General features: G+C 39.3%; 1 protein-coding gene and 2 pseudogenes across 6 annotated transcripts in view; 1 reads left to right on the plus strand and 2 right to left on the minus strand.

Moving 5' to 3' along the window:
• Positions 1-3,414: 3,414 nt before the first annotated feature.
• On the minus strand, positions 3,415-38,082 carry LOC133766257 (protein phosphatase 1 regulatory subunit 35-like; annotated as a pseudogene).
• A 189-nt stretch (positions 38,083-38,271) lies between these two features.
• LOC133766258 (keratin, type I cytoskeletal 18-like) lies at positions 38,272-58,334 on the plus strand (annotated as a pseudogene).
• Positions 58,335-70,906: 12,572 nt separating this feature from the next.
• The window catches only part of FOXP1 (forkhead box P1), a 625,834-nt gene continuing 624,651 nt past the window's right edge, over positions 70,907-72,089 (minus strand). For all 6 annotated transcript variants that reach the window (XM_062201264.1, XM_062201263.1, XM_062201262.1 and 3 more), the window contains one exon: positions 70,907-72,089. This exon is cut by the window's right edge and continues 2,087 nt beyond it. The gene's annotated coding sequence lies outside the window, so the exon portion shown is untranslated.

Raw genomic sequence — 72,089 nt, forward strand, 5'->3', positions numbered from 1 at the left:
ATTTTGTTTAATATAGTCACAATGCTATTATCACAGCTGACAAAATTAACAATGATTATTTAACATCTAATATCTAGTCCATGTTCAAATTTTCCTTGCTTCAAATATCTCTTTGCACTGTTTGTTAGAACTGAAGTAAGGCCTATTGTGTTTAGTGTGTTTTCTATTTTTTGGACCCAACTGTTTTTGCATTGTACCATTTTATTTGTTCCTCTGCCTCCTTAATTTTTTGTAGACAGATAGTTATATCTAGAGAGTTGATTGAATTCTCATTAAATTTTATTATTGGCAAGAATCCTTAAAGGGTGGCACTTGCAGTAGGTTAGCATGCACATGATTTCTAGTTTTTCCTCTTTAATGATATTAAAATTGATTGTAAGTGTTCTGACTGAAATAAGTAGAATTTGGGTAGCTAAATCTGTTCTGTGGTTCAACTTCATGGGAAAAGTTTTGATTATCTATCAAGGAAAAGCACAGATTGCAACTGTTGATCAGTACCAAGTAAATCTCCTGACTGTATGTAAAAAGAATAGAAGTCTGTTTCCATTAGAATCGCTTGAATGAGTGAGCTCAGTTTTAGTGACAAAAATTTGTATTCACAACATATTCAAAGGGCCTAGGAAAGGAGGGTGGAACATTAGTACACAAACTTTGTACATCACAAGTGTTATAAAGTCATTAGTAGCCTGGAATTAAGCTTTAAAAACAAATTGAAATCTAAGGAAAGACCATGCAATGTCAAAATGAACCAATGTATTTTGAAGACATCATCATATATGCAAGGTTGCTGAACTCTAGGATTTTACATGCTGATATGAGAAAAATGACACTTGATTTTTTTTTTTACACAACAACTGGATTAAGAAAAAGTAAATAATAGCAAGTTTTGAATAGGCCTCAAAAAGCAAAATGCAGGGGCTCTTAAGGAAAGTACCACATTTTCTGATAGTACCATATTTTCTGAAGGTCAAATTTAAATCATCTGGTATTCTCACTCAGCTCAATTTCTTTTGGTTTGTTTGTGTGTTTTTATTTGACATAGTTACAGACAGTGAGAGAGACAGACAGAGAGAAAAGTTCCTTCCTCTAGTTCACTTCCCAAATGGCCGCTATGGCCGGTGCTGCGCCAATCTGAAGCCAGGAGCCAGGTGCTTCCTCCTGGTTTCCCACGCTGGTGCAGGGGCCCAGGCACCTGGGCCATCTTCCACTGCCCTCTGGGGCAACAGCAGAGAGCTGGACGTATGCAGAACTATACAGCTTTACAGTTAAAAACTTTCTCCTCCCTTTTTTATTCCCACGCCTATTTTTTAATGAGATCTATCCTCAATTGACTTTATAGACATATGATTAACTCTGTTAAGTAAAGAGTTTAACAAATTTTATGAAGGAAAAAAACTGTTTCTTGACAGTCAAGGGTTGCTCAAGTCATTCCTTCTCAAAGTGTCAATTTCACTTCTACAGATGTTGTTTTAGGTGTGATATTAGTTCTCACAGATCTAGGGAGAACATGCAGTATTTGTCCCTTTGGGACAACCTTATTTCACTATATATGATGTGTTCCAGGCTCATCCATATCATTGCAAATGAATGGATTTTTTTTACTGCTGTAAAGTATTCCATAGTGTACATTCCCCATAATTTCTTTATCTAGTCTTTGGTTCATGGGCATTTAGATTGAGTCCATGTCTTAGATGTTGTGAATTGAGCTGTAATAAACATTGGAGGTGTGGATAACTTTTATTTACTGATTTCAGGTTCCTTGGGTCAATTCCCAGGAATGGGATGGCTGGGTCATATGGTAGGTCTATATTCAGATTTATGAGGTAGCTCTATACTATCTTCCTTAGTGGCTTTGTAGTTTACATTCTCACCAACAGTGCATTAGGATACCTTTTTCCCCACATCCTCGCCAGCATTGTTGTTTGCTGATTTTTTAAAATGATTATTCTTTTTTTTGTTTCTTTTTTTAATGCTTTTATTTAATGAATATACATTTCCAAAGTACAGCTTATGGATTACAATGGCTCCCCCACCCTGATAACTTCCCTCCCAACCCTCCCCTTGCCCGCTCTCTCTCCCCTTCCATTCACATCAAGATTCATTTTCAATCCTCTTTATATACAGAAAATCAGTGTAGTATATATAAAGTAAAGATTTCAACAGTTTGCCCTCACATTGCAACACCAAGTGAAAAATACTGTTGGAGTACTAGTCATAGCATTAAATCACAATGTACAGCACATTAAGGACAGAGATCCTACATGATATTTTTTTTTAAAAATTGATTAATTTTCTATGCAATTTCCAATTTAACACCAAGTTTTTTTTTTTATTTTCAATTATCTTTATATACAGGAGATTGATTCAGTATATACTAAGTAAAGACTTCATCAGTTTGCATGCACACAGAGACACAAAGTGTAAAAATACTGTTTAAGTACTAGTTATAGCATTACTTCACATTGGACAACCCATTAAGGACAGATCCCACATGGGACATAAGTACACAGTGACTCTTGATGTTGATTTAACAATTTAACACTCTTGTTTATGGCATCAATAATCTCCCTAGGCTCTAGTCATGAGTTGCCGAGGCTATGGAAGCCTTTAGGGTTTGCCGACTTTGATCTTATTCCAACAGGGTCATAGTCAAAGTGGAAGTTCTCTTTTCCCTTCAGAGAAAGGTACCTCCTTCTTAGATGGCCCCATTCTTTCCACTGGGATCTCACTCACAGAGATCTTTCATTTAGGTCCCCCCCCCCCCCCAGAGTGTCTTGGCTTTCCATGCCTAAAATACTCTCATAGGCTCTTCAGCCAGATCCGAATGCCTTAAGGGCTGATTCTGAGGCCAGAGTGCTATTTAGGACATCTGCCATTCTATGAGTCTGCTGTGTCGCCGCCGTGGTGGTGCCCATCCTGTTTCTGATACTGCTGAGCCTGGGGGTCGGGTTTGCCATCCTGTACACGAAGCACCGGAGGCTGCAGAGCAGCTTCACCGCCTTCGCCAACAGCCACTACAGCTCCAGACTCGGCTCCGCCATCTTCTCCTCTGGGGATGACTTAGGGGAGGATGATGAAGATGCTCCTATGATCACTGGATTTTCGGACGACGTCCCCATGGTGATAGCCTAAAAGAGCTTTCCTCACTAGAAACCAAATGGTGTAAATATTTTATTTGATAAAGATAGTTGATGGTTTATTTTAAAAGATGCACTTTGAGTTGCAATATGTTATTTTTATATGGGCCAAAAACAACAAAAAAAAAAAACACAGGAAAGAAAGGAATGAATAAAAGTCGTAATAATCAACTGTAAAAAAAAAAAAATTTGGATTGTTTAATAAAGATTAAAATAAAAGATTAAAATATAATAAATTAAAATATTAATAAAGATTAAAATAAAGTTGTTAGCCAAACAACTTTATTCTGAAAAAATAGCAACACAAAAACAGGAAGCAGCAGTCCGGGTCCTCGGACTAAGCCTCCCATCGCCTAAGCGTGCGATGCATGAGGAAGGTGTCCTCCGGGGGGCGGCGCCGGGGCTGCAGGCGGAGCGGGGGCAGCCCGTCCAGGGGCAGGTGTGGAGCTTCGTAAACCAGCGTCTCTGGGTCGCACAAAATGGTCATGTCTGGCCCTGGCCCCAGAGGCTCCTTTGGGGGCGGCGCTCGAGCCTGGGGCGGCAGGAGCGCCAGCTTCTCCCGCAGGGCGGCGTCCAGAACCTGCTCCTCCGGCACCTGCAGGCTCACCAGGTCCCGAAGAGCCGCTTGGAGCGTGGCTCTTCTCCTGTCGCCACTTCCCATGTTGGATCCTTCTCTCCCTTTTTGATTTTATCAGTTAGTATTAGTAGACACTAGTCTTGTTTGTGTGATCAGCTCTTGTGCTGACTGTTGTACAATATAACACTTTATCCATTTTAGTATTTTTTTGTTCTAGTAGTAATGGTTGAACTCTGTAATTAACACACAATTATTCTTAGGTGTTTAAATCTTAACTGAAAAGTGATCCCAGTTAAATATAAGAATGAGAAAAAGAGAGGGAGGAGATGTACAATTGGGGACATGCTCAATCAGACTTGCCCCAAATGATGGAGTTAGAAATGTGCCAGGGGATTCCAATATAATCCCATCAAGGTGGCATGTACCAATGCCATCTCACTAGTCCATGTGATCAATTTCAGTTCACAATTGATCACGCTGATAGGTCTAAGTAAAATGATTATTCTTTTTATATTTTTTATTTTTTAAAGATTTTATTTGTTTGAGAGGTAGAGTTACAGACAGAGGGAGAGACAGAGAGACAGGTCTTCCATCTGTTGGTTCCCCTTCAAATGGGCGCAATGGCCGGAACTGCACCAATCTGAAGCCAGGAGCCAGGTACTTCTTCGGGGTCTCCCTTTTGGGTACAGGGGCCTATGGACTTGGGCCATCTTCTACTGCTTTCCCAGGCCATAGCAGAGAACTGGATTTGAAGAGGAGCAGCTGGGACTAGAACCGGCACCCATATGGGATGCCAGCACCGCAAGTGGAGAGGATTAACCTGTGCCATGGCACCAGCCCCCGTTTGTTGATTTCTGTATGAAAGCCATTCTGACTGGGGTGAGGTGGAAACTCATTGTGGTTCTGATTTGCATTTCTCTGACAGCTAGTGATCCTGAACATTTTTTCATGTGTCTGCTGGCCATTTGGATTTCTTCTTCTGAAAAATGTTTAAGTCCTTTGCCCATTTCTTCAGTGGGTTGGTTGTTTTGTTGTTATGGAGTTTCTTGTTCTCTTTGTATATTTTGGTTATTAATCCTTTATAAGTTTCTCCCATTCTCTCGGTTGCCTCTTCACTGTCCTGAGTGTTACTTTACAGTACAGAAACTTCTCAGTTTGATGTAATCCCATTTGTTAATTTTGGCTTTGATTGCCTGTGTCTCTAGGGTCTTTTCTAAGAAGCCTTTGCCTACACCAATGTCTTACTGGGTTTTCCCAATGTTTTCTAATAATTTGATGATGTTGGGTCATAGATTTAGTTCTTTAATCCCTGTTGAGTGCATTTTTGTGTAAGGTGTAATGTAGGCATCTGTTTCATACTTCTGCATGTGGAAATCCAGTTTTCAATGCACCATTTGTTGAAGAGATTGTCCTTGTTCCAAGGATTGGTTTTAGCTCCTTGGTCAAGCATAAGTTGGTTGTAGATGTTTGGATTGATTTCTGGTGTGTGTATTCTGTTTCATTATCTATACATATAATCGAAACTGCCTGGTACTGGTACAAAAATATAACTGCCTTGTAGTATGTCTTAAAATCTGGTATTGTGATGCCTCTGGCTTTATTTTAGTTGTATAAGATTGCTTTAGCTATTCAAGATCTCCTGTGTTTCCGTATGAATTTCAGCATCATTGTTTCTATATCTGAGAAGAATATCTTTAGTATTTTGATTGATATCACATTGAATCTGTAAATTACTTTTGGAAGAATGGACATTTTGATGATCGACTTTTCTAATCCATGAACATGGAAGATTTTTCCTTTTTTTGTATCTTCTATTTCTTTAATGTTCTATAAATCTCATCATAGAGATCTTGGGCATCCTTGGTTAAATTTATTCCAAGGTATTTGATTTTTTTGTGGCTATTGTAAATGTTGATCTTAGAAGTTCATTCTCAGCCTTGGCATTGTGTATACAAAGGCTATTGTTTTTTGTGTATTGATTTTATATCCTGCTATTTTACCAATCTCGTCTGAGTTCCAAAAGTCTCTTAGTGGAGTTCTTTTGGATCTTCTATAGAATCATGTCATCTGCAAATAGAGATAGGTTGACTTCCTCCTTCCCAGTTTGTATCCATTTGATTTCCTTTTTGCCTACTGGCTCTTAAAATTTCCAGGACTATATTAAATATCAGTGGTGAGTGTGGGCATCCTTGCCTGGTACCGGATGTCAGTGTGAATGGTTCCAACTTTTCCACATTCAATAGGATACTTGCCGTGGGTTTGTCATAAATTACCTTGTGTTGAGGAATGTTCCTTCTGTACCCAGTTGCTTAGCGTGTTCATGATGAAAGGATGTTGTATTCTATCAAAGGATTTCTCTGCATCTATTGAGATAATCATACGGTTTTTGTTCAGTTTGTTAATGTGATGTATCACATTAATTTTGTGAATGTTGAACCATCCCTGCACACCAGGGATAAATCCCACTTGCCGTGGGTGGATGATTATTCTGATGTGTTGTTGGATTCAATTGGTTAGAATTTTGTTGAGGATTTTTTCATATGTGTTCATCAGGGAAATTGGTCTGTAGTTCTCTTTCTCTGCTACATCTTTTTCAGCTTTAAGAATTAAAGCGATATTGGCTTCATATAAAGAATTTGAGAGGATTCCACCCCCTTTCAATTATTTTGAATAATTTGAGAAGAATTGGAATTCTTCTTTAAATGTCTGGTAGAATTCTGCAGTGAAGCCACCTGGTCCTGGACTTTTCTTTGTTGGAAGGGTCTTTATAACTGATATAATTTCTGTCTTGGTTATGGGTTTGTCTAGGTTTTCTGTGTCTTCATGGCTCATTTTAGGTAGGTTGTATGTGTCCAGGAATCTATCCATTTCTTCTAGGTTTCCCAGTTTGCTGGCATTCAGCTCTTTGTAGTAATTTCTGATGATTCTTTTCATTTCTGTGGTGTCTGTTGTTAAATTTCCTTTTTCATCTCGAATTTTATTATTTTATTGACTTGGGTCTTCTCCCTCTTTTTTTTTTTTAGCTTTGGGCCAATAGTGTGTCAATTTTGTTTATTTTTCTAAAAATCATCACTTTGTTTTGCTCATCTTTTGTATTTTTTTGTTTCAATTTTGTTGATTTCTTCTCTAATTTTAATAATTTTTCTACTTGTTTTAGGTTTGGTTTTATATTTTTCTTGATATTTGAGATGTATTGATAGCTCATTTATTTGGTGCCTTTCCAATTTCTTGAAGCAGGCAGCTATTGCTATAAACTTTCCTCTTAACACTGCTTTTGCTGTATCCCATAGTTTTGATATGTATGTAGTTTGATATGTCATCTTCATTTGTTTCCAGATATATTTTATTTAATTTTTTATTTATTCAATGACCTACTGTTAGTTCAGGAGCATGTTGTTCAGTCTCAATGTGTTTGCATATGTTCTAGAGATTCCTGAGTTGATTTTCTGCTTCATTACATTTTGGTCCTACAAGATGCATGGTATGATTTCCATTTTTTAAAAAATTAGCTGCGACTTGCTTTATTGTCTAGTATGTGGTCAACCCTAGAGAAAGTTCCAGGTACTGGGGAGAAGAATGTATATTCTGCTATTGTAGGATGAAAAGTTTTGTAGATAGCTTTTAGGTCCATTTGGTCTATAGTGTCGATGAGATCTGTTGTTTCTTTGCTGATTTTTCTGTCTGGTTGATCTGTCCATTACTGCAAGTGGGGTAATGAAGTTCTCCATTACTACTGTATTTTAGTCTATGTCTCCCTTAACATTTCTTTCAAATAGTCCAGTGCCCTGTAATTAGGTGCATATACATTTATAATAGTGACATCTTCCTTTTGAATTGATCTTTTAACCATTACATGGTGCCCTTCTTTGTCTCTTTGCCCTGAAATGTTGGCATGTCATTTCAGCGTTGCCATTTGAATTGCTCTTGTGATATTTTTGCACAAAAAGGACTGAAAAGAAATAACTTTGGGTTGAAGGAAAAAAGTGGAATCTGGTCTTATTTTCCTGTCTCCTGTGGAACCACTGGGGAAGAGTTTTGTTGGTATGGTTATGAATTCGGGATATTTAAAACAGTGTTGAACAGCTCACAAGAAATGAAACAAAGTTGGGTATTTAAAAATTAAAATCCGTGCTTTCCAAAAAAAAAAAAAAAAGTTTTTGTGTTAGTCTATTTTGTCTGATATTAGGACGGCTACACCAGCTCTTTTTTAGTTTCTGTTGGCATGGAATATCTTTTTCCATCCTTTCACTTTGTCTGCATACATCTTTGTTAGTGAGATAGGTTCCTTGAAGGCAGCAAATAGATGGGTTTTGTTTTCTAATCCATTCAGCCAGTCTGTGTCTTTTAACTGTAAAGTTGAGGTCATTTACATTCAAGGTGACTTGATAAATAACAACTTTGCCCTGCCATTTTTCCAAAAATATTCTATTTTTTACTTTGGACTTGCTTTGTACTTTTAGTGGGAGATTTTCTTCCTTTACTTTCTTTTCGTATTGATGGCCGTGTTTCTGTGTTACTGTGTGCAACACAGCCTTAAGCATTTTTTGTGGGGCTAGACGGGTGGTGACAAATTCTTTCAATTTCTGTTTGTTGTGGAAGTTGCTTTTTTCACCTTCATTCATAAATGAGAGCTTTGCAGGGTACAGTATTCTGGGTTGACAGTTCTTTTCTCTTAAGACTTGGAATATATCTTGCCATTCTCTTCTAGCCTGTAGGATTTCTGATGAGAAGTCAGCTGTCAGATTAATTCGAGATTCTCTGAAATTAATCTGGCATTTTTCTGATGCACATTTTAGAATCTTTCTTTGATTTACTGTGGTAAGTTTGATTATAATGTGTCATGGTGAAGATATTTTCTGATCATGTCTATTAGTGGTTCTATGTGCTTCCTGTACTTGGATGTCCCGTTCTTTCTCCAGATTATGGAAATTTTTTGTTTTCACTAAAAAGGCTTTCTAATCCTTTCTTTCCATGCCTTCAGGAATTCCTAGAACCTGTATTTAGAGTTATTTGGTAGTAGTATCCTGTAGATTCCCAACAGTGTTTTTTAGTTTTCTAATTTCCTCTTCATATTTTTGGTCTGACAGTATAATTTTCTGTGCTTTTTCTTCTAAGTCACATATTCTTTGTTCTGCTTCACTGGTTCTGTTAGGGTTTTCCATTGAATTTTTATTCTGTTTATTCTGTTGAATTCTTCATTTCATTTTGATTTCTCTTTAAGATCTCAATTTTGTGGGAGAAATTTTTTTCATGTCATGTACGAATTTCAGTAGTTCATGCATTTGCTTCTGATTAGTTGTGTATAATCTTATGATCAATTTTTTAAATTCCATTTCTGACATTTCTTCAGTCTCATTATCCTCACAATCCAGTATTGAAGTGTTGTGTTTGGGGGTGTCATGTTGTCTTCTTTATTTCTTTAATTGGTGCATTTGTTATTTGGCATTTGTGGAGATACTCGTTTTTTGTTGTTGTTGTTGTTGTTGTTGTTTTGTTTTTTGTTTTTTTGTTTTTGTACTATGACTCTAGATTAGTGGAGTCTCTGCTTTCAGTGAATATCTATTTGCTTCTAGTGGGTGTGGCAAGGGAACTCTTCAGTTCTTCAGGGTGAAAGGCGTGTCTAAGGTTACTCACCCAGGTTTGGCATAGTAAATCTCTTTTTTTAATCAGAGGGGAGTTTTATTCTAATTTACTGAGCTCCTCTCCTCAAAGGAGACCAGTGCCTGGGCATTAGCCCCAGTGGCTAGAATATTCTTCTGCTCTGCCACAAGGACCACACAAAAGATCTGTACAGTCCTCAGTGTCCTCAGATTCCCCAGCAATGTCCCTCACCAGGCAACCAGAAAGCCCTAACCATGTAGAGTCTCCCAGTGACTACCCAAAATCCCAGAAACACCATGAGTCCTCCCAACATGGCCTTAGTTTTTTCACAGTCCCAGCACAGAAGCCTCCCACAGTCGCAAGCACCTAGCTCCCTGTTAGTTCTCCCCACCAGAATCAGCCATCTACTCAGCTGTTTGCTGGGCACGGACATGAGCTGGTGCAGTGTGATGTGTGTTCAAAATGCTGCCTGCTCTATTGGCTTGTTACAGGACACTGTTGCAGGATGACTGGGGAGAGAGAAATGTGCCCCTCTTTTTTTTTTTTTTATCTCCTCTAGTTTGGCAGGTACACTATCCCCCATGGGGCTACAAGCTGGCTGAGTTCCCTCCAGGTTCTTCCTGAAGCTTTATTACCAGTGGCTTGGGCTGCTATACTCTGGTTTCACCTCACTCTCCAATGCTGGTGTGGAAGTTATGGGTAGGTCCACTGTGTCCCTATAATTTGTGTAGAGTTTCTTTTGCCATTTTCTCTTTCACCCTTCCCTGAGACTGCATTCTCTCCACTTTTTTAAAAACGATCTTCTCCTGGACTAGAGCAATAAGCTCCCTCCCTACTCTGCCATCTTGGAAGCCTCCCTATCCAAATCTTCGGTCACATGTTTTGAGTCATGCTCTACATTATACCAAAGCATAGGCTGTGGAGCCACAAAGCCCGAGGCCCTCATCTCAATTCTGTCAGTATAGAATTTTTAGCTGATATCTTGGGCAAGTTTTTGACTTCTTTGAGGTAGGATTTCCATAACTGCACAGTAATAAGAGCAGAACAACCCTGAAGTGAGTTGTGAGAATGAAGTGAAATAATGAGCTATATGAAACACCTTTACTCTGTTGCTATTATTTCTCATGTGCTAAGGAAATGTGTTGAATGTGATCTCCATACATCAGGAGACAAATATATTTTTTTTTATTTGACAGGTAGAGTTATAGACAGTAAGAGAGACAGAGAGAAAGGTCTTCCTTCCGTTGGTTCACTACCCTAATGGCCGCTATAGCTGGCGTGCTGTGCCTATCCAAAGCCAGGAGCCGGGTGCTTCCTCCCGGTCTCCCATGCGGGTGCAGGGACCCAAGCACTTGGGCCATCCTCTGCCTTCCCAGTCCACAGCAGAGAGCTAGACTGGAAGAGGAGCAACCAGGACAAAATCTGGCACCCCAACCAGGACTAGAACCCGGGGTGCCAGTGCCACAGGCAGAGGATTAGCCAAGTGAGCCACAGCACTGGCCAGAAATATTTCTTTAAAAAAAAAAAATCTATTTACTTTGAAAAGCAGAGTTACAGAGGAAGACTCTGAAAGATCTTCCATCCACAGATTCACTTCCCAGATGGCCACAACAGTTAGCACTGGGTCAAACTGAAGCAAGGAGCCAAGAGCTTCATCCAGATCTTCCATGTGGGTGGCAGGGCCTCCAGTACTTGGACCATCCTCTGCTGCTTTCCAGGTGCATTAGCAGGAAGCTGGATTGGAAGTGGAACAGCCAAGATGCAAACCAGCCCTCATATGGGTTGCCAGCATTGCAGGAAGCAGCTTTACCAGCTAGAGCACAATGCTGGCCCCAAAGAAATACTTCTAATGGCAGAAGTTAATGAAGTGATATAAAATTCTAGTGTATGAAAGAAATGATATGAGAACAAATCAGTGTTTTCTTCAACAAACAAGTATGTGTCTTATTTTTATAAATAACAAAATCTAAAAATCATACAGTAATCAAGACCTGAATTTGAAACTTCTTTGGAGCATTGAAGGCAAGAAATAAAAGTTCATTCCACAGAGTGCTCTGTAATCAGTTAGAGCCTCTGAGTGAATAAAGCCAAGCTAATATCTTCAAATATTGGCCTTGTTACTGAACAGTTGTTAAGAAGATGGTATTGGTCAGTTGGCTACCAATAGTTTGCTTAGATATCCATCCTTTTATCATTTAGAATAACCCAACAGCAATTAGAAACAAATAATGCAGACCACCTGGGATTGCAAAGGCTTCCTACTCAAGAAGAGCATTTTCTTGGATCATATTTTCTCTTTGTTTCTCTGTTGCCTCTTGGTTTCCTGGGAACACATTTTCTTGATCTGTGGGGAGTGTCTTTATTTTTTGGGCCTTTGTTCTTCTCATCAGGCTAACCCAGTAATCTCAGGCAATACTCAGGGAACTTACTCCTTGTCTGTTTCCAAGAACCTCAGGTGCCTTTCAGACCATGCATGAAATACTGAGGTGTAGCCATAGAGGAAATCTCCAATAATAGTGGGGAAAATATGAGTAAGTAAAGGAGAGGCAGAAAGAAATTAACATTTAATAAGTGCCTAGTGTAAAAGAACAAAAAATTATTAACATGGAAATATACATAAACTTGAGCAACTCCCCAAGCCTGCCAAAGGGAATTTTGAAATTGCCAGTCCGATTTTTTTCCTTCTTTCTTCTAAAGAATATGGATTCTTTTCTTTCAGGAGACAGGCCAAGGAAATCTACATAATAAAAGGCTGAGAAAAAGAAGACAGAGAGAGAGGGAAAATAAGTCACAGGCTAGGGATAGAGAATTTTTTCCAGTAAGTATTGAGGAGAGAAGCCTTGGAGGCATCACAACGAATGAGTGAAGTAGTGGGAAAGGGAAGAGGAGAATTTTGATAAGTGTTGTTCAAATATTTGGGCATACTGTAATGGAACAGTTAAAAGTTCTTCCTGGCAATTGAACTGTGTATTTTCAAATTTTCCTCCGTGAGATTGAGCTATGTGGAAGTGTCAGGTTTATTAGGATTACACCAACGTATATTATCTGCTTTTTTTTTTTCCCATATGGATTTAGCATCTGGTAGATGTATCATTGTATTTATGGAAGCATTAGGACACAGGCTACCTTTAAAACCTCATTCAATTATTTGTTATTTTTGTGAACATGGATAAGTTACTGAAACTCCCTGGGTCTTAGTGTTACAACTGCAAAATAGAATGAACAAAAATAGCTCTTAAATTTTCTGTGAAGGTAAAATAATTTTAAAACTGTGGCATATAGTTGGATAATTGCTGTCCATATAATCCTTACAGATGATAAAATTGAAAATATTAAGTAACTTGATGAAGATGTTAGTTTTTATGTGTAAGTTTCCCATATAAAATAGAAGACCCCTTGTTTAAATTACATTTTAGGTAAACGATGATTTTTTTTTAGTTTAAGTATGTCTCAAATATCGCATGGTATAAAGTTATACTAAAGAAAGTTGGCTGGCGCCGTGGCTTAACAGGCTAATCCTCCGCCTTGCGGCGCCGGCACACCGGGTTCTAGTCTCGGTTGGGGCGCCAGATTCTATCCCGGTTGCCCCTCTTCCAGGCCGCTCTCTGCTATGGCCTGGGAAGGAGGTGGAGGATGGCCCAAGTGCTTGGGCCCTGCACCCGCATGGGAGACCAGGAGAAGCACCTGGCTCCTGGCTTCGGATCAGCACGATGCGCCAGCCGCAGCAGCCATTGGAGGTTGAACCAATGGTAAAAAGGAAGACCTTTCTCTCTGTCTCTCTCTCTCACTATCCACTCTGTTAAAAAAAAAAAAAATTAAAAGAAAGTATTTGTAGGTTATCTGAAATTCAATTTTAACAGGGTGTCTTGTATTTTGAATTGCTGAATCTTCCAACTCTACCCATGAAGTGCTACTATGATTCAAATCCACATTTTCTGAATGTCAAAGCCATGCTCTTCCACTTTCACCAGAACCTGGGTATTGGAATGAGTGCCAAAGTAGTTGATAGACATCCAAGGGATGTGACAGAGAGAGAGTATATTGAGCATTTCCTATGTATCCAAACTATACTTACATGCATTATCTCTAATCTAACTCTCAGCTACATTGCTGTGAAATATTATCTTTATTTTCTAGTAGGGAAAATTGAGAGAGTCAAGGTACTAAATGGCCAAGGACACAACAGATTAGGTAATACAAGGGAAGTTTCAAGCTCAGACCTATAGTTTAGTACTGGGGGGATCGCTCATTCCAGATCATTGTCTCAGTCATTTGGTGTTGCAGTAATACATTATCTGAGACAGGGTAATTTGTAAAGAAAACAGATTTATTTAGGTTAAAGTTGAGGAGATCGGAAGTCTAAGAGTATGGTGTCAGCATGGGCCTTTTGGCTGCGTTGTTACAGAGCAGACAGGATTACATAGTGAGTTCTAGCAGGCATGCTAAAAAGAGCTTGCTTTTATAATAAAGATACTCCCTCAATAACTCATTAATCCATTCATTAGGGCAGAGCCATCATGACCCAGTTACTTCCTGAGGGTCCCACCTCCCAGTACCAGTAACCTGTGACTTTGGGTGTTAGGTTTCCAATGATGAAATTTTTTGTCGGGGGAGGGGCCACATTGTAACCATTGCAAGCATCAATTTTGATGGGAAGGATACATGGGGCATAAAGTGACCCACTGTTTCCTGGTAATAACTAGAATGCCATTTCTCTTTAAATGACTCAGATCTGTACACTGAAGTGAAGAATGGACTGTCTTCGTCCAGGTTTAAACATATAGGCAACTAATATGTAGCTACCCCAAAGCAAAAACTAATCCAGCTGATAGTGAACACACCCTGCACTCACTGGATGGCTGCCAGTGCTGCACTTAGCCAATGAAGAGAGTAAAGTTCCCCCTCTTTTATTCCAGGGGCTGACAAAGTTAGCTATATGACCTGTATGAAAATACATGTGAAGTTACCAAAATGACACATGTACAAAAGTTTGTTCACTGCAGCTCTGTCAAAGCCAAATGCACTGCCTAGATTTAGATTTTTTTCCATATTTACTTTGCAAATAGAATCTCTGTTTGACAGAGTCTAAAAAATGAAGTACTGAGGGCAAGGGCTCTTCTGATAGCTCTGAAATGCAGAAAAAAATCTTGTAACTTTGTTTTACCTCTTCTCTCCCAATGATATTAACAATTTCAGTCCTTGAGTGTCCAGTCATTCAGTTTAGAAAGATGAAAGAGGCTATCATTTTTCTAGTCTGGATGCGGATTTCTGTCTAACTGGACAACTGGCTCAGTCCATATATGACAGTGTTTCTACTTTGGCTATAGAAAGAAAATTCTGAGAGGCCTTCATTAGACAAATTGCATTTTATAACTAACAGTAGGGCAGGACCCTCTCAGGCACTGGGAAAACTGTGACTCATGAAAGTTTAGACCTTGTTCTTCTAAAATATGTTCTAAAATATTCTAAAATACAAAATTTGTACAGATCAAGTATCCCTTATCTGATACGCTTGGAACCAGAAGTGTCAGATTTCAGAGCATTCTGGATTTTAGATGTTCAGATTAGGGCTGCTTAAACAACACTAACATTAGAGACAAATAACAGAACATATTTAGTTATAAGAAAATTAAAAAGGAAAAAAAAAGATTGCTTAGTACATTTTGTGTGAGTTTGTTTGCATTTTGAAGTGTTTTGGCTTTTTAACACAAAAGAATGTATCACCCCCATCTAATCAAAACAGAAAGCCAAGTGAAGAGAAAGTGAATGTTTACTGGTTTAGCTAGCCCTCCACATTAATGTTGGGAAGAGTTTGTTTTTTGACAAGTGTAGTTGTTGTTTATGTTAGCCAAGACTCGTTTAGTTAAAAATGACAGAAATTCAACTTTAAGTGACGTAAGCTAAAAGGGGGTTTTCTTGGGTCATGAAATCAAGTTGTCTGGAGTAAATCTGAACGGATCAAGGGTTCAAGTACATCAGAAATATTTCTTCCCCTCTTGGCTCTGATTGAATTTGAAAGTTTAAGGAGTTCCTAGTTTACGTTTTCAAACTTAGCACAAAATAGAATAAGACAACAAAACAGGAAAAACTTCTCTCTCTTAGTAATTCCCACAGATTTCCCATCCCTGAATAAATCAATCATAAAACCATTTAAGATGGTCATATCCAAAGCCTGAAAGATATTGCCTGGGATTGTGGTGGAGAAGTCCACTGGCATAACAAGGACATAGAGTAGAAAGGAGCAGCCAACCAAAGAGTTAATGATCCATGAGAGGAAATGCAAATGCACATGGGGCAGAGAAAAACAAAGCGTTCTCAAATGTTTTTGGTGGTCTTTCCATGACGTTGTAAATACAGAATAAAAAAAGTCAAGGATTTTTGTGGAAGAAACAATAGTCTTCAGCCTGGAAGTGCCCCCAAACATAGAACTGAGGAGAAAGGGGATCATGTTGAGAGGGAGAATTTCTGTCAGCGGTCTCCTAGATCCAGATCATCTGCATGGAGACGGTAGCTGAACTTGAGTTTACTTAAATATTTGAACCACTGATTACAAAGGGAGAACTGAGAATGAACCATGAGATAGTATAGTAGCCTTTGGAAACAACTGAGTTAAAAAACCAGCTTCATCCCTCAGTAGCTCTGCGACCTGGAACACTTTCTCTGTCTGTAACTTGGAGCAATAATAGTATCTACAGAGATTAGAGATAAACATGACAACATAGATGCTAAGCATAGAACCTGGCTCATAGTAAGAACTCAGGAAATCCTTGACATTTTGTTGTGTCTCTCTTTGTTGCTATAAGGAAAGAAATTACTTAGTGGAAAATATTCATGTTGACTATCATCAAGACCAGATACATGATTTCTAGGAGCCAGTGCACAATGGACCTCTCATTCAAAGATTATTAATCCTTTTAGGGTGGCAACAGTGGAGCACTAAACCAAGTGAAGGCCCTTCTAAGCTTAGGGACTTTGTGCAGCTGTGCAAGATAAAGATGGCTCTGAGTCTTATGATTTTTGTTAAAAGAAGGGAATGTTAAAGCAGATCACCTTCTGAGCAACAGAATGGGAGCATTTGCCGGAGGTTGACTTCCTGACGCCAGATCTTTGAGAGCAAGTTCCGTTTTCTTCCCCTGCTGGGAGGGGGGAAACTTCAGACATGGATAAGAGATGGACCCATTCCCAGGAGATGCCACTTCCAATTGATTTTAAGGAGGTGTAGAAGAAAGAAGAAAGACTAATTTTTTTTTTTTCTAATTTGGATGGGAAGCTTTCTGGAGATGGAAGACAAATGACAATATGGAAAGGAATTTTCAGTGGAATAACATTATAAATAGCCCTGAAAGCATAACAAAATGAAGCCAATAAAAATGGATGTGTTGTACAGTCTGAAATTCCACAAAGATTCTCTTTCAACAATATACTTTATTAATAAATCAGTTTTCTTTGCTCCATTAAAATCATAAAGCTAAGCAGTTTGTAGGTCAGTTAATGTCATTCTGCCGCAAAGAACTCACTTGAGCAAGAAAGAATTGTTTTGATCTAAGATTTTAAAATAAATTTTAAGACGTTAAATTCTATAAATTAAAAAAAAATCTTATTTATACTCAGTTGTGGATTGTTCTGCAGTTGCACAACAATAGAGAGAAGCATCTAAGTGATCCTCTAATACTTACAGACCTCAAAGATGGAAGAGAAAATCCTCTTGCTCTGTGTCACCCAACTAATCCAAGATGATGGTGATATTATTCCAGTTTTAAGCTCCGTGGTAAGGATCTGGGCCACACCCTCCTTATTTGCATTTGGGTAGCAGTTTGAACCTTGACTCTAGCCATCCCCAGTAGCAAAGCCACATCCTACTTAACCAACTTTAATGTTAAACATTTACTTAAAATGTAATATATAAAGCAGTAAACTGGGTAACAGGAGCATTTACTTTAGCATCACAAGTAAAGAGCAAAAAAACAAGGAGTGAGCATAATTTAAAACAAAGTGTCCACCAATAATTGGGTAAGAAGGCTTAGGAAAAAGATGTGGTTTTAAAAACATTTATGGATGGAGGAAAAATTCTACAACTTTGCTGTTGGCACATTGTCAAAAGTCTAATCAGTCTTTTTCCAGGGGACTACAGAAACATTAAAATTTCATTTTATTATTTTTTGATGGGGAATTTACAATGGTTGTGTTCCAAGTCTACAACTGAAATACTTCTTACCTATGTAGAAATTTCTTCAAGGGGCTTCTGATTTCAGGTAAAAGCTCAGTTTGTACGAGGGTTGAGCTCAGATCTGTTAAGAAGAAACAGGTCAGGTGTTCGGCCTAGCAATATTGGCGTGCCTGGGTTTGAATGCTGGCTCCTGCTCCTGACTCCAGCTTCCTGATAATGCAGACCATAGGAGGCATTGATGATAGCTCAAGTAGTTGTGTTCCTGCCACTCAAGAGATCCACCTGGATTAAGTTCTGACTTCCTGGCTTTTGGCCTGTCCCACTCTCAGCCATTGCAAGTATTGGGGACTGGGGAGTGAACCAGCAGCTTGGGGAAGTACTCTCTTGTTGTTCTCTCTCAGTCTCTAAAAAAAAAAAAATTTGCTGACAATACTTTGGTCACCTCAGGGTTCTAGATGTTCCTCATGGCTACTTATTCCTAAGAAAGGTAGTAAAGCTTCTGTCTAGTAGATTTTTAAAGGAAAAGCTTAAAACATATGGTGTATAGGTCCCATTTACATTTCTCTGGGTGGTTGCAACATTTAACCCCCAAAGATTTGAGGCAAGATTCTGCATATGAGAATTGCCATGAAAACATAGATTCCTGGACACATCACCTTTTTGAGTAGTCTTGGGATGTGTGGTTTTTTTTTTTTAAAGATTTACTTATTTATTTGAAAGTCAGTTACACAGAGGAGAGGCAGAGAGGGGTTGCGGGGGCAGGGGGATGTCTTCCATCCATTAGTTCACTCCCCAATTGGCTGCAACGGCTGAAGCTGTGCCAATCCAAAGCCAGGAGCCAGGAGCGTCTTCTGGGTCTCCCATATGGGTGCAAGGGCCCAAGGACTTGGGCCATCTTCTACTGTTTTCCAAGGCCATAGCAGAGAGCTGGACTGGAAGTGGAGCATCCGGGACTCAGATTGGTGCCTATATGGGATGCCGGCACTGCAGGCGGCGGCTTTACCTGCTACACCACAGTGCCAGCCCCAGAATATGTGTTTTTAAAGCCGCCCATGATAATCCTTATTTGGGACCACTCAACTCCCAAGTCAGTCCTTTGACTAGTGTAAAGCAGAGATTAGGCCTGCTTCATAAACCAACCCTCACTGTAATTATTTCCATCTGTGGGAGGCCTTATGATCAGATTACAGTGCATATTACTACATGGTTTAGATTAGAACAGGGGGTCAACAAACTGTGACCCACAGGTCAAACCTGACCAGAAGTCTACTTATGTAAATAAAGTTTTATTGAATCATAGCCACACCCATTTGTTTTTATACATTGTCTGTTGCTGCTTTCACACTATAGGCTCAGATATGAATAGTTGCTTCCAGATGTTGATCTTCAAAGACTAAAATACTTGAACTCTAACTCTTTAGAGGGAAAGTTTTTGAACATCTAATGTAGAAGATAATAATTAATTCTTTGTGAGCTTATTCCATGCTTGGACCAGGTGTGGTAGGTGAATTTTCTCATGGAATTTATTTGGCATTTCTGGGTGTGAGGGCTTTTTTTGGGGAAGTGGGGCATGTCAGGTTTTAAGCTTTACATCCTTCAATTAAAGAGATTGTTATGCAGAAGTTCCATAATTCATTCAAGGTTATCTAGCCAGTGAAAAACACTAGAATTTAACCCCTGGCTCTGTAGCCCAACCATAGATGCTATTCCCTGTTGCATAAGACTTCATCAAATCTCTGACTTGGCCAGAAGGAAAGCCCCAGGCTCACCATGAAGGACTCCACTTAGCTAAGTGATATATTCAGCTGAAAAAAGGAGGGATTGGGCTGAATTTTCACCCAGCCATTAATGAGCTTGTTAACCCTGACCTTTCAAATTAATCTTCTATATTTACCTATACCTTTTAGGAAGGATTCAATCATTTCTAGCAATAAAGCACATTTTCCTATTCTTAAAATCTAATGAATACTTGCTGTAATAATACTAGACGACATAGTGGCCCATCAAGCTATTAGTTATGTGTAAAACCTGTTAATGTACAATATTCACAGTTGCATTTTCTTTTAAGTCAATAAAAAGGAAACAATTTATTATAAGGGCTTGATATCCACCTTGGTGCATTAAGAGACTCTTTTCCAAGAGTTAGGTCTTAGGCAAGCCATTGTTTTAAGACTCAAGGTAGTTAGCATGAGCATGGGCTTCTCACACTGCCTTGGCCACTTTGAGCTGTGTAGCCTTGCTAGCAACCAAAACTTGCTAAATATCAATTTCTGCATCTGTAAAATGGGAATGACACCACCTACCTTGAAAATTTCTTGTGGAGGTTAAACCTTAAAGCTTACATAAATGAAATATATAGGAAACGGAATGAAGAATAAGTGTTCCGTAAATTATGGGTAGATTGAAATATTCTCCAGAACAAAAAATGCTGTCATCTAAGGGTTAGATACAGCTTGCTGTGAAAGAATATTCAAAATTCCCTAGACCTGCCTACCTTGAACATCCAACTAGGCTGAGCAGAGGGAAGGCATCCTCGAGCACAAAATACAATCATTTCTCTGAGAGAAGGAAGCACAAAACAAAGTTGCAAATTTTCAAAATGTACTTTAACCCTCAAAGCTAGCCAGAGGTCAGTCTACTATTCTAGTACTCCCCATTGCATGCCTAACCTGTGAGATTTCCAGTCACAGAAAATGTGTTTCCCCTCCTCCCTCAACAAATGAATGAAACCCAGTCAACCAACCACAAAGCATTCTGAGAGTTTTAATATTTGCCTAGAACCAACAAGGCCAGGTAAGGAGAAGTGACATGATATGTTTTTCATCTTTAGCCTTAGACCAAAAAAAAAAAAAAATCCAGTAGGTAAATGAACGAATTTACTAGTAGCGGGTGCTCCTTGTCCTTGAGGAACCCTGATACGTGAGGTAGTCAAATGATGGAAAAAGGCAGTGGTGCTGGAATATGGGCACTGCTCAGTGGGGGTCGCAGGATGAGATTCCTGCAAGCACTGGCAAGTTTCTACAAGTGGTACAATCTGAAATGGGTCCCCATCATGGGTAAGATTGAGCTTAGTAAGGAGAGAAGACATTGCGTTCGAGGGGTAAAAAAACAAGCACACATAAGCAAATGCTGAGAAGTGGGGAAGTAGAAATTGTGCTGGGGGAGATGAGTGGGCTAGTGAGCTAATTGATCTTTCTGTCATGGAAAGTCTGAATATAGTAAATGTCAGAAAAGCTATGGGGTAGGTTGAGAGTATATTACCCATGGTCATGAGTGACTATGGAGGTGAGGTTTTACTGTGGGGATTAAATAGATCTGGGCCTTCGGCATTCAATAAGTCTTTGTGCTAGAAACAGACCACAGTGCTGGTGTCTACTTCGCTTCCCCCTCACTCCTACCTTGAGTTTTATTCCTAAGAAATTCTTGCACTGGGGCCAGCACTGTGGCACAGCAGGTTAAAGCCCTGACCTGCAACATTGGCATCCAATATGGGCTCTGGTTTGAGTCCCAGCTGCTCCACTTCCAATCCAGCTCTCTGCTATGGCCTGTGAAAGCAGTAGAAGATGGTCCAAGTCCTTGGGCCCCTGCACCCACATAGGAGACCCAGAAGAAGCTCCTGGCTTTGAATCAACTCAGCTGTAGCCATTGCAGACATTTGGGGTATGAACCAGTGGATGGAAGACATGTCTCTCTGGCTCTGCCTTATCTCTAAATCACTTTCAAATAAATAAATCTTAAAAAAAAAAAAAGGGAAAAAATCCTTGCACTGTTGATCAGCCCTTAGCACAACATATGCTTGGCATCCCTGCTGTGTTATTTACCTTCAGTGAAGTGATATCCCATGCGAGCATTTGGCACTAAAGATGGCTTGTGGAGTGAAAAGTGAGTAGAGCCATCACCGGCCTTGCAGATCCTTGGGAAGGCACCATAGAAGGGCCTGCCATTTTCTGTCTCAGGACACCCAAGTTAACCAGGCTTTTCACTGCTTTGGAACAGATCATGCTGTTTCCCTTGAGTGCATGATGAAGTAATTGAATGTTTTAGGAACCTGATGTACACAGAATATGAACCTTTTAACATCAGAAACACACTTATTTTGGCAACAGACTGAAGCATAAGAGGTAACTGGGAACACAATCTGATTGAAGCCATCGTTCTTTTCCTCCCGCCTTGTGTTCTCTCTGGGGTGGACCCTCCTTGTCTGGAGAAGCAAGCAGGACAGCTTGCACTATGAAATTATTTCTCTCTCTTTTTTGCCACACACATAGGGCTCAATTCCAGTTATTTCCATGGGCTTATATTGAGGCTGCACTTGGCATGTGCTCTCCTGCAACAGCCTATGAGTGGGGCATCATCATGAACCTCACTTTAAAGAGGAAAAAACTGAGGTCTAGCAAATTTAAGAAACTAACAGTGACACCATGTCTATAGCAGAGACTCAAGCTCATGTTTTTGACTCCAGGACTCATGGAGCCAGAATATTGTGATCTATAAACTGAGAGTCACTGAGCCACCTCTGACTTACAGGATAACATAAATACACCACTCTCCTTGTTCATGGTGCCTTTCACAGAGTAGCTATGATTGTTGTCACTGTTATTTACCTAGAAGGGAAATGGAAATCAAACACTATTTTGAGACAGTCTTATCATCTGCAGGATGTAGTCTAACTGGAACAAGACATTCATGTGTCACATAATATTTTAGTTAATGATGCTTGTCCCATAAAAATATAATAGAGCTGAAGAATTCCTATTTCCTTGTGATGTCATATCATAACATCTTACACAACACATTCCTTATATGTTTGTGGTGATACTGATGCAAACAGACCTAACATAGTGCTAGATGTATACAAGTATAGAAGATATAATTACACATAGTATGCAATACTTGCTAATAAATGATTACATTTACTGGTGCATTTGCTATACTATATTGTGGTTTTCGAGTATATTCCTTTGACTTCTGAAAAGGGTCACTGTAAAACTATGCTGTGTTACCCTAGCAGCAGTCTCAAACATCTTTTTTTTTAAAGCATTTATTTAATGAATGCAAACTTCATAGGTATAACTTTAGGAATATAGTGGTTCTTCCCCCCATACCCACCCTCCTACTCCCACCCCACCTCCTACTCCCTCTCCTATCCCATTTTCCATTAAGATTCATTTTAAATTAACTTTATATACAGAAGACCATCTCTGTACTAAGTAAATATTTCAGCAGTTTGCACCTGCCCACACACACATAACATAAAGTACTGTTTGAGAACAAGTTTTGCAGTTAATTCTCATGGTACAGCTCATTAAGGACAGAGGTCCTACTTGGGGAGTAAGTACACAGTGACTTCTGTTGTTAACACTTAACACTTTTATTTATGACATTAGTGATCACCTGAGGCTCTTGGCATGAGCTTCCAAGGCTATGGAAGCCTTTTGTGACCACAAACTCTGTCAGTATTTAGACAAGGCCATAAGCAAAGTCGAAGTTCGCTCTTCTCTTCAGAGAAAAGTACCTCCTTCTTTGATAGCCCCTTAATTCCACTGGGGTCTGTCTCACAGAGATTCTTCAATGTAGTATATTTCTGCCATGATGGCTTTGCTTCCATGCCTGAAATGCTCTCATGGGCTATTCAGCCACATCTGAATGCCTTAAGGGCTGATTCTGAGGTCAGAGTGTTACTTAAAGTGATTGTCATTCTATGACTGCTTCCCATGTTGGACATTCCCTCCTTTTTAATTCTGTCTGTTATTATGACCAGGCACTTGATGCTATTTATATTATCTCTTTAATACTTAATTGTATCTGTATGTTCACTTTAACACTTATTAAGATCACTTTAACAATTAAGATGGCATTTTTACCACCAATTTTAATGGTATTTGGAGTCCCATGACACGTTTTAAACTGTACCCTTAGAAGTAAGTCCATAGGACTTATCTGAATGCAGAACTATACAGTTTTACAGTTACAAACTTCCTTCTCCCTTTCTTTCTCCCCCTCTTATTTTTTACTGAGATCTATTTTCAATTGACTTTATATTCATATGATTAGGTTAAGTAAAGAGTTTAACATATGATATGAAGAAGAGAAAATAAAAAATAAACAATAAAAACTCTTCCTCAACATTCAAGATGAGGGCTGTTCAAGTGATCATTTCTCAAAGTGTTAATACCACTTCTATAGCTATTGTTTTAGGTGTGCTATTCTCACAGATCAGGGAGAACATATAGTATTTGTCCCTTTGGGACTGGCTTATTTCACTAAGTATGAAGTTTTCCAGATTGATCCATTTTGTTTCAAATTACCAGATTTTATTTTTTTTACTACTGTGTAGTATTCCATAGTATACATATCCCATAATTTATCTAGTCTCAGTTGATGGGCATTTAAGTTGATTCCATGTCTTAGTATTGTGAATTCAAGTACAATAAACATGGAGGTGCAGATAGCTATTTTGTTTACTGATTTCATTTCCCTTGGGTAAATTCCCAGGAGTAGGAAGACTGGGTCATATGGTAGGTCTGTATTGAGATTTTTGAGGTATCAACATACTGTCTTCCATTGTGGCTTTACAAGTTTACCTTCTCACGACAGTGGATTAGGGTATCTTTTTCCCCCACATCTTCTCCAGCATTATTTGTTTATTGATTTCTGTGTGAGAGTCATTCTAACTAGAGTGAGGAGAAACCTCATTGTGGTTTTGATTGGCATTTCCCTGACAGATAGTGATCCTGTACACTTTTTCATGTGTCTGTTGGCCATTTTGGATTTCCTCTTCTGAAAAATGTCTTTTAAGTTCTTTGCCCATCTCTTAAGTGGGTTGTTTGTTTTGTTATTGTGGAGTTTCTTGATCTCTTTGTAGATTCTGGTTATTAATCCTTTATCAATTGCATAGTTTGCAAATAATTTCTCCCATTCTGTCAGTTGCCTCTTCACTTTCCTATTTCTTGTGCCGTACTGAAGTTTCTCAAATTGAAGTAATGTCATTTGTTATTTTAGCTTTGACTGGCTGTGCCCCCAGGGTCTTTTCCAGGAATTCTTTGCCTGTGTCAATGTCTTGCAGGATTTCCCCAATGTTCTCAATTAATTTGAAGGTGTTGGGTCATAGATTTAGATCTTTAATCCCTGTTGAGTGCATTTTAATGTAAGGTGTAAGGTAGGGGTCTTGTTTCATACTTCTGCATGGGAAATCCAGTTTTCCAAACAACATTTGTAGAAGAGACTGTCTTTGCTCCAGGAACTGGTTTTATCTCCTTGGTCAAAGATAAGTTGGTTGAAGATATTTGGATTGATTTCTGGTGTTTCTATTCTGTTCCATTGGTCTATACATCTGATTTTGTACCATACCAGGCTGTTTTGATTATAACTGCCTTGTAATATGTCTTGAAATCTGGTATTTTGATGCCTCCAGCTTTGTTTTTGTTGTACATGATTGCTTTAACTATTCGAGGTCTCCTGTGCCTCCATATGAATTTCAACATCATTTTTTCTATATCTGAGAATAATCTCTTTAATATTTTGATTGGTATCACATTGAATCTCTGAATTGCTCAGGAGAACGGACATTTTGATATTGATTCTTTTTTTGCTTGTTATTTAAAAAAAGTTTTTATAATAAATTTCATAAGTACAACTTTTGGATTATAGCAATTCTTCCCCCCCAATACTTGCCCTCCCACCCCCAAACCATCCCATCTCCTACTCCCTCTCCCCATCCCATTCTTCATTAAGATTTATTTTTAATTATCTTTATATACAGAAGATCAACTCTATACTAGGTAAAGATTTCAACAGTTTGCACCCACACACCCACCCACCCACCCACACACACACACAAAATATAAAGTACTATTTGATGACTAGTTTTACCATTAATTCTCATAGTACAGCACATTAAGGACAGAGTTCCTACATAGGGAGCAAGTGCACAGTGACTTCTGTTGTTGACTTAACAATTTGCACTCTTATTTATGACGTCAGTAATCACCTGAGGCTCTTGTCATGAGTTTCCAGGCTATGGAAGCCTCTTGAGTCTGCAAACTCCAACCTTATTTAGACAAGGCCTTAATCAAAGTGGAAGTTCTCTCCTCCCTTAAGAGACAGGTACCTCCTTCTTTGATGGTCCCTTCTGTCCACTGGGATCTCAGTCACAGAGATCTTTCATGTAGGTCATTTTTTGCTACAGTGTCTGGCTTTTTATGCCTGAAATGCTCTCAGCGCTTTTTATCCAGATTGAAATGCCTTAAGGCTGATTCTGGGGCCAGAGTGCTATTTAGGGCATTTGTCGTTTTATGATTCTGCTATGTGGCCTGCTTCCTATGTTGGATTGTTCTGATGATATTGATTCTTCCACTCTATGAACATTTAGGATTTTTCCCTTTTTTTTTACTTTTTCGTCTATTTCTTTAATGTTTTGTAATTCTCATGGTAGAGATCTTTGATATCCTTGGTTAAATTTATTCCAAGGTATTTGATTTTTTTTTGTAGCTATTGTGAATGGGATTGATTTTAGAAGCTCTTTCTCAGCCATGCTATTGTCTGTGTTTACAAAGGCTGTTTATTTTTGTGTATTGACTTTATATCCTGCTACTTTACCAAACTCTTCTATGAGTTCCAATAATCTCTTAGTGGAGTGTTTTGGATCTCCTATATTTAGAATTATCTCATCTGCAAATAGGGGTATTTTGGCTTCCTCCTTCCCAGTTTGTATCCATCTGATTTCTTTTTCTTGCCTAATGGCTCTGGCTAAAACTTCCAGTACTATACTGAATAGCAATGGTGAGAGTGGCATCCCTGTCTGATACCAGATCTCAGAGGGAATGTTTCCACCTTTGCCCATTCAGTATGATGCTGGCTATGAGTTTGTCATAAATTACTTTGATTGTGTTGAGGAATGTTTCTTCTTAACCCAATATGCTTAGATTTTTCATCATGAAAGGGTGTTGTATTTTGTCAGATGCTTTCTCTGCATCTATTGAGATAAACATCCAGTTTTTGTTCTTCAGTATGTTAATGTGATATATCACATTGATTGATTTGCGAATGTTGAACCATCTGTGCATGCCAGGGATAAATCCCACTTGGTCCAGGTGAATGATCTTTCTGATGTGTTGTTGGACTCAATTGGCCAGAATTTTGTTGAGGATTTTTGCATCTATGTTCATCAGGGAAGTTGATTTCTAGTTTTCTTTCTCTGTTGCAACATTTTCAGCTATAGAAATTAAGGTGACATTGGCTTCATAGAAAGAATTTGGGAAGATTCTCTTTCAATTGTTTTAAATAATTTCAGAAGAGTTAGAGTTAATTTTTCTTTAAATGTCTGGTAAAATTCAGCAGTGAAGCCATCTGGTCCTGAGCTTTTCTTTGTTGGGAGGGTCTTTATTACTGGTACATTTTCCGTCTTGGTTATGGGTCTGTTTAGGTTTTCTGTGTCTTCATGGCTTAATTTAGGTAGGTTGTATGCATCCAGGAATCTATCCATTTCTTCTAGGTTTTCCCAGTTTGTTGACATATAGCTCTTTGTAGTGGTTTCTTATGATTCTTTTATTTCTGTGGTGTCTATCATTACATTTCCTTTTTCATCTCTAATTTTATTAATTTGGGTCTTCTCTCTCCTTTTTTAGTTAGTTGGGCCAATGGTGTGTCACTTTATTTTTTCAAAAAATGAGCTCTTCATCTTGCTGATCTTTTGTATTGTTTTTTGGTTTCAATTTTTTTGATTTCTTCTCTAATTTCAATTATTTCTTCTACTAGTTTTGGGTTTGGTTTGCTGTTTTTCTAGATCCTTGAGTTGCATAGCTAGTTCTTTTTTTTGGTGCCTTTCCAATTTGTTGATGTAGGCAATAATTCCTTTAAACTTTCCTCTTAACACAATTCTTTCTCATCCCACAAATTTTGGTATGTTGTATTGTCGTCTTCATTTGTTTCCAGAATTTTTTTTGTTTCTATTTTGATTTCTTCTATGACCCACTGTTCATTCAGAAACATGTTGTTCATTCTCTGTGTCTTTGCATATGATGTAGAGATTCTTGAGTTGTTGATTTCCTGCTTCATTGCATTGTCATCTGAAAAGATGCATGGTATGATTTCAATTTTTTTAAGTTTGTTGAGACTTACTTTATTGCCTAACATATGGTCAGTTCTAAAGAAAGTTCCATGCACTGGAGAAAAAAAATGTGTGCTCTCTGGCTGTTGGGTGGAAGGCTCTATAGATACCTGCTAGATCTATTTGGTCTGTGGTTTCAGTTAACTCTGTTGTTTCCTTGTTGATTTTCTGTCTGGTTGATCTGTCCATTGCTGAAAGTGGGGTATTGAAGTCTCCTGTTACTATTGTACTTGAGTATATATCTCCCTTAAATCCCTTAGCATTTCTTTTAAATAGCCAAGTACCCTGTAATTAGGTGCATATACATTTATAATAGTCACATCTTCCTGTGGAATTGTTCCTTTAACCATTATATAGTGTCCTTCTTTGTCTTTTTTAATAGTTTTTGTGTTAAAGTCTATTTTGTCTCCTATCAGGATGGCCACACCAGCTCTTTTGCTCTTTTTTGGTTTCTATTAGCATGGAATATCTTTTTCCATCTTTTCACTTTCAGTCTGTGTGCATCTTTGTTGGTAAGGTGTGTTTTTTGCAGGCACCAAATAGATGGGTTTTCTTTTTTAACTTATTCAGCCAGTCTGTGTCTTTTAACTGGTGAGTTGAGACCACTTAAATTCAGTGTGACTATTGTTAAATAGTGTCTTTGCCATGCCATGTCTCCTAAAGTAGTCCTGTTTATGTATTTTGGATTTCATTTTTACTTTTGCTGGGTCATTTTCTGCCTTCATTCTCTTTTGTAGTGATGTTCCTGTTTCTGTGTGTAGCACATCCTTGGGCATCTTTTGTAGGGCTGGGCGAGTAGTTACAAATTCTTTCAGTTTCTGTTTGTTGTGGAAGATCCTTAGTTCTCCTTCATTCATGAATGAGTTTTGCATGGTTCAGTATTCTGGGTTGACAGTTTTTTTCCTCTAAGGATTTGGATTATGTCTCGCCATTGTCTCCTTGCCTATAGGGGTTTGGGTTGAGAAATCTGGGATGAGTCTAATTGGGTTTCCTCTGAATGATTTGTAGTTTTCTCCTGCACATTTTAAGATCTGTTCTTTGTGCTTCACTGAAGTGAGTTTTGCTCCCTTATGTCATGGTGAAGTTCTTTTCTGGTCCCGTCTATTGGGAGTTCTGTGTATTTTTTGTACTTGAATGTTGCTTTCTTTCTCCAGATTGTGGAAGTTCTCTGTTATTTCATTAAGAAGGCCTTCTAATCCCTCCTCTCTTTCCATACCTTCTGTAATTCCTAGGGTCCATAAGTTGGGTCATTTGATAGAATCTTATAAATCTCCAACCATGATTTTTAAATTTCTAATTTCTTCTTGTATTCGGCCTGACTGTATTATTTCTGGAAGTTTTGTCTTCTAGTTCTGATATTCTTTCTTCTGTCTCATCTATTCCATTGCTAAGACTTTCCACTGCATTTTTATTTGGGCTATTGAATTCTTCATTTCTAGTCTTTCATTCTGGCTTCTCTTTAAAATCTCAGTTTCTTGAGAGTGCTTTTCTTTCCTTTTTAAAAGATTTATCTTACTTATTTGAAAGACAGAGTTACAGAGAGAGAAGTAGAGACAGAGAGGTCATCCATCCACTGGTTCACTCCCCAGATGGCTTCAATAGCCGGAGCTGTGCTGATCTGAAGCCAGGAACTTCTGGATCTCCCACGTGGGTGCAGGGGCCCAAGGACTTGGGCCATTTTCTGCTGATTTCCCAGGCCATAACAGAGAGCTGGATTGGAAGAAGAGCAGCCGGGACTAGAACTGGCACCAATATGGGATTTGGGTGCTTCAGGCCAGGGTTAAAGCTGTGCCACAGAGAGTGATTTTCATTTACATTGTGAATTTGTTTCTGACTGCTTCTAAATTACTTATTAATTTTCTGAGTTCCTTTTCTGGCATATCCTCGATCTCTTCTTCTGCCTCCATTGTTAAAGATTTGTTTTGGTCCTTTGAGTTCAGAGTCTTCCTTATTCTTACTCAGGATTTTTCCTTTCTTCTTGGGCATTTCTGGTTGATTTTATTTTTAAATTGTGACTTTCTGCCCGTGGTGCGATTTCGCTCTGTCATGGGCTGCTATGTGTCTGTGCATTACCAGTGGAAGCACACAGCCCCGCCTCCTGGAGTCCTTTTTAGTTCTAGATGAAGATGGAGGTGGGTACCAGGACTTTAGAGCCCCACCTGCTGGGGCTCACTTCTCTGGTGTGTGAAACGAGGTGGGGTTTTCACCGTTTAGGACTACTCCTTGTTGTACAGCTTGTGTGGTGGGGAGGAAAGCACTCTGAAATGTTGTGATTCTTGTTCCTGTGTGGGGCTTGCTGTGAGATGGCCCCCATGATTGATGGGAGTGTGCGTGGGAGGGAAATGCGGCAGCCCCTGCTTACACTAGAAAATGTAAACAATCAACCTGGCTCCTCCCCGCCGGCTGTAGGTCCAGCTGGGGGGTCGAGGGAGACACAGATGGACCACAGCATGCCCAACCTCTCCACCTGTTCCCCTACAATTTCTCCTTCTGCTTGGAGCTTCACAGTTCAGCAAGCTTCCCCGTCCCCCACTATCCACAGCTCTGAGGACTTGTGATCTCTCACCTGGTTCACTGGGGAGGGCAGCGCCAATCTCCTCCCTCAGTCCCTCCGCTGCTCCTTTGATGCATGTCCTCTATGTCTCCCTCCTCTTTGCTCCCCCATGAACCTGAGCAGTCTCTGGTGGACTTCTGGGTCACTCTGCAAACGTCTCATGATTCTGCCACCGGCTTTTATCCCCTCTGTTCAATAACTATCCAATTTTCCCCAGCGCGACTCGGAGTGTCCCGCTGCTATACTGCCATCTTGGCACCCCTCATACATCTCTTATTTACCTTGTGCTTTGGGCACATCATTCTCTCTGTGCTTAGTTTAATATCATATTTTGTTGATCATGGTCCTGTGGGTCATATAGACTGTACCATATATATGAGTGTACTTCAATATGTTTGTGAAAATGGAATAGAAAGTTCATTTTGTTGCAAAAAAAAAATTAAATCTGTGCATAGGGTCTTCAAAAAGTTCATGAAAATGCACATTATGGGGACCGGCATCGTGACATAGTGGGTAAAGCCACCACCTGCACTGTTGGTATCCCATATGGGTGCTACTTCATATCCCAGCTGCTCCACTTCCAATCCAGCTTCCTGCTAATGGCCTGGGAAAAGCAGTAGAATATGGCCCCAGGTGTTTTGAGTCCCTGCTACCCACATGGGAGACCTGGATGAAGCTCCTGGCTTCGACTTGGTTCAACTTTACCCTTTGTGACCATCTGGGGAGCTTACCAGTTGATGGAATCTCCCTCTCTCTCCCCACCCCCCAGCCTTCCTCTCTCTCTCTCTCTTTCAAATAAATAAAAATGCACATTATGAAAACAACTGCATGCATTCAAATTTTTGAAAGATAGGTATGTGTGTGTATACTCTTAAATGTTTTACATAATGATGGGATCACCTAAGGATGTATTTCTTAGGATATATCTTGTTAAGCCGTGCATGGCTCCACGTGAATAAGCAAATGGCATATATGATTAACTACCCAGAAAAGTGATTTAGCAAAGAGATATCAGGTTATCTAGAGAGAAGGGCTTTGTGGGTTCATAGTGGAAGACAAAGTGGTGTTTATTTTAGATATTGATGGAAAGGTAAGGGTAAAACAATAGCATGTGCAGAGTTGGATTCCAGGAAGTGGCGTGGTATATCCAGATAACTAAAACAATATGAAAATTTCTTTGTAGCATTGTTTACAACACTGACAAATTACACCAAAGGAAATTAGAATAAATGGTTATATGGATGCATCCATATAATATATAGTATATAATATAGCCTTATAAGAAGATGAAGTAGATTTTTGTAAATGAATATACAGTGAAGCCTTCCGCACTGTCCAGGACTAGATAAAACTCTTCTGTAAGCATCCACAGTGTCTTATCTCTTTTATGTAGTATTCATCACATTTGTTGGTTATTTATAATATGATTGTTTGAATGATATCTTTATCTCCTTCATTAGACTATAAATGCTATGAAAGTAGGAACCATTGGCCTTTAGGTTACATTTCCATAGAGATGCCTATCATCTAACTAAATGAACAGTATACTCTGAGTACTTATTCAAATATGTTGAACACATAGATGAAAAAATAAATGTATATACACAATTTTTAAATGACCAATTACAGCATGTAGAGTTAGGATGATAACCATTCTGCCAAACATCTTCACTGAGATTTTGTTATGGAGCTGTCATAATATAAATATACACCATGAGTCTGGAACAGAGAAATGAGTATTATGTTGTTTACCAATCTAGTTGGATAGGAGAATCCTTTTCTCATAGAATGTCTTGGTGAACAAGTATTTCAAACAACAGATTTTTCAGAAATCCTGTCGTAGATATTTGTGGCAGGAGTCAGAGACTCCCAAATATATTTTGAAATGAATTAATGAGTCCTTTGTTTTTGATTCTTTTTCATAATTCCAAGTCACACTGGCAACTGAGTTACTGAAAGAAAAATAGTCCACAGCTGTTAGCAGTGCAGGGTTGGGGAAAGGAGAGATGTTGGCAACAGGGTTCAGACTTGTAGTTACAACACGAGTAAGTCCCGGGGACCTAATCTACAACATGGTGACTATAGTTGATTTATTGTGCACCTAAAATTTTCCAACAGAGTAGATGTTAAGTGCTCTCACCACAAAAAAAAAAAAAAAAAAAAAAAAAAGTTTGGTGATAGACATGTTAATTAGCTTGATCATGGTAATCATTTCATAATACATACATACATATGTCAGGACAACCCATTATTTATCTTAAATATGTGGACATGGATAACTAGAAAAATGTAGTTTTATAAAGTAGTAAACCCCAATATGTCACTGATTAACACTCTTAAGTTGTAAGATGTGTTTTCCATGCTAGAATTTCTGTTCTTCAATCAAGTTAGAGGCCTCTTTGAAGCAGAGGTGGTATACAGCATATTCTAAACCAAGTATCCCTTCTTCCAAGAAATGATAATGTCTCTATTCAACCACATTGTGCCCTATACCCTCCCTTCACACTTCAGATTTCATCCTTTCATTGCAATTAGTTTAGAACTTTCCCTAAATCTAGAATCTCTCATTTCTTTTCAGCTATGTCCGAATACTCTCATATCTAGGAGTCAGTCTCTCATTTCCCCGTTGAGGCTTCCAGAACAGTATCATTGTAGTGAAAAAAAGAATTTCTTATAATTTGAGTATAACATATAAAAACCCCAGGGTCCAAAATGTTATAGTAAATAGTAGAGGAAAGAGGTAGTTAAATTGGGACTTAGTTTTTTGTGGGTTTTTGTTTGTTTGTTTGTTTGTTTGACAGGCAGAGTGGACAGAGAGAGAAAGGTCTTCCTTTTACCGTTGGTTCACCCTCCAGTGGCTGCTGGGGCCAGCGCGCTGCAGCCGGCGCACCGCGCTGATCCGAAGCCAGGAGCCAGGTGCTTAAGTTAAAAATTATCATTAGCTTATTTTTGTATTTAAATTTACATTATAATTTTTTCAAAGATTTGTTTGAAAGACATAGTTACAAAAAGGGAGACAGAGATCTTCCATCTACTGGCTCACCCCCCCAAATTGCTGCAACAGCCTGAGCTGGGCTGCTTCAAAGCAAGGAGCTAGAAGTCTCCCCCCACCCGTCTCTTTTGTGGGTAGCAGGGAACCAAGGACCTGAGCCATCTTCCGCTGCCCTCCCAAGCATATTAATAGGGATCTGGATCGGAAGTGGAGCATCTGGGACTCGAACCAATGCCCATGTGGGATGCCAACATTGTAGGCGATGGCCTTATCTGCCACACCACAATACCAGTCCCTAGGTTATAATTTTAAGTGTGTACTTCTTCAGCCTGCCAACAATATGATAGTGTGATAGCATGAACAATATCCTTGTTCTATAGTGACTTTGATATTGCAGTCATAAATATTTTGCAAAAGCACTGGAGTTTCATCAAACCATCCAGAATCCTCTTATTCTTTGATAGGCACATGTTTCTAGTCTAAACTGTCCATACTGACCTCCTGTTTCCAGGTTCTCTTTATTAGTGGGTTTGTATATGTTTCAAAAGTATACATAAAAGTATCCCTTAGACTCCCCAAAACACAGTTTTCCAACATCACTTTCATCAATTTCATGAAATTCTACTCATTTCCCAAGATGCTCAAATTCACTTTTTGATCAATTTACATTGGATGTTTAAAATTACCCACAAGAATGACCACAACAAACACTTGGAAGTAGCAGTACTAAGTGGATAAAAATGAATGCAGACAAAGCAAGTAGTAATCTCCAATTTTTTCATGTTAGAGTGATATCTATTTTCTTTGGATGTGTTGTCACCTTGAATTATGTCTTTGTGTATCTACTTGAAAGTTCCTTAGGTCATAAACAACCAGTCCATTTTCCAACTTGCGATTTTACAAAAATTAGGTTTATAAATAAAAGGAAGATTTGAGTGTTTTGGGGAATAAATTCTGAAGTGATATTTTTTTAAAAAATTAACATTTTTTTATTTAGCAAATATAAATTTCCAAAGTACAGTTTATGGATTACAATGGCTCCCCCCCGGATAATTTCCCTCCCACTCACACCCCTCCCATCTCCCACTCCCTCTCCCATTCCATTCACATCAAGATTCATTTTCAATTATCTTTATATACAGAAGATCGATTCAGTATATATATATTAAGTAAAGATTGCATCAGTTTGCACCACACAGAAACAAAATGTAAAGTACTGTTTCAGTACTAGTTATAGCATTTCTTCACACTGGACAACACATTAAGGACAGATCCCACATGAGAAGTAAGTACACAGTGACTCCTGTTGTTGACTTAACAATTTGACACTTGTTTATGGCATCAGTCATGAGTTGACAAGGCTATGGAAGCCTTTTGAGTTCACCGACTTCAAACATTTTTATTTGAAAGAGTTTACAGAGGAGAGAGAGAAATTTTCTACATGCTGGTTCACTCCCCAAATGGGTACAATGGATGGAGCTGGGCCAGTCTGAAGCCAGGAGCCATGAACTTCTTCCAGGTCTCCCACACAGGTGCAGAGGATCAAGGACTTGGTCATCTTCCACTATTTCACCAGGCACAATAACAGGGAGCTGGATTGGAAGTGGAGCAGCCGAGACTGGAACCAGTCCCCATATGGGATGCCAGTGTCACAGGCAGCTGCTTTACCCACTATGCAACAGCACCAGCTCCTAATGTCAGATTTTTGTGGTTGTTTAAGAAAGAAAGAAAAATTACATTAAGTCTACCAGTGATAATGAAAAATTGGAGTTCTTCTACTTCAGTTTTTCACATTTCATGAATCTCCTTTGTACGCAACGAATAGTAGTCTTATCTAAATACATTCTAAGACAGTTACACTTCTATTTATATGAAGTAAAAAAAAAAAAAGTCAAAACTAGCCTAGGCTGTTAGAAATCAGGATAATAGTTACTCTTGGAAGGCAGGTACCACCAACACATGGGAAGTGATTACTCTTGAAATTTCCCTGTAAGAAACATTGTCTCCTCTCTCCAATTTATTTATTCAGTGTATTTGTAATGATATGGACCCATGCATATTAATACCACACTTTGAGTTATAATACTGTATTAAATTTTTATTGTTTTCTTTTTCTCAAATCATCCCATATTTGACCATTGGGAATAGTTTCGTATTGGCTCCTGAAGCCTTTTGACATGCTATCTACCCTTTTGTCTTTTAAGTACTTCCTGAATTTCTGGCAATACAAAGTATTACAGGCTCTTATATTTTCTGTGCCCCAGTCTTCTAATCTGTTATTTCTCCGAGAGTACTGGTTCCTATTACTGGAGAACCTTGCAAAATTTAAACTTATTGAAGAGAGGAATTTGTCTTTTTTTTTTTCTACCACATTTCAATAACTAAAAATGTCCTTGGCACCTGAGAAGCAGTGAATTAATACTTGCAAAAGGAATATGTGCATGAAAGAAAGGATGTTATAGCTTTATAAATTGTTCTATCCTCTAGATCTATCATGTCTTAGCTGCTAATCGGTTAGAAAAGGAATTGATGAGGTAGGCGTTTGGTGGTTGCATGCCTGCTTACCCTCTTTATATCTTTATTCTTGATCTAGAAAATAGACATAATAAAACACTTACCTAGTAGGACTGTTATTAACTAATTAAGTGAGTCAGTCTGTGTAAGGCTCTGACGAGTACCTGGCACATGGGAAATGCTCAGTAAGTGTTAGATATGATAATCCTTAGTGTGTTGTACTGAACATGATCTACATGGTTTTGGCTTCCAAGCCAAGCTGTATCCAGCTCTATTAGAGATTCTTTTCCTAAGCCATCATGTCATTTTAGGTAGGACATGGGCAGACAGTTATTAACAGTATAAAACACCTTTCAAACTATCTTCTTCAGGGGACTCACCAATTCAGGAAGGCACTGCAAAACCCAGTAAAGGGCTGGCACTGTGGTACAGTAGGTTAATTGTCTGCCTGCAAAGGCTGGTTCTAGTCCCAGCTGCTCCTCTTACAATCCAGCTCTTTGCTATGGCCTGGGAAAGCAGTGAAAGATGGCCCAAGTACTTGGACTCCTGGAGACCCAGAAGAAGCTCTTGGCTTTGGATTGGCCCAGATCCACCCATTGCAGCCATCTGGGGAGTGAACCAGTGGACCTTTCTCTCTGTCTCCCCCTCTTACTATCAGTAACTATACCACTCAAATAAATAAATCTTTAAAAAAAAACACACACACAATGAAATCATTACTTGGTATTCTTTTTTTTAAAAAAAAAACTTATTTATTTGAAAGTCAGAGTTACACAAAGAAGAAGAGGCAGAAAGAGAGAGGTCTTCCATCTGCTGCCTCACTCCCCAGATGGCCTCAATGGCCAGAACTGCGCCAATCTGAAGCTAGGAGCCAGGAGCTTCCTCTGGGTACCCCATGTAGGTGCGGGGGCACAAGGTCCTGGGCCATCTTCTACTGCTTTCCCAGGCCATAGCAGAGAGCTGGATAGGAAGTGGAGCAGCCAGGACTCGAACCGGCACCCATGTGGGATGCCGACCGTGCAGGCAGTAGCCTTACCCACCATGCCACAGCGCTGGCCCCTTTACTTGGTATTCCATATAGTGAAAATTCAGAGTGAGAGTTGATGTTTCACATTTAGCCTATTGGTTAATAACTTTTCCTGCAAGTCAACCCTTGCAGGAAATGGAATGAAAGTGGTCCAATTATCAATCTGAAGCTCCACAATCTGGCAGAGCAACCATTGGTGTTTGGAGGGACACCATTTCAATACTGGCACTGTTAGATTGCTTGTCATGTTGGATACAGACTTTGGGGGGTCAGATCCCAACAGGTCTCTGGATTTAAGGTAGTTAAGTCTATGCTAAAGGTAGACAAGGAGGAGGAAAAGGACATCATACAGAATTTTAGTTTTTCCATGCCACAAAGCATTTATGCTATGGTAACAGTGTGTGTCAGTGCCAGGGTCCCTATTCCTGGCAGCCAAGAGGAAGTTTCTCAGAAGTAGAAGGGAGGGGTTGGTTCTGTGTCACAGTAGGCTAAGCTTCCGCTTGCTACACTGGTATCCTGTGTGGGGACTGGTTTGTGTCCCAGCTGCTGCTCTTCTGATCCCGCTCTCTGTTACGACCTGAGAAAGAAGTAGAAGGTGGTCCAAGTGCTTGGGCCTCTGTACCCCATGTGTGAGACCTGGAAGAAGCTCCTGGCTCCTGGCTTCGGATTGGGCCAGCTCTAGCCATTGTGGCTGCTTAAGGAGTGAACCAGCAGATGGAAGACCTTTGTCTCTGTCTTTCCTTCTCTCTTCCTGTAATTCTACCTCTCAAATAAATAAAATCTTTAAAAAAAAAAAAAAGTAGAAAGGTATTTTCCCCCACATCGGTCCAGCTTCAGAGACATTCATTTAATGACATGTGCACCTTCCCCAGAAAGAACAATGAAGTGTTAAAAAAGTAAACATAGTTTTAAAAAAGCAAAACAGAATTCTGCATTTTTCTAAAACTTCATATAGTACTTCTCTCTTTAAAAGATTTGAAGGGCAGAGCAACAGAGAGAGAGAGAGATCTTGCATCTGCTGGTTCACTCCCAAGTGACCACAACAGTCAGGACTGGGTCAGGCCAGAGCAAGGAGCCAGGAACTTCATCTGGGTCTCCCACATGGGTGGTAGAGGCTCAAGTATTTGAACCATCATACATTACTTTCTCATGTGTATTGGCAGGGAGCTGGAACAGAAGCAGAGCAGCTGAGATTCTAACTGGCACTCTACTATAAGATGCTGGTTTCACAAGTGCCAGCGTAACCTGCTGTGCCACAACTATGGCCTGGCCCTTATATTATATTTCATACTGTGCATTTATCAGAAGTACACAGTTACCAAAAATACATACTTCCTCCAGCATCTGCAGCTTCTTGCGCCCAGTCTGGTTTATCATACTGAATTTTCTGCAGGATTTTTTCCATCGTTGCCAGCGTCAGCTTTTCCCTATTTCCCTGTGAGTAACTTCTCTCTGTTTTTCACAGGGACCATTTTTGGCTTAGATTCTACTTTGAAGGAGCAGGCTTACCAGACAACTGTATGGATCTTCTCTGTGGTTCATCCTTCACCTTGGCTTTATCTCCTTTAGCATTCCCTTTAGCTTTCTTTTGGGCATGGTGGTTGTGGTGGGAGGATGTAGGTGCTGAACACAAAGATGCAGTGATGTGCAGGCTGTGGTTGGTCCAGGGGTCATTCTTGCCACTTTGTCTTTACAGTGCTCCTTGTTTTTGTTTTTAAATTTGAGAAACAGAAAGAGAATAAGGGAGCGCACTACCAGACAGTATGCCAGCATTGGCCTAGTCCAGGACTAGGGCTAAACCTGCATGAAGCCAGTTGCCAGGAATGCAAGACAGGTCTTCACATGGATGGAAAGAACTAATGACTCTATCATCAATACTGCCTTCCAGGATCTGTGTTAGCAGGAAGCTGGAGTCAGGAGCTAGAACTGGGACTGGAACTGGAACTGAGTATTCCCAATATTCCAGTTTGGGGTGTCTGGCATTTTGACTGCTAGGCTAACTGCCCACCCTTCCACATTAGGTTTTTATTTCTTCTATTTATTGCCTATGGCAGCACCTATTGATTTACACTAATTTTCCATTTTAATCTGGTACTCAGAACCAAAGGGAGAGCTTTTATTTTACTTTGAATAAATATTCTTCAGACCCAATTGAAGGAAAAAAAAGGCAAACATAACAAGTGGGCACATAGGTTTTCTTACTGGTGGTAGGTTTAATTATTTGGTACAGACCTAATGCCCCAAAGGCCTGTATTCTCTTTCCTCCAAGGCTAGACTTGGAACTTAGCTGGCTCCACACAGGGGCAAAGAAATTGGTAGCCACTTTATGGTCAGTTGAGATTAGAACCCCCAGAAGAGAAGCCATGTGTGTGCATTAAGAGGATTGTAGATCAATGCATGTCAGACTCTTATCGTGACTCAAATTGTTCTTAGGAGAAGCTAGTGAGGGCTAGACCAAAGGCTGCAGACTCTATTCATTCCTTCAGGGGGAGCACATGTCCCCATTTTATGGACTTGCACTAATGACAGGAAAGCAAGGAAATTGGTCTTCATGTTTCCCACCCACTTCCCATAAAGTATGACTCATAGAAACAAACATGCCTCCCTAGCCATTAAGAGGATTATGTCACGTGTAAAGAACTTCAACAACTGAGAAGGGCCTCTGTGATTCACCTGAGCCAGAAAAATGCAGGAATCTGATCTATTTGACTTTTCTCTTTTAAACTCTAACTGCATCCTCAGGCCCAAAACAAATATTGTACATGGAAGTCAGTTGCTTAGTTAGTACAAGAACAGTTTTGTTTCCATTACATAAATTCAAGTGGGTATAGGTCAGGAGACTTAGGCAAAAACCACAGGTCTTCCTCTCTGTGTTGATCGCCTGACCCAAAAATTGCATTTTCCAAGCTTTTATGAATGGGCTGACTGGCAACCCTGAACTTGTTGGCAAGGATGTATCTAAGGATATTAAACTCAAGAACAGGGCTTCCAAAGAGGTGTGTTTTTCCTGTCAGTGCTGGGAGTAGGTGCTTGAGCCTGATGCTCAGTGTTTCTAGGCCACTTTGGGCTCAGTGGGAAAGATGGCTGTGGTAGGTGCCAGGAATTTGGCAAGCCAGAGTAGTGCAAGGCCTTGGGTTTTCAAGTTCTTCTGTGTCCTAGTCAATAGGGCATGGCAGCTTTTGTGGTAATTTCCCAACTTTAATTGAAACATCAAAATGCTCAAACACTTGTTGCCTCCTCCTTTACATGGACTCCTCTTTGAGAATTGATCTGTAAGCCAGAACTTACGGCAAGAATCAGAAGCTCACTTAACTAATAGATAATGTTACTAGACTAGGAAAATATAATTTAGTTGAACTCCTGTTGCTACTAGTAGTATTAGTAGAACTAGTAGTAGTAGTGGTACTAACAATACCATGCCACCTCTAAAGTTGCAATAAAACGAAATAAATAGAATATCACCAGAACCATAGAACCTTCTTATGTGCCCATCCACATCCTATATCTCTCACTCTTTGCTCTTACAGGAAACCACAAACCTGTTTGTTTAAATGATTTCTATATTTCTATAGAAAATATTATTTCATTTATGTGTTTAGAGATACAGCAAAAATGGAATCATACTGCTATGTGCTTTCTTTGTTGAATATTCTTAAACACAAATTTATATTACTTAGTCTTTGTCTCTGCCTTTATAGACTTTCAATTATTGTACATTTAATTTGGCAATTATTGATCCATGTATGGATTGTTTTCTACATTTTATCATCCTAAATGGTGCTGCTATAAACAGACTATTACAAGACTCTAGGTGTCTGTTTGCAAGAGTTTCTCTCTAGAGTATATTCCTAGAAGCAGAATTTCTAGATTGCAGGCAATGTGCTAATTCAACTTTGCTAATTAGTGCCATATTGTTTTCTAAAGCAGTAGTTTCATTTTAAACTCCAACTTGCCATGTAATGGAGTTCTCCTTGTTTCACATTTTCAGCAATACTTGGTATTGTTGGCTTGTTGATTTTTGCCAAATGACTGAATGTGAAGTGGTATCTTTTTGAGATTTTAATTTGCATTTTTCTGACAACAAATGAGGTTGAACATCTTTTTATTTTTGTCTGGACATTGATATTTCCTTTCCCTGTGCAATGACTGCTGATGTCTTTTGTGTATATATTTTAATTTTCTATTGGATGTTTTACCTAACTTTCTGTTGGGTTGTTTTAAGGACATTCAAAATTTTAAAACCATCTGGAATTGATATTTATGTATAGTGTGAACTAAGGATTCAACTTCATATTGTTTATATTGAAAGCCAATTGTCCCAGCACCACTTTTTGGATGTATATCCTTTCTTCACTTATTTGCAGTGCCAGCTGTGTCGGGTTTCCATATTATGCAGGGTTGTCTTCTGGACTTACTATTCTCATACAGTAGTTTATTTATGTTTCCCCATGACATACCACGCAGTCTTCATGATTATAACTTCTTAAGTGTTGATGTTTGGCAGACTAAGATCTCCATCTGGTTCTTCTGTTATGCTATTGTTATGACTCTATTCCTTTTCATATGAATTCTAGAGTCAAATTGTCAAATCCCTCCCCACCCTGCACAAAAAAAAAAAAAAAAACACACACCTTAGTGGGAGTAGAATTGAAATTGTATTGATTATAATGATCTATTTAAGGAGAATTAATGCCTGTATGATTTTTTATAAGGTTATTTAGTACTTTGAATAGAATTTTTATACTCCCAATTTATTTAGTACTTCTAATTTATTTAGTACCTTCAATAGAATTTTATAACTTTCTACAGACTATCTACATGTTAAAATAGATTTATCCCTAGGGAACTTTGCTTTCTTTTCTAATCTATTAAGTTATTAATTCCTTCCTTTTTTACTGAAATAAATAGGATCTCTAGCATTATTTTGCTCAGTGTTCTATGATTTTAGAATAAACACATTAGATGTATTTCCATTATATGTAATCTTTTCTGTAGTTTCTGAAGTGAGATCATCCTTTAGTCTAAAGATCTATTTGATTAGAATATACATGTACTTATAATACATTTTCCATTCATCTCTATTTTATTTAGTATTTACATGTAAATAATCTTAAAAGAAATAGGATTTTAAATTGCTTTCTTGTTTTATCCTTACCATATTTTAGAATCATAAATATACCTGACTTCTAAATTGAATAGTACAGTTTTTCTCTGTTTTTTCCTTGTGGAAAAACTGAAGTAGGGTAGGAATTACTTGCTCTTTGGTTGTTGGGAAGATCTCAACTATGAAATCATTTAGTCGTGGGGTATATTGTGGAAATGAGTAGTTCTTTAATTACAATTGAAATTTCTATTGTACTTTCCTATTTTTGACTTATGCCAAAGTGTTTATTTTGTTCTTTCAATTTTATTGACAGTGTGTTCACAATATTTTCCCTTTAATCTCTGTGGTTATTTTCCTCTTCTCATTTTGTATTTTGTGTTTTTAAAATCTTTTCTCCTTTGTGTACATGATCAGTCTTGCTGAAGATTGGTTTATTTTTGTATCTGTTCAAAGTACTAACTTCTGCTTTTTTCAATCTTCTCTAGTTTTCCCCCGTTACACACTTGCCTCTTACCTTTAATATATCCCAACTTCCTTACTTCTATGTAGTTGCTCTGTTTCCTTTCTCAACTTCATTTTAAAGGTTTTATTATAGCATGAATGACATGGTAAATTTAACTGTGTATTTAAAGTGTACAATTTGATAAAATATTAAAAAATACATATTTCCATTAGCAATCACCACAACCTGAACAACAAACACTCCACCACACCCAAAAGTTTCCTTCTGCACCCTTATAACCCCTTTCCCACCCATTCCAACATCCTGGTCCACAGGCAACCTCTGATCTACAGATCTACTTTTGGCTAATATAAATTAGTTTGTATTTCCTATAATTTTATATACATGAATATAACTGTATTCTTTTTTGTATGGATTTCTCTAGGCTGAATTGTTTTGAGGCTCATCTATACTGTTGTATCAAATATGTTTTTTATCAGTTTTTCTTTTTATTGCTCTTTATTTCACCATTTTTAAACTTTTATTTAATAAATATAAATTTCCAAAGTACAACTTTTGGATTATAGTGGCTTTTTCCCCCATAACCTCTCTCCCACCTGCAACCATCCCATCTCCTACTCCCTCTGCCATCCCATTCTTCATCAAGATTCATTTTCAATTATCTTTATATACAGAAGATCAATTTAGTATATACTAAGTAAAGATTTCAACAGTTTGCATCCACACAGAAACACGAAGTGTAAAGTACTGTTTGAGTACTAGTTATACCGTTAATTCACATAGTACAACACAGTTATTTCACCATTTTAACAAAGATGTATTTATTTGAAAGGCAGAGATACATAAAAGGAGAGAGAGAGAGGGAGAGAATGAGATCTTCCATCTGCTGGTTCATTCTCCAAGTGACTACAGTGGTCAAAGCTGGGGTGATCTAAAGCCAGGAGCTTTTTCAGGGCCCCTCACATGGGTACAAGAGCCCAAGGACTTTTGCCATCTTCTGCTGCCTTCCCAAGCACATTAGCCAGGAGTTGGCTTGGAAGTGGAGCATCTGAGACTCAATCCAGGGCCCATATGGGATGCTGGCACTGCAGGGGGAGGCTTAACCTTCTACACCACAGCACTGGCCCCTGTTTCATCATTAAATGGATATTCTGGTTTGTCAAACATTGACCTGTTGGTGGATGTTGATGTTGTTTCTAGGTTTTGACTATTACAGATAAAACTGCTGTGAAGATTCAGGTGCCAGTCTTTGTACTGGTGTGTGTACTCTTTTTCTCTTGTGTAATTACTCTGGAGTAAATAACTAGTTTTGTGGTTAATATATAATTAATTTTAAAGATAGATCCAAAATACTTTTCCAAAGTGATTGCATTATTTTTCTTTGCCACCAGTATTGTATGAAAGTTTCAGTTATTCTCCACCCTTGCAAAAACCTGAAATGATAAGTCTCCTTAATTGTAGCTATCATAATGGATGTGTATTGGCATCTCATTATGAAAATAAACCAAATCTTAATGTACATTTCCTTAATAACTTAACGATGTTCAGCACTTTTCTAACCATTTGTATATGTTTTTGATGAAATGCCCAAATACTTTGTTGACTTTTAATAGGATTGTCTCTTTTCTTATTTGATTTTGAGAATTTGTTACATATTTTCGATACAAGTCATTGATCAGATAGGTGATTTGCAGATATTTTTTGCTTGTTTATGGCATATTCTTAGCATGATCTTAACACCTTTCAAAGCAAAAAGTGTTAGTTTTGGTGAAGTTGAATTTTATCATCTATTTTTTGTTACCATTCTTTTAGTGCATTAGTGAAAAATCTTTGCCTCATCCAGCCTCACAAAGATTTTTTTTCTAGGTTTTCTTCTAGAACTTAAGAGTTCAAGATTTTTATTTAGGTTAAAAGTCCATTTTGAGTAAATTTTTGTATAAAGTTTAAGGTATAGATAGAATATTCGGTTGTTCCAACACTGTTTCTTAAAAGACCATGTTTTTTTCACTGAATTGATTGTACCTTTTTGTTGAAAAATGAGTTGTTCCTGTTTTGTATAGTTCTATCTTGGAACGCTCATCGTCTAGCTGATCTATTTACTTATATTAAGCTGCTACCATACCTTGATAATCGTGAACTTCATAATAATAAATTTTGAAAATATTTAGGGTTAGATATCCAGTTTTATTTTCCTTTCCTCAAAATTGGTTTGGTTTTTCTAGATCCTACACATTTCCATAAAAGTCTTAAAAATCAGCTTGATAGTTTCTATAGGAAGTATGCTCGAATTTTGAGTGGGAGTCTGTTGAACATATAGGTTAAATTTCGAATAACTTACATCATAGCAAGATGGAGCACTGATTGACCAATGAACATTTATTTTGGTCGTCTTTAATTTCTCCTAATGATGTTCTATATAGTGTCACTGTGTAAGAATTTCATGTGTTTTTGTTAGATTTGTCCCTAGGCATATCATACTTTTCAATTTTATTGTCAGTGACATTGTTTTTTATTTGTCCCATGTTGTTTATTACACATAAAATATATTTTTACATACTAATCTGCTTTCTTACATTGTTAGCCAACTCAACAAAGCTAACTTCTCTACATAGGTTCCATCAGCTCTTCTATATGAAAGTTTTACTTGCTCTGCTCCAATCCGGATGCCTTATTGCACTGGATAGAATCTCAACTATAATGTTTAATAGGAGTGGTGGAAACAAACATCCTCTGAACTTACAGGGAAGGTGTTCAGTCTTTTTGCCGTTAAGAAGGATGTCAGTTATAGATCTTGTGTAGATGACCTTTAACGAACTAAGGAAGTCACATTCTATCCCTAATTTGCTCAAAAAATTCTTTTTAAAATCAGGAATATGGGGCTGGCATTGTGGTGCAGCAGATTAATGCCCTTGCCTGAGGCACCGGCATCCCATATGGGCACCAGTTCGAGACCTGGCTGCTCCACTTCCTGTCCAGCTCTCATCTATGGCCTGGAAAAGCAGTAGAAGATGGCCCAAGTGCTTGGGCCTCTGCACCCATGTGGGAGACCCGGAAGAAGCTCCTGACTCCTGGCTTTGGATTGGCGCAGCTCCAGCTGTTGCGGCCAACTGGGGAGTGAACCATCAGATGGAGGACCTCTCTCTCTCTCTCTCTCTCTCTCTCTCTCTGTCTTCCTCTCCTTTCTGTGTAACTCTGACTTTCAGATAATTAAATCTTTAAAAAAAATTGGGAATGTGTGTTAGATTTTTGTCAAATGTGTTTTTTCTGTCTGTTGAGCTAATTGAAAGTCAGGAGCTTCTTCCACGTCTCCCATATGGGTGCAGGGCTCCAAGGACTTGGGCCATATTCTACTGCTTTCCTGGGCCATAGCAGAGAGCTGGATCAGGAGTGGAACCAGTGCCCATATGGGATGCAGGTGGTGGCTTTAACAGCCACCATAGTGTTAGCCCCAATTTAAAAATTGTATGTGGTGAAATATAACGTAAACTTACCATCTTAGCCCTTTTTAACAGTACAACTCAGTGGTAGTAAGTACATTCACAGTGTTGTATGACATTATTTCAGTCCATTTTCATAGCCTTTTCACCATCTCAAACAGAAACTTTGTATCCATGAAATGTAAACCTTATACCCCTTCCTCCAAGCCCTTCTTACCTCTATTGTGTATTCTATCTCTGTAAATTTGTCTGTTTTAAGTCCTTTGTTTAAGTGGGATCATGCAACATTTGAATGGAATCATCCAATGTTTGTCCTTTTGTGTCTGGCTTTTTTATTCAGTGTAGTATTTTCCAGATTCACCCATGTGTAGCTGTGTCAGTTTCTATATAGGTTTTTAAACATTAGACCAATCTGGTATCTCTGGGGTGAAACCTTAACTCAATATGATGTATCATCTTTTTATGAACCTGATTTGCTAACATTTTCTTTAGAAATTTTTTATCTGTATTAATTGGCATATTAGTCTCTAGGTTCTTTTTTTTCTTGTACTGGCTTTGTCTAAATGTGTTAGGGAAATGCTTGATTTAAAGAATCAGTTAGACAGTATTCCCTTCTCACTTCTCTGGATGAGTTTTTCTTTTTATTGTCCTTTAAGATTTATTTATTTATTTGAAAGAGTTACACAGAGAGAGGAGAGACAGAGACAGGTCTTCCGTCCTCTGGTTCAGTCCCCAGATGGCCACAAGTGCCAGAGCTGCGCCGACCCAGAGCCGGGAGCCAGGAGCTTCTCCCTGTTTTTTATTTCATTGATATCCTCCCTGATCTATATATTTTTCTCTCTTTATTTTGGGTTGTATTTTCAGTTTTTAACTAGTTTGTTGAGGTAGAAGCTAATGTCATTGATTTGAGATATTTCTTTTCTAAAATACATATTTATTGCTATTAATTTGTCCCAAGGGTCATTTTAGCAGAATCTCTCAAATTTTTATTTTCTTAATTTTTCTTCACTTGAAATTTGTTTTGACCCATAGATATTTTTAATGGAATTATTTAATTTCCAAGTAAATGGATATTTTCCAGAAATTTTTCTGTTATTTTTATTTTAATTACAAAAAAAAATGGTCAAGGAACATGCTTTAGGGACTTTTTAAAAAATTTTAAATATTGGGGCCAGAGCTGTGGTGCAGTGTGCTAAGCTTCTGCCTGTGGCATCAGCATCCCATATGGGCGCTGGTTCATGCTCTGGCTGCTCCTCTTGTGATCCAGTTCTCTGATATGGCCTGGGAAAGCAGTGGAAAATGGCTCAAGTACTTGGGCCCATGCACCCATGAGGGAGACTTGGAGGAAGCTCTTGGGTCCAGATCAGCTTAGCTCCTGCCATTGCAGCCGTTGTGGAGTGAACCAACAGATGGAAGACCTTTCTCTGTTTCTCCATATGTCTGTAGCTCTACCTCTCAAATAAATAAATAAATATGTAAAAAAAGTCATTACTTATGTGAAAGGGAGAGTTACAGAAAGATAGAGGGAGAGACAGAGAGAAATAGATCTTCATCTGCTAGTGCATTCCCCAAATGGCCGTGGTAGTTGGGGCTGGTCCAGGCTGAAACCAGGACCCAGGAACTCCATCTGGTTCTTTTCCGTGGGTGGCAGGGGGCCAAGTGATTAGGCCCTCTGCCACTATTTTCCCTGGTGCATTAAAAGGAATTTGAATGGGGAACAGAGCAGCTGGGACTTGTACCAGCACTCCAAAATAGGAAACCAGTGCCACAGGGGCAGCTTAACCTGCTGTGCCACACTGGCACCTGTATGGCTGTTTAGATTTATTTAGACTTGTTTTATGATCCATGATATGGTCAGTTGGAGTAAATGTTTTGTGTGCACTTGAAGAGATTGTGTATTCTGTTCCTGCCTCCTGCAATGCCAGCATCTCATATGGGTTCTTGTTAGAGTTCCAGCTGCTCCACTTCTGATCCAGCTCCCTGCTAATGCACCTGGGAAAGCAACCAAAGATGGCCCAAGTACTTAGGCCCCTATACCCATGTGGGAAACCTGGATGAACTTCCTGGTTTCTCTTCCTGGCCCAGCCCCAGGCATTGTGGACATTTGGGTAGTGAACCAGCAGTGGAAGTCTGTCTCCCTCTGCCCTCTCCGTCTTTTTCTATCTCTCCCTCTCCGTCTTTTTCTTCTCTTGTAACTCTACCTTTCAAATAAATCTTTAAAATAAAACTTCAATTAAATCAAGATAGTTAATCATATTGCTCAAACTTTCTGTTTTTTTAATAGTTTTCTGTGTCGAAAGAGGTACTAAACTCCTACACTATAATTGTGGATTTTTCTGTTTCACATGTAGCTCTGTCTGCTTTTGCTTCATGTTATTTTTAATTTCTGTTATTAGGCATATACATATTTAGGACTTTTATGTCCTTTGGAAAAGTATCATTATGAAACATCGTTCTTTATCCCTGGTGATATTTTTGGCTCTGAAATCTACTCAACATTGTACTCTAGTTTTATTTTTTTAATTTTATTTTTATTAGAAAGAGGGATGGAGACAGATGTTTTATCTGCTAGTTCACTTCAAAAAGGCCCAGAATGGTTGAATTAGGACTGTGCCTGTCCAAAGTCAGGAGCCAGGAACTGAGTGTGATCTTCAAATGGGTAGCAGGGATCCAAGTACTCGCATCGTCACCTGACTCTTCCATGATGTACACAAGCAGGAAGCTGGAATTGGGAATGGAGCCAGGACTCAAAGTCGGACACTCAGTTGTGGGATGCTGTTGTCCCAAATGGCATTTTAATTGATGTGCCAAATACTAGCCCATCGCTTTCTTTTGATAAATATAAATATTCCATGTCTTTCCCCTTCCATTTTAACCTATTTTTGCTTTCACATTTAAGTTTTGTTTCTGGTAAACAGCATTGTTTTTGTTTTGTCACTTGACTATCTGTTTTTAAAACTAATATTTTTTATTGGTCAAATGAGTTACACAGTGAGAGAGACAGAGAAAGGTCTTCCTTCCATTGGTTCACCCCTCAAATGGCTGCTATGGCCAGCACTGTGCTGATCTGAAGCCAGGAGCCAGGTGCTTCTTCCTGGTCTCCCATGCAGATGCAGGGGCCCAAGCACTTGGGCCATCCTCCACTGCCCTCCTGGGCCATAGCAGAGAGCTGGACTGGAGGAGGAGCAACCAGGACTAGAACCCGGCGCCCATATGGGATGCCAGCACCACAGGCAGAGGTTAACCAAGTGAGCCACAGCGCCGGCCTAAAACTAATATTTTAAAATTTATTTTCATTTTATTTGAAAGCAAGAAAGAGAGAGACCTTTTATCCACCGGTTCACTCCCCAGGTGCCTCCAGGAGCCAAAGTTGAGCCAAGTCAAAGTCAGGAGCCCAGAACTCAATCCAGGTCTCCCAGATGAATGGCAGGGAACCTAATACTTCATCACGTGGTGCCTCCCAGAGTGTACTATACCAGGAAACTGGGTTGGAAGTAGAGACAAGACTTGAAGCCAAGCACTCTGACATGGGTTTTGGGCATCCCAAGCAGAATCTTAACTGCTGTACCACTCACTCACTCCAAAAATCTCTCCTTTTTGTGGTATTTAGACCATCTATATTTTTTAAAGTAATCATTTGAAAGGCAGAGACAAAGGGAGAGATGAGAGAAATACAGAGATCTGCCAACTGTTGATTACTCCCAAAATGCCCTCAATGCTTCTGAGCCAGGAACCCCATCCAGATCTCTCCTGTCAGTGGCAGGACGCAACTACTTGACCCATCCCTGCACTGGCAAGAAGCTGAGACTGGGAGTTGGAGGCAGACATTGAACCTAGGGGCTCCAATATGGGATGTGGGCATCCTAATTGTCATCTTCACTGTGAGGCCCAGTGACTGCCCTTTAGACCATGTACATGTGAAGTGATTCTTGATATGGTTAGGTGTAAGTTTATCATCTTGCTATTTGAATTATATTTGTCACCTCCATTCTTTGTTTTTCTTGTTTTCTGCCTCCTTTATGTATTATTTTTGTGATCTGTTTTTATCTCCCTTATTTGCTTATTAGCTACAACTTTGATTGTTATTTTAGTCACTCCTTTAGAATTTATGCATGTTTAATTCATTACAGTCTGTCTTCAAGTGAATATTCAGCTTCATATATAGGAACCTTATAATACTATACTTCCATTTCTTCTCTTCCAGCTTTTGTACTGTTGTTGTCATGCATTTATTTTTACATATTTTATAAGCCTCAGGATATATTGCTATTATTTTTGGCTAGTCAGTAAATTCTCTTGTAAAGAAATTTCAATTGAAAAAATGTTGTCTATTTACCAGTGTAATTAGCATTTTTGGCATCTTTCATTCCTTTGTATAGATCCTTATTTTCATTTGTTATTGTCTTTCTATTTGAAGAACTTCCTTTAACACATTGTACATAGTCTGCTGGTGATGAATTATTTTAGCTTTTGTCTCTATGCAAAAAAGTTCTTTATTTCATGTTTGTTTTTCAAAAACTTTTTGCTGCATTAGGATGTTGAGTTGACAGCTTGTTTTAGTATTTGAAATAAGATGTTGCTCCACTGTCTTCTCACTTGTGTTGTTTCTGATGATAAATCTGCCATCATTCTTATCTTTGTTCCTCTGCAGAATGTGTCTGTTCTGGCTGTTTTTAGATTTTTACTCTACTGATTTTGAGCAATTTTTATTATTAAGATGCTTTGGTTTAGGTTAATTCATTCATGGTTCTGCTACTTGGAATTCATGGAACTTTTTGGACTGTGGGTTTATATTTTTCATCAAATTTTTAAAAGTTTTCATTATTATCTCCTCAAATATTTTTATGTTCAATTCTCTAGTTTGGGGATTCCAGTCACATGTGTACTTTGTTTCTTGAAGTTGTACCCCAGCTCTCTAATACTCCTTTCTATATCCTATCTTCCCTTCTCAGTTTTTCATTTTGGGTGGTTTTTAATTCTGTGCCTTCAGGTTCATTAATCTTTTCTTCTATGATTTGAAAATTGCCATTAATTCTGTTTAGTATGTTTTTATCTCAGATGTTAAAGTTTTCAATTCTAGAGTTTCAGTTTGGGTCTTTTAAAAAAATATATATTCTCCAGGCCAGCATTGTGACATAGCAGGTAAGGCTGCTGCCTGCAACACTGGCATCCCATATGGCTGTGGGTTCGAGTCCCACCTCCTCCATTTCCCATTCAACTCCCTGCTAACATGCCTGGGACAGCAGCAGGGGATGTCACAAGTCGTTGGGCCCCTGCAACCACATGAGAGACCCAGAAGAAGCTCCCAGATCCTGGCTTCAGTCCGCCTAGCCTTGGCCGTCATGGCCATTTGGAGAATGAACCAGTGGGTGGAAAACCTCTCTCATTCTCTCTCTCAACTCTGTCATTCAAATAAAGAAAAGAAATCTTAAATGTGTGTGTGTGTATTTTTTCTATGTCTCAACTTTTTTTGCACTAGAGAAAATTGTTATAATACCTTGTTTGCTAATTCTTAAATCTATGCTAGTTCAATTTACTGATTTTACTCCTCACGTGACTCATATTTTTCTGTTTTTCATTCCTAGCACAGTTTGATTGGAAGCCAGATGTTGTGAATTTTACCTAGTTGAGTGATGAATTTTTTTATTTCAATAAATATTCTTGAGATATGTTCTGGATGCCTTTAAGTTGCTTGAAAATAGTTTGATCTTTTAGTTTCTGACTTTGAAGATTTCTTGGGATATTCCTGAGCATTGTTCACTGTAGTGATAATTGTCATTACTTAGGCAAGAGCCTTCTAAGTGTGTTCTAACCCATGCCCTGTGAATTGAGATTTCTTAGTCAGATTGGTGACAATAGGCACTTTTACCAGCATTTGTAAGAGAGCTGATTATTCTTTTCTTTAATTGGTCTGGAAACATCAGATGTCTTCAACTTTTTGAATTCGTTTTCTATGTTCCTTTATTTGCCTTCAGATATGTTTAAATCTATATTTTCCTCTAACAATAAATAACTTTAGTATTTTTACTGCTATTCATTTCCAAGTACTTAAATTTATTTATATATATGTGTATATATATATATATATGTGTGTGTGTGTGTGTGTGTATATATATATAGTTGTTTTTACTTAAATAAGGTTTACTTTGTAGGCTTGTGGAGTGTTTAAGAGAATGTGACTTTTATAATTTGCATTTTTAAGGCTTACTTTGTGAATTGATACATGCTTAATTTGAGGGAGCATTCCATGTATGATTAAAAATAATGCCTTTTTTCAATGTACACTTACTTTGTGTATATTTATGTCTATTTCCTAGAGCCTAGAAGTGAACTTACTCAATTTTATTTGTGCTTATTGACCTAATACATTCTGAGAGGAGTAGTATAAATCTTTTCTCTATAATATTCATTTTTCCCTCTAACTCTGGTTATTGCTTAGTGTGTCTTTAGGTTATATTATGTCATGTTGAGTGTTTAATCTCATTATATCTTTATTATTTTTTTGTCTGGTTTCTAAAAACTATTCATTTTGACTTTTTTTCTCAAAAGTCCTTTTCCCCTCTTCTACTGAAATGTTCACCACTTTTCTTTTGTTTCATATTTTTTATCTCTCTTATTCATTGCCTTTGTTTTAAAGCTCTTTTATCCTTTTATTTGTGTGCTTCTTGTTAAAATGTATTGTTAGAACTTGTGTTTTTATTTCTTTTTGTTAAAAGATTTATTTATTTATTTGAAAGAGTTGCACAGAGAGAGAGATCTTCCATCCTCTGGTTTACTCCCCAATTGGCCGCAACAGCCAGAGCTGCACCAATCCAAAGCCAAGAGCTTCTTCTGGGTCTCCCATTTGGATGCAGGGGCCCAAAGACTTGGGCCATATTCAGCTGCTTTCCCAGGACATAGCAGAGAGCTGGATTGGAAATGGAGCAGCCAGGACTCGAACCGGTGCCCATATGGGATGCCGGCACTGCAGGTGGTGGCTTAACCTGCTACATCACAGTGCAGGCCCTGGTTTTTATTTCAACATTAGTCTCTGTCTTTTGATTTTTAAACTTAATGCATTTATATTTAGTGTAAAACATTAAAACTTATTTTTGTTTCTTGATTCCTGTTTTCTGTATACTTTACTTGCTTCATCTTTCCCCTTCCCCTGTGGGTTGAACATTCTGCACACCATTTTTATTATCCTGATGGTTGTACCTGCTTTACTAAGATCTGTATGTAATGCCATACTTCTCTATAAGTTTCTTTTTAAAATTTTTTTAAAGTTTTATTTGAAAGGCAGAGAGACAGAGATCTTCTGTCTGCTGGTTCACTACCAAATGCCTGAAAGAGCCAGGGCTGGGCCAGGCTGAAACCAGGAGCTCAGAATTCAGTATGGATTTACCACTTGGGTGGCAGGGACCCAACTATTTAACCACAATTTGCTGTCTCCCAGAGGGTGCATTAGCAGGAAGCTGGATCAGAAGTAGCATAGCCAGGAAACAAACCAGGCACTAAAGGTATCCTGAGCAACAATGTAATCACTGTATCACATGACAAGGCTCCTTAGATACTTAAGTTTACTCCCTCCCCCATTAAAAAAAAAAAAACCTCTATATTCACTTGGAATAATATAGCTACCATAGGGATCAGTGCAGGGCCAGCTGTAGTGGCCATTTTGGGGGTGAACCAACGGAAGGAAGATCTTTATCTGTGTCTCTCCTCTCACTGTCTAACTCTGTCAAATTAAAAAAAAAAAAAAAAGAAAGCTACCATATCTTCTTTCTTTTCTTTTTTTCTTAAAGATTTACTTAAAAGTCAGTTACACAGAAGGAGCAGCAGAGAGAGAGAGAGAGAGGGAGAGACATGGAGGGAAGGAGGAAGGTCCTCCATCCGCTGGTTCACTCCCCAAATGGCCGCAATGGCCGGAGCTGCACCAGTACAGAGCCAGAAGCTTCTTCCAGGTCTCCCATGTGGGTACAGCGGCCCAAAGACTTGAACCATCTTTTACTGCTTTCCCAGGCCATAGCAGAGAGCTGGATCAGAAGAGGAGCAGCTGAGACTAGAACTGGCACCCCTATAGGATGCTGGTGCTGCAGGCGGTGGCTTTACCCACTATACCTCAGCGCTGGCCCTCATATCTTCTTTCTTTACTCTTATTTTTCTCTTAGATCTGAGCCTACCCCTCAAGACCTGCATGTTGATAGCGTACACAGTTTGGTTCTGTATTAAGACTCCATGGTTTCTGTCCTTACTTTTATAAAGTAAACTTTGATGTTTTAGTTACTTACTTTCATTTATCAATTTTCCTTTTTGCTGGAGTACTTCCTTCAAAATTTATGCTGAAAATACCGGTTTTTAAACTCATAGTTAAAAGATAGATCTCTTTCACAGTAATTATACACCTGAGGTATCCTGTTTCCCCCGTAAACTCATGTGCCCATGTGCCGTTAACTAATATGGCTAGTAAAGTGGGCTCTGGAAATAAGCTAAGCCTAGTCCCGAGGGCAGCAGCAGGGGCTTTGACTCTCTAGCTTCACTGTGGGCTTGACTGTATAAAATTTTCCTTCTCTTCTGCAACTGAACCTGACCTAGAAGAAATTTGCCTGTGGTTCCACTGAGAATATTACTCTTTTTCAAGAGCTGATTTCCTCAGTTGGGATTTTCTGTGTCTCAGGGAATGGACCAAGAGAAGTTGAGAAGGGAATATATCAGGGGAGCCTGCCTCTGCCTAAACCTGTGTTCTATATTCCCTACTCTCTGTGGGTCCCAGCACTGTTTTGCTGTTACCGTTCAATTTCTAGGTGCATGTTCACTTCTGAGGCCCTCTGCAAAGGAAGTCATGGACGTTTGAGTATTTCTTCCACCACTGGAAGTATAGGATCCTCAGAGACTTTGCTCAGACCACCTACCTCATGCCTCACGTTATCACTTGGTCAGAGTCCTATATTTGAATAGGGATTCGTCTCTGGGTTTACATGGGAAACTTAAGTCTGTTTAGTTTTGAAATTTCTCGATCTATTTGGTTTCTCTGACAAATGAAGCCATCATGTTTAGTACTTTGCAGACCCATGCATTTAAGTTGTAGTTGTCCCATCCCAATTTTTCCTTTCTATCTGCTGGTCAAACTCAGTTCTTGATGGGAAACACTGATTTCCAGATAATTTCTCTACTCAGGGACACATAGAATACATTCTGTTGGCGGTTTTGAGGTGCCATTTCATATTTTTCCCTTCCCAAACAGAGTCTAAGTCCAGAATCTCCAACTCTCAGCTTGGACCCGGTGCCCAGATTGATGATTTTTAGAATTCCAAATAAAATATTGTCAGTTTGAAGCCTTGGCTCTAGGTATTAACCTAAAAAGTTAAAATAATATGTATTAACCTAAAACATTGTCGTCTTTGGAAACTATACCCAAATACATATTTTTTCTGCCCACTCCTCGCCTCATTCCTTTCTTTTCAATGCTGATTGTGTTGATTATTATTTATTCGTGGGAGCTCATACTTCTCCCTGCACAGGTACACTCCTCACTCCCCATAACAGGGTCTGCAGTTATGAGGTCAGTTGCCCAACTCAGTTTACCCCTTTCCTGAAGTAAACTTGTCAAAGACTGTAGGGTGGCCTAGGAAAAGACCCACCAGAATAAAATTCCTTCTAGATACAATCCATAGTGCATAAAAATTAATCAAGTCCTACCATGACTTGCTTTATTCATAATACTTAATGGTCATGTAATAGGAGTTTTTATTCAGCAGTTAAAGTTCCTAAGTGCGGTTTTACATGGAGATAGGTATTATGCTGATGGTTTAATTACACACCTTTTTGCACACCAAAGGAAATGGGTTATGCAGGTTTTGTAATTAAGGAAGGACTTGAGAAAGAGAAAGAGGGAGAGAGAGAAGGAACCTCATAAGAAGGGAATTTTTTAAAAATGTTTGTTTTTAAATTAGTCAGTCTTTGAAAATTTCCGTCCAGGAAATGATAAGTGAGGTTAGAAGTTGTTTATATATAAACAACATGCTCACTCATGCTTTCTTGTGTTCTTTCTCACTCTCTCCCCTCTCTCTTCCTATCCCCTCCTGCCCTCCCTACACACACACACACACACACTTGCATGCACTCACACAATTTTCCAGGGCTCATGTGAGAAATGAAAATTGTTGTTTTGTGAACTTAACACTAAGATGTTACCACATCCTTTTTTCCTTTAAGGCTAACATAAGAGACATTTCCCCAGGGATGCTAATTTTAAGTTCATTAAGCAAATTACCTGGTGTTGGGCCAAGGGTGACTAATCTGAATCTACAAATCCTTGATTTTATTGAATCCAAACTATTCAGTTTCTCCAATTTAGATTCTGTTTTCATGGGACAAGGATTTCCTACCTTCTCTGTTCTTTTTTTTTTTTTTTTTTTTATTTTTTGACAGGCAGAGTGGACAGTGAGAGAGAGAGAGAGAGACAGAGAGAAAGGCCTTCCTTTGCCGTTGGTTCACCCTCCAATGGCCGCCGCGGTAGCGCGCTGCGGCCGGCGCACCGCGCTGTTCCGATGGCAGGAGCCAGGTGCTTCTCCTGGTCTCCCAAGGGGTGCAGAGCCCAAGCACTTGGGCCATCCTCCACTGCACTCCCTGGCCACAGCAGAGAGCTGGCCTGGAAGAGGGGCAACCGGGACAGGATCGGTGCCCCAACCGGGACTAGAACCCGGTGTGCCGGCGCCGCAAGGCGGAGGATTAGCCTGTTGAGCCACGGCGCCGGCCTTTTTTTTTTTTTTTAATTTTTGACAGGCAGAGTGGACAGTGAGAGAGAGAGAAAGGTCTTCCTTTTTGCCATTGGTTCACCCTCCAATGGCCGCCGCGGCCGAAGCACCGCGCTGATCCGAAGGCAGGAGCCAAGTGCTTCTCCTGGTCTTCTGTGCGGGTACAGGGCCCAAGCACTTGGGCCATCCTCCACTGCACTCCCTGCCCACAGCAGAGAACTGGCCTGGAAGAGGGGCAACTGGGACAGAATCCGGTGCCCGACCGGGACTAGAACCCGGTGTGCCAGCGCCACAAGGCGGAGGATTAGCCTGTTGAGCCACGGCGCCGGCCTTCTCTGTGTTATTGAGACAAAATATAATTTACTCTTTCTGCCCCAAATACATACCCTTGCACAAACCCAGCCTAACTTCTTATCGAACTATAGGTTCCTCAATCAGCTGCCTACTCAACATCTGAAGTTGGCTGGTAAAAAAATTCTTTTAGGTTTGAAAGTCTAAACAATCTGTTTATTTCTTTCAACTTACTCCTCTTGCAGTCTACTCTATCACACCTAAAAATCTTGGGATCTCCATTTACTCCTTTTACTCTCACAAACTTGACAATAGACCTGAGTTCTGGCCTCTCTTTTACCATCCACTCCACCACCTTCTCCACCAACTACCGGTCCCTGGGTTTGGCACGCTCCTCCAGCCTGCGCAGCTGGCTGGCTAGCAGCGCGGTCAGCGTCTATGCAGGCGCCGGAGGCTCAGGGTCCAGAATCTCCATGTTGCACTCTAGCAGCTTCAGGGGCGGCTGGGGGGCTGAGGGCCTGGCCACAGGGGTGCCGGGTGGGGGGGGGCCTAGCAGCCATGGGGGGCATCCAGAGCGAGAAGGAGACCATGCAAGACCTGAACTACCGCCTGGCCTCCTACCTGGACAAGGTAAGGAGCCTGGAAACCGACAACCGGCGGCTGGAGAGCAAGATCCGGGAGCACCTGGAGAAACGGCCCCAAAGTCCGAGACTGGGGACACTACTTCAAGGCCATCGAGGAGCTGAGGGCTCAGATTTTTGCCAACTCCGTGGACAACGCCCGCGTCGTTTTGCAGATTGACCATGCCCATCTTGCTACTGACGACTTAAGAGTCAAGTATGAGACAGAGCTGGCCATGCGCCAGTCGGTGGAAAGCAACATCCATGGGCTGCACAAGGTCATCGGTGACACCAACGTCAGCCGGCTGCAGCTGGAGATGGAAATCGAGGCTCTCAGAGGAGCTGCTGTTCATGAAGAAGAACCACGAAGAGGAAGTAAGGCCTGCAAGCCCAGATCGCCAGCTCTGGGCTGACCGTGGAGGTCGATGCCCCCAAATCTCAGGACCAGAGCAAGATCATGGCAGACATCCGGGCCCAGTACGACGAGCTGGCTCAGAAGAATCGCAAGGAGCTGGACAAGTACTGGTCCCAGTAGATCGAAGAGAGCACCACCATCGTCACCTCGCAGTCAGCTGAGGTCAGCGCAGCCGAGACAACGCTCACGGAGCTGCGGCACACCTTCCAGTCCTTGGAGATCGACCTGGAGTCCATGAAGAACCTGAAGATCAGCTTGGAGAACAGCCTGCAGGACGTGGAGACGCGCTACGCCATGCAGATAGAGCAGCTCAATGGCGTGCTGCTGCACCTGGAGTCTGAGCTGGCGCAGACCCGGGCAGAGGGGCAGCACCAGGGCCAGGAGTACAAGGCCCTGCTGAACATCAAGGTCAAGCTGGAGGCTGAAATGGCCACCTACCGCCGCCTGCTGGAAGATGGGGAGGAGTTCAGCGTCAGCGACGCCCTGGACGCCAGCAACTTGATGCAGACCATCCAGAAGACCACCATCCGCAGGGTCGTGGATGGCAAGCTGGTATCTGAGACCAGTGACACCAAAGTCTTGAGGCATTGAGGCGGCAGAGACGGGATGTCCTTGGGGATGCGGGTGGGCCAATAAAAGTTTGGAGGTCATTTGAAAAAAAAAAAAACTTGACAATAAATTTAGTGGTGATTCCATTGATTATTTTCCAAGTACAGTGCCTTCTCTCCATTTTGTCTCTACTGTTATCCCGTTGGTTCCAACCACATAGTCTCTTTCCTAAAACGTCTGTTTCATATTCTTCTCTACATTATAGTGCAACAGCCAGACAGATTCTTTAAAAACCCAAGTCCGCATCATGCGTATACTTATAACTCTCCAGTAGCTTCCCTCTCACCAACAGGAAAAGCAATGTCCTCACAATGAGGCCATTGCTGCATAATGTCATGTCTTCCTCATGACCTCCTACAACCCTCTTCTCTTTTTGTTCCATCTTCAGAGCTTCGGCATCTCTGTTGCCTCTCCTTAGAATGTTCTTCTCCGATAGCCGTCTCATTTGTTTCCTTCAGATCTTTGTTCAGAAGTTATTATTGATGGCTTTACTGTGACTACATTGCACCAGCCATTTCCTGATCACTTTGTCCCCATTCCCTGCTTTATTTTTTTTTGCCAGCCACTTATCATTATATAACTCACTATAGTCTGTTTACTCTTTCTAGAAAGGAAGCTTTGGAAAGAAGGGATTTTGTTCTGCTTTGCTTATTATTGAATCCTAAGAGCCTGTCAAGGTGACACACAGTAGGCAGTCACTAAGGACAAAGCCTAACTCTGAGGTGGCATGAGATTATCACAATTTGGGAACTATAAGCTTCTGTGTCTTTCAGCGCTATAAGCAACCATACAATGTTTAGTACTCATTGTGAACAACTGCTTCCCCAAGCAACATTGTCTTTTAAAGTACCAATTTTAGGGACTGGCATTGTGGTATCTTGGGTAAAGCCATCACCTGTGATGCTGGCATCCCATATGGGTGCCAGTTTTTGTCCCAGATGCTCCATTTCCACTCCAGCTCTCTGCTGTGTGCCTGGAAAAGCAGAAGATGGCCCAGAGAGACCAGGAGGAAGTTCCTGGCTTCAGCCTGGCCCAGCCCTGGCTGTGTGGCTATTTGAGGGAGTGAACCAGCAGATGGAAGACCTTGCTCTCTTGCACGTGCTCTCATTCTCGCTCTCTGTTCTCTCTGTCTCTATCTCCGTAGCTCTGCCTTCCAAATAAATAAAATCTTTTTTTAAAAATAAAGGAACAGCTTTACACCATTCAGTGATAATTTGGTGAGCCTGCCAAACATATCTCACAAGCAATGTCCGATGGAGGATACTGCTCCCTCTGTCGGTCACCGTGATTGGCTGGGAGAACGCGGATGACTCAGAATGAGCCAAGCAGAACCTTTCCGTGGACGTTTCTGAATGTGAGAGCTGGGAACCTTGACTGTGGATTCCCAGGAGAAGGCACTGCCTGTAGTCATCTTCTTTACTGCGTAGAGGAAACCAGGGCAGTATGTAAAATATTTAACTGAATGTCATTGAACAGCAATCAGTTAAAACTGGGCAGTGATGCCACAGAATGGCGCATACAAGCCGAGTTTCAGCTGTGGGAACACCTCCCTTGGTAAGAAAGTTGGAGACTTTTCCATAGACAGAGGTAGTGCTTGGTGGTAGAATGAAAAGAAGGAAAATGAGAAAGAAAATGTTTCATTAGTGAGGAAGGAAGTATATAAAATATATGCCATTCTTAAATCCATTCTCTACTTTTCTCATTATCTTTCTGTTTTGTTTGGCATATTTTACATAATACTCTTAATTGACATTCTTATTTGACACCATGTAGACATGTTTTGGGGAAAAAAACTCCCCTAGTTTTAGAGAGCTGTATTCAGGTATAGTGACCCCTCTCTGTTTAGCTGTGATTCTGCATTTGAGACCTACATCTAGTCAAGCTTAAAACCAAATTCCCTCTGATCAGGAAATGACAAAACATTATATAAAATTCATCCAAGTTATTTTCCAGTGACTGGATCAACTATCCCTTTTTGGCATCTTGGATTATATTGGGTTGTGTTGGATTACACACTCAAGTTGCCTGTGTTTTAGCCCCAAAGAGGCGTCATTGTTAGTCCTAATACCAGTGGTTGAGAATTCCAATTTTATGTACAAAGTGAGAGGAAGACACATCAGAACATATATTTGGCAGGTCAGTTGATTATTTCTCTTGAAGCAGTCATCTTTTGATGTTGTTTTAAACATTATATACCCCATGCTCTCCCTCACAATCAGAGTTGTAGACATGTAGGCCTCCCTTCAGATCGTTGAACTTGGAATGCTTTCACTCTCACAGCATATTCGTTAGGACTGTTTGTTACAAGAGCAGAATATCAACCCAAACTGGCATATACAGGAGAATTTAATTGACTCACATAATTGAAAATCCAACAGTGTATCTCTAGCTTCAGGCGTGGCTGGGTCCAGTGACTCAATAAGATCAATATCTATGTGTTTCTCTATTTCTTACTCCCAGTTAGTTTGTCTTCCCTCTTAACATTCCATCTTGATCTAGATCTCAGTGTTGTTTTCAATTTCTGCTGTTACCTCTTTAGTCTCCAAAAATTGTCAGAGTACTTCATTTTCCATCATTTTGGTAGGCCTTTCCCATATTATAGCAAAAACAGTACCTTCAGGCTCATGTCCTACCTAACAACAATTCCACCAGGAGAGAATTTTATTAACAGTTTTAACAAAAGTTTTGGGATGAGTTCCAAGCAGGCAGCTAAAGTGCTGACCCTGCTAATGTAACTAACATTGATGTGGTGAGAGAGGAGTAGCACCTTAAAAGAAAAATAAGTGAGCTATATTCAAAGAATAGAAAGGAATGTAGGTAAACTATCATCCAGGTCTGCCTATTTCTCTATACCTATGTCTCTGCCTCTCAAATAAAAAAGGGAGAGGGCATTTCGCCTAACAGGTAAGACACCAGTTAAGATGCCTGAGCCCCACGTAGAAACTCCAGGGCTTCATGCCAGATACTCCTGATTCCAGCTTTCTGTTGATGCAGATCCTGGAAAGGAGCAGTGATAGCTCAAGTAATGTGGTTCCTGCCACCCACATGGGAGACCTAGATTGAGTTCCAGCTTGGGCCCAGCCCTGACTGTTGTAGAAATTTGGGAAGTAAACCAGGAGATGGGAATCTCCATTTCTGTTTATGTCTGTCTGTCTATTTCTCAAAATGAAAAAAAAAATTAGCCAATTCTCACTGTCAGATCTTATTCACATTCGCTGATTTCTCCTCTTAAGAGCACGTCTCGGTGTATTATACATTTCTACGTGAGGCCCTGTGATTAATACCTGGCTCCCAGCTATTTTAAAAGGTACAATGAAAGGTACTACATTTATTTTTTTTCAACACACTGTTCCGTTTGTCCATAACCTACCTTTTACATCGAGGGGTACTTCAAAAAGTTCATGGAATTAAATATTTATTGTGGTACAAAAATTTTTGAAAGCCTCGTCTAATATTTTCATAACATATATTTTCCATGAACTTTTAAACAACCATATTTATTTGAGAGGGACAAACAGAAAGCTGGAAGGAGCTCCCATCTTCTGGTTTACCCTCTAAATGCCCACAATGCCAAGGCTAGGGGTAGGGCTGGAGCTAAGAGGTAGATATGCAGCGCAGGTCTCCCTCATGGCCGTCATCACTGCTGCCTCCCAGGTCTGCATCGGCAGGAAGCTGGAGGAAGGAGCCAGAGCCAGGATTGAAGTTCAGGCACTTCGGTGTGGGACGTAGGCATCTTAGTAACTATGCTATAACTCCCCTCCCTTCTGTGAACTTTTTGAGGAACCCTCCTATTTTGGTGCAAAAACAGTAAAAAATCATGCGGTTTTTAAAAAATACACATTTTCATGAACTTTTGGAATTCCTTCTATATGCATGGATTTCAAAAAGTTTTGAACCAACATAGATTAGTCTTGTAATCTCATTTCGCGGGCTTTTTGAAGTACTTTCATATATATATATATATATGTAATATATATATATGTAATATATATATATATATATTACTAGCTCATATAATCGTTCTAACCATTTAGTAATATGAGTATGTTTACTGATGCTCAGAGTGGTTTAAGTACCTGGCCCAAAGAGGCTAAGGAGACTGAAGTCCCATTTTTCTGCCTCCATTTGCAGCCCCTCTCTTCCCTGGCCTCATGCATTCATGCGCTGTCTGTCAGGTACGCCGAGTGGTCCTGTGATGAGGAAGATGGGGTGAGTTTTGACCTCAGGTAGCTCACAGTTGTTACTCGGGTCGTCTCCAGGGACATGGAGCCCAGCAAAGGGTGGGATTCTGGATGTATTCATGGTGGTTCTAACATACTGGTTAGGAATATTTAAAATTTATTTTTATGCTTATATTTGAGAGGCAGAGAGACATTTATACAGTTGAGTGGCAGACAGGGTCGGGTAAATCGCGGGCGAGCACCTGGGCCAGGCTGAGGCTGGGAGCTGGGAATTCAGTCCAGGTCTTCGATGTTGTTGTCAGGGACTTAACTGCTTGAGCCATGCCCCCTGCCTCTCAGGGTGTGCATTAGCTGGGAGCTGCAGTCAGCAACAGAGGCAGGACCTGAACCCAAACACTGCTATGTGGGAGGTGGCATCTTCACTGTTTGGCCAAACGCACATCACTAGAAAGGCTTTTAATGAACTTTATCATAAAGATTCAAAGTTGTAGGGCTGATCACTGTTTCAGTCAGGAATGGAAATAATCCACTTTGAGGTGAGGCAAGCCATAATGACATCATGATAGTCGAAGAGACGGAGCCTGCAGTTCACTATCAGGCTACTGCAATTAACAGGCATAACTCTGTTTAAGGATCACACTTAAATGTTTTTACTCTACATTATTTGATAATTTTGTAACAGCTTAATAATAAGTATTAAGTGGTTTAAAGCTGTCTTGTGTGAGAACATTTGGTGTCTTTATATGAAATTCTTTGTTTCGAGGCTTCTTAGAAGTAGCTTGAGGCCGGTGCCGCGGCTCACTAGGCTAATCCTCCGCCTGCGGCGCTGGCACCCCGGGTTCTAGTCCCAGTTGGGGCGCTGGATTCTGTCCTGGTTGCTCCTCTTCCAGTCCAGCTCTCTGCTGTGGCCCGGGAATGCAGTGGAGGATGGCCCAAGTCCTTGGGCTCTGCACCCACATGGGAGACCAGGAGGAAGCACTTGGCTCCTGGCTTCGGATCAGCGCAGCGCGCCAGCCTCAATGCACTGGCCGTAGCAGCCACTTGGGGGGTGAACCAATGGAAAAAGGAAGAACTTTCTCTGTCTCTCTCTCTCTAACTCTGCCTGTCCAAAAAAAAAAAAATATATATATATATATATATATATATAGCTTGACCATTGATAATACACTTGCCGTAGAAACAAATACCAAGGCCCCAGATTTTTTCCATGCAGCCTTGAGTGTGTCATTCAGAAAGACACAGCATCCTTGTCTGTAAGAGACTGGTGACCATTCCTACTTTGCAGATTTGCTATGAGAATTTTAGGAAAGATACTTGGTTTTGTTGGCCATAGAATGCATGGGATAATTTATTGTGAGCAGGCTCTGGTATCTCACTGTAGGGGTTCAAATCCCACCTCCGTTCTTTTAGCAGTGTAATGTTTGTTCATGTGACAGATGTAAGCATCGATTCTTGGCGCCCACTCTGGGAAGACATCAGCAAACCATACAGGTAAAATTTCTACCCTTAGAGTTGGAGGGAGATGCACAGTGAGCAAAGACATAAATGAATGAATAATATTGAAAGATAAGTACAGCGGCAGCAATCAAGTGGGGAAGGAGAATGTGAAGTGGGGAAGGTCAAGTGGGTAGTTAGGGCGCTATTTACACTGTGTAGTCAGGAAAGGCTGCTTCGGGCTGACATTTGAGTAGAGGCCTGCGGGGCGTGAGAGTGTGATCCATGAGAGGAATGAAGGACAGAATATTCCCAGCAGAGCGTGGTAGTGGGTTTGAGCCTCTCAGCTTCTCATCCCAGCAAGAGCAAGGAAAAGAAGGGATAGAGAAGGGCGAGTATCTTGACCTTGCCATGATTTAGGATCCTAACTTGAAGGTGGTGCACATGTAGTACCACCTTCTGATAAATTATTGAGCTAGATTGTGTAAAATGCTCACATCTATGAATAGTTACTGGAATTACTATTTTGCCAGATACTTGATGACTGAAATGATGATATAATTCCAGGTTTAACATTTCTTGCTGACCACTGTTAGGAAGCTCCATACCTCTCACACTCCGGAGCTGTATATCCTCTGCTTTGACTTTGTTTTTCCTCTTTCTAGCTGAAAACTCTTTAAAAAAAAAAAAAAGTTTATTTGGAAGGCAGAGGTAGAAATAGAGAAATTGATCTTCCATCTGCTAATTAACTCCTCAAATGGCTGAGGCTGAGCCATCCCCAAACCAGGAGCCTGGAACTCCATCCTAATCTCACACATGGATGCAGGAACCCAAGGACTTGGGCCATCTTCCCCTGCTTCCCAGGTGCATTATTAGGCAACTGGACCAGGAGTGGAGCAGCCGGGACTTGAACTGGCACCCATATAGGATGCAGGTGTTGCAGACTCTGGGTTTAAACCTGCTGCACCATAGTGCCAGCCCATAACTGCATACTTTTATACACACTTTAAGTTTCATTTACATTGCATGTTGCGGGAAGCTTCCCTGACTGTCCCCAGTGGAGTTAAGTGCTCTTCCTATGTATTCCACAACCATGAGGCCAAAGGTTGTGTCTGATTTCCAGCTGTGTCTCCAGTGTTGAGTTTGAGTAGGTCATTTAATATATTTTAGGCTTATTTGTGGAGGGATTAATGAATGGAAGCAAGCATACATGCTAGTGAAATTTGATTCTAACAGGCCATGTTACAAGGCAGGGTTTGCTAAGACCACCTCGTAATACTGGCGAAATATGGAGTGCCACACAAACTTTTATGATGATACTATGACTCGTATCAAGATAAGTCTCTTGGAGGAATATGCTGCAAAATTTTAGAACAATGAGAAGTGGAATGAACTCTTTCCCTCCTTTAAACATCCTCAAATAACGGAAAGAGGAAGCTGAAGACCAAAAAGATGAAGTAACCTGCCAGTCACCCAGCTCCTTATGGTCAGGGCTGGAACTGGTAACCTGCTATTCAGCTTCTCTAGCGTTTGATTGCACAGTGTGGACTTGGCATCGTATAGGATCCTCTTTCCCAGGATCCAAACACGAAAATACTCTCATGAATCATGGATAGAGAAATCAGATGCTGTGGAAACGGGAAAGAGGGGGTACTAAGGCTGTCTTCTTGGGGCTGGGTGGTTTTAGAGTTGGTATGTTTTGTGGGAAGAAAAATCACTTTATGTGATAGTTTCTAAACCCTTCAGCCCAACTGAATACTTTTGAAAGAATTTTAATTTCTGAATCAGATACACAATGCTCATAACTACTTGGAGAATTTTTTCCATCCATGGAGTCCTAAAGTAGGAAGCTTCATTTGAAAATAAATTATTAGTAAACATTTGAAAGTGAGAAACAAATTATTCCCAGAACACTTAGCTCCTTTCTTCAAACACACTCTTGAAAATTGCTAAGACTCTATTCCGTGAGAATGCTTGAATCTTTCCCTAAATCATAACACGGGTAAACTTACCGAAATATTTTTACAATTTTATTAGAGGTTTTAATTCACTGCTTTATCTATCTCTGTTAGACTGCAAAATAGCTTTAAATATTCAAGTGGTAATTAATGAATCTTTTATGTTGCAAATCAAACATTTTCATCTGTGCACTGGTGGAGTAGCAGCAGTAAGGAAGGATTTAAAGAATAATTGTTTCTCCCTATTCCACTCTGTTGACCAGCCTTGGTCTTAGGTTTTGGGAATGGGTCTGCATTCGTTGACTAGTGGGCTAATGCTGTGTGGACGTTTGCTGTCTTTCTGGAGGTCGGGATTTCTTGACATGTTTCTTGCCAGAGACATTCCCGACTAGATGGAAAGTCTTTGAATGTGGAATTTGTGCTTGAGTGCAAAATAATAAAAAGCATGTGTATGTTAAGAAAGGATCAGCTTAATGGCAAATGAGCATTGGCTTACATTAATATTCTATTACAGTAAAAACTTCTATTTAATAAATTTTCTCCAGACTTTTTTCCCCCCAGAATCTCACATATTTTTCTAAGTGGCATGCCAACCCAAAGAAAGTATATATGATACATCTGATTTATGCTAAGTCAATAGCATGCACAAGCCATTTGAAATTGTATTTTCAGTGTAGAAATAGAAACCCAAGGAAACACATATAGTCCCATATATTGAGAAGAGAGAAAAAGTGTTAGCTTTTCAGGGGCTGAAATGCCTTGCAAATATTGTTTTATTTCGAAGATATTTTTAAAATATCTCTTCATGTTTTATGTCAGATGGTAAGAAAGCAAGTCCAAAATCTTTCAATTTGGTTTAGAACTAGAAATTAAGCTCGCATTAAAGAGTTCACGTAACAAAATGTTTTCCTTTTCTCTCTTGTCACTAATGAGAAATCAGCTGATGGAGAGGCGCCCTTGAGAACGTTCACAAAAGGACTGACAAATTCTTGATTGGAAGCCACACAGGCCACCCTGTGTTGTTCTATGGCCCCAATTAATACTGGACTTGGTGACATTTATATATCAGAGCAATAAGCTAAACAAGAAACAATTTATGTCACCTAAAGCTTTTTAACAAATCGATGCAACTATTTGTAATTGCTTGTTTCACAAGATTAAAAGTGCTAAGGCCTGATCTTCGCTTACGGATTTGTGGTCAACATGACCTGTGCTTCCATTGTAAAAAAAAAAAAAAAAAAAAAAAAAAAAAAAAAAGAGGCGAGTTAGTGATCAGCACCAACTTCCATCAAGTAATCCATATTGCTAATATTTCTGGAATTTTAATGCAGTTACAATTTATAGCCGATCAAATGTGGTTACCTAAATTGCTGTTGCTAGTAGACAGTTTAACTGTCTTTATTAATTACAGTATAATTTAATGTTTGAGTACTGGCACTTCTGTTGGTCATTTTTACAGCCAGAGCAGTTATCTGCCTTATGACGAACCATTTTAGCATTTTCAATGGAAATTTGCTAATATGATGAGTGATAAAAATGTCACATGCTGGTAAATAATGATTATTGCTTTGGCTGAAATTAATTCTTGAGAGGCCAGTTACCTTCAAATTAACATTATAACTTAAAGCTTGTCTGTCCCCCTCCCTGTATCCTTGGTATAAGGCCTTCTCACCCACCAACAAAAAAATAGGATGGTTGACAATTTCAACTGGGTGGAGATACGTATATATATATACGTACATACATACATACATATATATGTATTAGGCATTAAGTGTATATGGAGATAGATGTATGTATTAAGCACTGAATGTCATTTTACAAAGTGGAAATAAGACACAGGATTTTGCTTTTTTAAAAAATAAAACACTTTTCAAAATAAATACAAGTAGGTTGTATCTAGTGATAGTTTTATAATCCAAATATTATCCCACAGTTAAATCAGTGTTTCTGTATTTAATTTCCCTCAAATGTGAATTGTCTTAAACCTTTCATCAGTCAATTCCTGAAATGAAGGTTTGAGACCCAACTTCACTTTATTTTGAAATAAAGAATATTTTATTTGACTCAACTACAATGAAGGTGAAAGATAAATTGTGATTACTATTCTATACATAAATATGTAATTTCAACGAAGAAGACAAAATCTAGTAAGACTAATTATACTCTTTTGGGGGGTGTGGGAGTAGTTACTATCATGAAGCTGCCTCTGTTGGTGTGAAATTATAGTCTTAAAAGAGTGTATGCTGCACAGATAAAGTCCTCTATTTAAAAAAAGAGCCACTATTTTGAGTTTGCTGCCTTGTTTTTCGGAGGCAAGCCTAAAATAAATACAGGTGATTCTTGCTAGAGAATAGTTCCTGAGCTAAACAGTTAAAAATGTGTTCGCATCAGTCAACAAAATCTTCACTAATACTTCACCATACCTGACTTGGGTCCTTCAGCTATTAAAAGAAACAGGTGTACATATTTAGTTTTAGCAACTATATGTTAGAAGCAGTATTCATGTCTAAGCCTGGCAATTAAAGGACCTGCAATTAACCCTAATATCACATTCACTAAGAATCAGGTGAGAATTACAGGTTCAGATGTTTTACTAATTATTAGACTAGAGGGTTTCTAGGCTGTGGCCTGTTAATGAAAACGGTACACTGGTTCACAACTAAATAGCAAAATCTATTTGTAAAAAAGAAACTAGAAACAAAACTCTGCTAACATGGGCTTTTCAAAACAATGCTGGGAAAGAAGGTTTACACATTTCTTAGCATCAGCGGGTGTTTTGCCAAAGATTGCAAGGTTAATTTTCAAGCCATCTCTTGGCTTGCGTTGTATGTGCTGTGATGCCCTGAATTATATACTTAATGGTTTTATGTTACCATGGTCTGGCCACTTAAAAATGATGCTTTCAATACACTGGCAACTTAATTTTTACAGAAAACATGACGCTTGCATTCATTAATCCTTAGGATGTATATTATAGACTAGTACTAAAGAGAAAATAGCAGATTTTCCTAAAGGTGTAGTTTAAAAAAAAAACTCCGATGGTTTACTAGAATCTTTAACTAATAGAGTTCTGTTTTCTTCAGTCAGTGCAGTTATCTAGCATACTTTTGATAGAACATTTTTATAAAGTCATTTGTTCTAATCTAAGCATTTATCATTATATGCAAAAAGATTTCTTGATGAGAATATTATAGACGGTGCATGTTTTTGACATTAGCATTTTATTTGGATGACTAATCTTGCAGATGTGAAATTTTGATGAATTATTCATGAAATTGCTTTCCTCTGAAATTTTAGTTTGCTCTTAATGCTAGTTATTAAACATTTTGGGTTTTTTTTTTTTTAAATAAAATTTGATGAAGAAAAATAAGGCACTATCTCCTAAAAAGAAAAGATAGCCCCTCTCTTTCTCTCTTTCTTCCAAATTTTCTTAGAATTACTTGGAAATCCCAAGGACAGGGCTTTTCATTACAGATTGAGTTTAATTCCGTATTGGAAGCAGCTGGTGATAAACCTAACGTAGGATATCAGCAGGTCAGAAAAGGAAAAAAAAAAGAAAAAAAAAAAAAAACTTAGGCTGTGGCGACTTTTACTACCAGTGTGAACACCAGCATTTTTATTGCATTTGAGAATGCTATAATGTCAGTAATTAGTACTGACTACACAACATTTTTTTTATTGTCTGTATCCACAGACACGGAATGATGGAATTACAGTTGATGTCAAGGAATGAGTTTCTTTTATGCCTTATCAAAACAAAACAAAACAGAATTTTTTCTGTTACTGGCAGCACATACATATGAAGCACCATGCTCACAGTCTGGACTGTACCATCTTCATCACGGCTTGTGGTAGCAGAGAGGGCATGAGCCACACATGGCCCATGAAATGCCTTTGGAATTATTAATCTGATGATCAGGATCAGAAAGTGAAATTGACTTCCAAAATATCAGGAGGGTATGCCATTAAATAAAAGGTACCAGAAGACTGAAAATCCCTACAAGCACGTGCATTTTTGTGCCCTTGGAAATGGAGCTCAACTGGAATGTGGAAAGGAGAGGAAATATTTTTTAATTCTACTTTGTGTATGTGATAAAAAAGCTAATGACTTACATATTTGGGGTTAAGAACCAAAGGTTTTCTTTCCTAGGTCTAATGGAATGCTGTAGGAGGTATTAATAGTTATATTAGAGCTATCCAAAGGTGGCAGGACTGGCAGTCACTCCTTAGCTACATAAGCCTTGGTACTTCCTATCATTGCTCGTCGAATGAGGCAGCCTAACTCGTGGTATATGGTCAGACTCTAGGGACGACCGAGTCCATGGATCCTCATAGGTGACAGCACGTTTGTCTGATACATAGGACTACCTCCCTCATGTACGCTTTTCTTTAAGAAAAAATAAAGTAACAAATTGTCTTTACATCTTGGCACCTTGTAAAGTTTTTTTATATATAAAGATTCAGTATTTTGACACTCCCCGTTATTAATCACTACTTCACTGATAAACTTTGAAAGTGTGACCCTGGAATTTCATCATGCAAAATATTTACTGCAGCAGGAGAAAACATTTTTTTAAACAATATTTTTTCTCTTTTCAAATGTATGAACTTGTTTAAGATAGCCAGGAAGGCAGTGGTAGGATAAACACAAGGGATAGGAATGTATCAAAAAACAGATTAACACACACGCACACACACGCGCACACACACATAAAAACCTGTACAAAATGCTCTAATCAATGAGAACAGAAAAAAAAAAATCTGTCAACTATGTTACAATTTAAAAGCCAAAGGGGGGAGGGGGAGTTTGTCCCTCCTCCTACATGTCAGGAAATGTCATCCAATATTTGTAAAGCAAGAATAACTAAATAAAATACATGTGCAGCATATTCTGCAATTCCATTACATACAGTAGTTTTTTTCCAAAGATATTTTTTAAAGTATCGTTAATACAAAGCAGTTGCACAAAAAGCAAAGGTGTTTTGACAAACAGGTGTATGCATTTATTCCTTTTTAGGAACAGTATCTAAAAAAAGAACCACCCTCCGCCCTCCCCCAAAAAAGACAAAGATCACACAGACACATTGGGATATATGTACAACATAATAAACCCCATCCTAAAGAAGCGACTGGAATACCCCCAAGGGATACAGATTCAGAATTGTAAAAATCATAGTGAAGTTTGCTTGCTGTAAAGCCTGAGAATTTTTTTTTTTTCAGTTGGTTCTTCTGCAAGGCTGTGATACCTGCAAAGATATGTAAAAATCTAATTTTTCTTTTTTTTTTTTTTTTGCTACAGTCTTTAGACTAAGCATGCAAGACATACGCGACTAAGTGCAACTGAGTGAAATGTATTTTTTTTTTATTTTAATCATTCCCTAAAGGTTTGAACTGAGGTATGCGTACTAACAGTTTCTCATGCTGTTATCTTTACTCATGTCTAGCTACACATGCTGAGAATGAACTAATCTACCAGATTTTTATCCTCTTTTTGAATACCAAACTAACCAGCAACCACTCAGTTTAGAAGCACAGGGCCCCCTTCCCATGACCCTGTCTGGCTACTGCCTGCACATCATGAAGCTGCCTGGAAAAGTTTAAAAAAAAAAAGTCTTGAGTGACCACAGACTGCCCTTTATACAGAAAGCAGAGTGAAGCTTCAAAAGTAATCGCCAAAGAGGTTTTTGTACCAAGCTTATGAGTGGACGGGAGTGTTACTTTTTTGTAAATGAAAAATGCTGACCAAAGCCTAATCCGAGTAAAGGAAGGAAAAAGGAAAAACAAAACAAACTAGAGGCCATATGCCAAGATAAACCAAAATTAATGCAGTGATCATAGCACGGTTCTTAAACAAAAGTGGCATACAATCTTTCTAAAACATGTCTTTTATTCTAGAAATACTATTATGTGGTCTAGTTCAATTGTGGAAGCTTTTTTGTTCTCTCCAAATTTTAACTGTCTCTCCTCTATTGGATACCCTAGTTTTCAGTGGCACACATTAATTTCTTTTTCTTTGAGATGGGACTCCCTTCCTTCTGTCGCTCCTTGAATACTGTGTCCTGTGTTTAATCTTCTGTAGTCCCATGATTTCTCTTTATAGAAAATGAGTTTTGGTCTCAGTAGAGGTACAGGAAAACAAAAAGAAAAAAGAAAACAACTAG

This window comes from Lepus europaeus, chromosome 9, assembly GCF_033115175.1.
Source record: "Lepus europaeus isolate LE1 chromosome 9, mLepTim1.pri, whole genome shotgun sequence".
Taxonomy (NCBI): Eukaryota; Metazoa; Chordata; class Mammalia; order Lagomorpha; family Leporidae; genus Lepus; species Lepus europaeus.